This window comes from Pistacia vera, unplaced genomic scaffold (assembly GCF_008641045.1).
Source record: "Pistacia vera cultivar Batoury unplaced genomic scaffold, PisVer_v2 Contig35, whole genome shotgun sequence".
Taxonomy (NCBI): Eukaryota; Viridiplantae; Streptophyta; class Magnoliopsida; order Sapindales; family Anacardiaceae; genus Pistacia; species Pistacia vera.
In genome coordinates, this window is record NW_022196168.1 from 32979 (window position 1) to 104312 (window position 71334).

The window sequence follows — 71334 nt, forward strand, 5'->3', positions numbered from 1 at the left end:
TGCGCGGTGAGTAGTTGAATAGAGATTTTTAGGATATTATCCAATAAATCTTAATTTGGATTCAATTGTTAATAATAATAATCACTAAAGGTTAATTTAATGGTTAACTTTAGAATCTCAAAAATTAGTTTAAATGTGCATAAATTAGTTTAAATGTTCAAGTCAAAAAAAATAAAAAAAATGAATGTACTTATTTTTTATGGGCAAAACAAGTTGCACCACGTTTTCGGTTAATGAAATTAGAAGACAAAAAAAAAAAATTATATTCAAGACAAGTCAAAAGCTTTATAGTTTCTATATTATCACTTGGATAAAAGCTTGAAGAATAAATATTTCATTATTGGAGACCTACTGAATTTATGGAAGAGCTTAAAAGAAAGATTTGATCATTAAAGAGAGACACATACCTTTATTGAGATCAATACGACTAGGTCAACCTTAGATTCCAAGACTATAAAACAGTTGCTGAATATAACTCAAAGTTATCTTAAAAGATAATATCGCTCTTGCAATGGTGTGGTCAGGAAGTAATTAATAAGAACAAGATGTTTTCTATCTTCCACGTTTTAAATTTGATATTATCACAAGTCACAACAATATCGGGAGTGTCGTTTCCAAAATTATTAAAAATTAATTACATGACTCCTAGTTGTAAAGGAGAATAATGAGCTCAGATGCTAGATCCTCAATGAAGATTTTGCAAGAATAAAGAGAAAAGTGTACTTGGCTATAAGGAAAACTAGAGAAAATGGTCTACTTTTCATATAAAGAGTCGTACACTTTTGCCAAAAAGTAATGTTATATATATATATATATATATTAAATTTGTGTATCGAATGACATAAGGTAATCCTAATCGTTGATTTATTATAAATTAATATTAATTAACGATTAAGATTTTACTATATTATTTAGTGTATAAATTCGACATGTAATTTTTGATAACTCTATCATTTTCATTTCCCGAATAACTTATATATGTCAAATGATAACCATCATTTACACTCAAATTATGAGGCTATTTTAGTAATTATGCTTAAAGATATTTTACAATTAACCATGGTTGCTTTTAACAAACCCAGTCACATCACATCACACCCTACCCTGACCTGACCCTACTAGCATTTTAAAATTACATTCTAACCTTACCCGACCCTACTGATAATTTTATAAGTAGCATTTTATTTCTTAATTGTATATTGAAGATGTCAAGTATTACTAGTGAAGAGAACGCATCTCCATGTTTTAGATTCCTTTGCAAATCAGGAAGTTTTTGGGCATACTCAACCTTAAAGATACATGACCTAATGTGACAAACCTGAATAATCAATCTTAGAAAGATGACACATACGATTGTTGCTATTATATATTGTACTACCATCCATATGAAGGTATTTCAAGAATTCAAATTGTTTGAAGCAAATCAACATGACAGGCTTACTAAAACATTGATCAATGAACTTATGCCATGCCATAATAAGGGGAGCAGATCTTTTAAAGGAGATTATTACAAGACATGTATACACACTATACTATTTTTCCCTTGATCAGGTCTTATCCCACAAGTTTTTTGTGACAAGATTTTTAACGAGGTAATATTAAGCATGTCTAACATCATTTTGTAGTTCATTGAAGAATTCTCTTTCCTTGGGTTTTACCCCCAATGGGTTTTTTCTTGAGTAATACAAATGATATATGCATATAACTTGGCCACGAAACATCCTGGTAGGAGTAGGATAAAAACCTAAGTAAAAAAATACAATTATACAATGAATATACACAAGTACATAAGTAGAATACTAGAACAATAAAGAATCTACTTTTTTAATCATAAAAATACAAGCTCTTACGAAATTTGACTTCAGGGTGAACAAATTTCTCACCATGAAATTATTCAATTAGTATGTGGAGAAATTGCATAAGAATCCAGAAGATGGAAACACCTTGTATTTTTAAAGGAAATGGCTGGCCATCAAAAGTTCCGGCTTCTCGTTATCTTCTTCAATCTCCATTGAAGCTTCTGTTCTTATTTCTTGAACCCGTTTATCCCAAATACTATCGATTAGCTTCCAGGTTTCATCACTTACAACTTGGGTCTGAACAAAGAGAACAAATTGAGAACAAATTTGCCATTAGTTGCAGTAAAAGAAACATGGGAAGAGGTGATACAGCAGAACTTATCAGTAGCAACTCCACTCACCTCCATAGGGCGTGGTGCACCAAACGTTGAAAACCCAACATTTCCCGGGGCAAACGTGACCCTTCCTGGTAGTGAGATCCCATGAATTCCCCACCGACCAGCATATATTAGGGCTCCATATTCATCGACTGGATTTACAGGAGGCTGGAAACAAGCAACAGAAAAAGGGTTCCAAAATATTTACAAAACTACAAACATTTCTGAATTGAATAATACTTATTAACGTCCACAACCCCAAAAAAGATTGTACTATAATGTGCTCAGAATAATAATGTTTTTGGCTAAATATTGAACATGACATCATATTTCCTTTAAGACAATCATGTGACATCATATTATAACATATGATGTCACATTCACTATTTAAATTAAAACATGAAGAATACCTCTCTTAATCCATTTTCAAGAGAAGTTACATCAACATCCGGTTCTCTAGATGCACCATAAAAATAGTTCATTTCTTTCAAACTCCTCAAACTTTTCCACCATAGGTCAAGGAACTACCTGAGGTATTCGTGGTGAACTTTTGTATATGTCCCAAATTTCCTCGGCTTTGATCTCTCCATCTTCAAGTAAAATATCTGCAAGATGACCAGTAAAACACTTTGCTCATGAAGTAATAGTTTGTAAACTGACAACTTCACCTTACAATTGCATGATGAGAATGGCTTAGTTTATTGAAAAAGTTAATCAAATAAGTCAATCAATCAATATGACCTGTAATTGTCTCTACAGCTGAATGATATTCTCTCAGGACAGATGCACATTTTTCCACAGCAAAACGCATGTATTCATCTCGAAGAGCTTCAAGTTTGGCTGCAAGCTGTTACAAACATTCAAAACTATTGATACAACAGTGTTATTGAGATGAGCTTTTTATTGAACTTAATACCAGGATAGCTAGAAGTTTAACACATCAAAAAGACGCACATTTGGCACAAGATCACTTTGATTCCTATAGTATGCCTTTCCAAATGCTGTCATCCCAGTTTGCAAAATCAAAAATTCTGCAAGCCGTGAAGCTTCTAGCGTAGCCTTTGCAGAGATCCAACACATGTTATCAACCCCAAACATCTCCTCCTCAATTACTCTAGCTACAAATTAGAGGTCAATGAGTCATATTAACTTATTAATTAAATAAAAACAATATAAATAAGCAGATAGAAAACAAATTTACTCCACATCAATCAAGATTAATTTCAAATATAAAAAATACATCACTCATCGAAAAAATAAACCTTAAAAGAAGTTTGTGTTAATGAGACATTGCTTTAGTCAATCTTTCCTATATGAAAGACCAATGGCTTAAAGACTCTGTTTGTAGGTTGCATAGATATTCATCCAAATGTAGGCTGTATATTAGTCAATTTGTTAATCATTTCTACATACAAGTACTTGTAAACAATTCAAAGGATGGAATCTTCTGACGACCAAAACATCAACTAGAGAGCAAAACCCGCATAAATTGCACTAGTGACAAATGTTATAGAAGACGAAAAAAGGAGTTCCTCAACTTACGAGCACATGCGCGGACTATAGCATTCAAATAATCTGATTTTTTTGAGAAAACTTTGCCAGAAGTTTCTATATAACGCATGTTTGGCTGGCTACGAATGGATTTTATATCTGTCTGTGAAAGACAAATATAAATATAGTTAACACGGGTAAAAATGCCAAAAGAACTTAAAGTAGTCATGAAACAATGGCACTGCTGATATATAATTTTACTTACCTCTGCAAAAGGGTGGTAGGGTTCTGGAAAGTAGCACGCAAGAATGGCTACACTTGATTCTCTATAAGCCAATCTCAATTTCAATTCTTCCGGAATATCCGTACTGTCTTCTTGACCAGTTTCAAAGGTGCCCTTTTGCTAAAACGATGAAAAAAATGAAGAGCGAAAATCAGTGTTCAACATTTTCAACGAGACAGTTTTGTCTCACATAATACAAGAAATTTAACACTAACCCGTTTCAAAGCTTCTAAAAGCTCTTCCCGTCCAATGTAGTCTAAATCCTTCCTAGCAGTCAAAATCCCAGCTTCATTCCTGGCAGTCAGATTAAACAATGATCAGTCTCTCGCTCTGGATGTTGAGTTACAAAAGTCACTATGAAGCACTGCTTACAGTATGTTTTGCAGCTCTGCCCCAGTAAAATCTTCTGTTTGCTCAGCAATTTCTTGCAATAGAGCATCTTTTTCCTCCTCTGAACGAAAAAATTTATTTCTAGCATGCACCTATTACCAACAAAAATAAATTTTATAACAAATAAAGTGCAAGCAGGTGAAACCTAGCATTCACTAAAGCCAAAAGTAAGCATTAAGCAAAATACCTTCAATATGGCAAATCTACCATCTTTAGATGGCAAACCAACCCTTACAATCTTGTCAAAACGACCCTTTCTCAGTAGAGCAGGATCAAGGATATCCAGTCTATTGGTTGCACCAATAACTAACACCTAACAACACAAGTTTACAGATGAAATTAGAAGGCCAAAGAAAAAAAAAATGGGACATAAAATCAAAAAAGGCCTTCAATCTGAAGGAATATGTAAAAGCATACCTGTGATGTAGAAACTTTAAACCCATCCATCTCAGTCAATATCTGAAGCAGGCCTTGTTCCCTTTCTGCACCACCCTATACGAAGAAATCATAAGCACAATCCATAACATACAAGACAATCCAATGTAGCATCTAAAAAAATTAATCATTTTAGCTTGCATTAAAGTCTCATGATAGTTAAAAGTCAACATCTTCATTGAAAATAATAGAGCAAATGCTCATGCCTGCTTTGGTCTGAATAAGTAATTTGGAGACCCACGCTGAAACTCAAACACAAAATGGTACCATCAATGATACTGACTATATATGCAATGATACAAGAACCCATACCTTCTTTTTTTTTTTCCCTTAAATTACCATTTGCAATTTGAATGCAACCTGAATAATCAGGCTCTAATAGAACTAACCATTTGATCAATTAACGGCAAGGTTTGCAAACTATGGAAAGGAGAAAATGCAAGAAAGAGTGCTGAATCGTATTTTATTTTTTGTGGGAACAAAGGAGATGGTTAAGAATCAAAAGTTGTTTTTCAGATGAAGCAAGAAATATGACATGCATCTTACCCCACCAATATCAGGTCCACCACGCTTGCTACCAATTGCATCAATCTCATCAATGAAAATTATGGAAGGTGCGAATGATCTGGCACTAGAAAAAAGATCTTTTACACGTGATGCTGCCACACCCACAAACATCTGGAAAGAGAAAATCCATTAGCCAGATTTATTCAAATTTCTACAGTTCCAAAAGAAGATCAAATTTCTACAGATCTAAAAGAAGCTCATAGCATTTTAGCAAGAAGTTGAAACTGAGAATTACAGCCTTGATATCTTTGTTTCTAGACACCATCTTGCATCAGCAAGGAAGTAAGTTTGATATAGATGGGCTTAAGGGATAGATAACTCAGGGTTTTCAAGTAATACGAAGGATCAATGTGCTGATTTCTAGTGCCAAGAGACTATTTGACATCAAGAAGCATTTTATCTTTTAATGCCACTTATCCATTCATATATATATATATATATATATATTGTTTATATTTCAAAGAGAATCAACTCCCACCTCCACAAAATCAGTACCATTGGCAGCGAAAAAAGGTACCCCTGCTTCACCAGCAATAGCTTTAGCCAGCAGTGTTTTACCAGTTCCAGGAGGCCCATGGAGAAGGACACCTTTTGGGCAATAAATACCTTTGTTCTGGAACTCTTCATCATTCTTTAAAATCCGTACAATTTCTTGTAGTTCCCTCTTTATATACTCCTGACCAGCAAAATCATCAAAGGTAACACCAGTAGTTTCCTCTGCTGATATAAACTTTGCCCTGGAGGAAAGAAAGCAAAAATTAGATCCCAAGAACAGTGTTAGCTGAATTTGCTCCTCCTGCTATCTTGACAACAAAAAAATCTAAAGTTGGCATTATGCAACTGCAAGAGCTAACAAAACAAGATAATGCAACCCCAAACCATTTTATCAGAACTCTCAACTCAGATTTAAACTTTAAAAGCTTCTTATCTTCTTCTTTTTTACATGAAAGTCCAATTTTTTTTTTTTTTTTTTTTTTTTTTTTTTTTTGATATGAAAGTTTAAAGACTTTGGATAAAATTATTCCAGAAAATATAACAAGATATCAATTGCACTGCACGTGAGAAGACTTTCACAAGACAAATGGAAGATATGATCAAACTCAAATGAGATGCAAACAACACATGTAATTCTCACTGAGAAAACATAATGATGTAGGACAAATAGGTACAGATGCCCGGATATGACCAAAAGCGCATCTTAGGCATCAAGCCAGTCTTATGACCAAAATCATAAACATTATGTCATGAAATTTACTCTACATGGTAATGCCTAAGCCCTAAAGGAATCAGCTTTCAGAGTTTCTCTCTACAGCAAATCCACAGCTGCACAATGCATCATGTTTTGATATCAAGGTAGCAAGGAATTGAAATTATCATGCTGTATAGCCCACAGTTAGCAAAGTATTTCCTACTTGAAATTGACAGCAACCACATGCAAAATGAATTGAGACCAACCAGTTAATAAATAAAAGATAGAATAAGAACAAGTATCCAGAAACTAAAAAAAAAATTCACTAACCTGCTCTTCCCTAAAGATCCGAGAGCACGGCGCTTAAGCGGCTCCCTAATTTTTTTGGTTGGAGTTCCCAAATCACAAGGTATTAACTTTGCATAAATTGGTCTCATCATATTGTCAAGCCATACATATATTCCAACAGCAAGGGCAAGTCGCATGGACCATATGACTGCAGTTGCAAACGTGGAGTAGACTTCTGCACGTACAGGGTCCACATTGAGAACATCAACGTTTACTAATTGGTGGTGCAGCTTTTTCCAAATATCATTCCAAGAATCAATGGGCATACGGTCCACCACATGGCGCCGATAAATAATTTCCTTCTCTGGGTTCCCCTCTTCTCCTTTCATGTTTTCATCCTTGTAGTATGGCAGAATCACTGCATTATGACATCAAATTTTAGTTGAAATATTCAGAGATGTTTATTGAAAAGCAAATGGATCTAAAGCATTGAATTTTCACGACTTGAGAAAATATATTGGTTTCAGATCAGGCCCTAAACTTTCACTAATTAAATGCAATTCGAAGGTGACATTTAATTTAAGCCATTTCACAGAACTTACTAAAGTAAGCACATCAGAATCCACTTGAAGGATGGATAATAAATTCATCTGCTTTTTCTTAGTAAGTCCAGTGCTATAATTCATACTGTTTTAAGGACACTGTTTCTTGCATTTTCTGTTACATGGTTTTGTTCAACTACATCTGCAAATCAAAAGATAAACCATAAATGCAGTCGCCCAGTTCAACATCTTTCAAATTCAATTTCATCAATGAAATTAGTAAAGCCACTCCTGAACTAACCTATGCAACTCTATGTGGCAGTCCAGGCTTAACGTAGACAAATCCACTTCCTATAACAGATTAAGATTGATGGGACCAACAAATGGAGATGCCCCTGCATGCTAGTTAAAATTTTCGCCAAAACTCTCCATGAAACATGATCAAGTTTGAACACAAGACTTGATGACTCAAGTGCTACAAGTAGACAACCAACTGCTAAGTTAATCTAAGTTTTATGCCAGTCATGATTCTGGTTGCCCTTGGCATTTCACTTCAGCATAGAACTCAGACAGCTGATTATAAAGCCACAAACAAAATTCAACCATATACACACATTTAAAATATACGCATTCAACTACTTAACCACCATGTGGATGCTTTAGAGATGCTTTTTACCATCATGGCTTTTGTTCCATCACGACCTCCTTAACTTTTAATCACTCTTCAATGCCAATCTCAACCAAACAAATCATATAGAGCTTTACATATTTAGTCACATAAGGTAGATTGTTCAATTGCTATATACAATATGCTAGGAACAAAAGAACAAACCCCATAAAAATAGATAGCGCAGTTAACCATAAATAACCAAAAGCATAATTGAACCAAATATACAAAAACTATCAAGAATAAACTCTTACCTGATACAGTCTGACCGTAGTTTGAGTACTCCATAAATTGTACATTATTGGAGTCAAGAAGTTTCAAAAAATCGCTGAAGTTAATCCTATGTGAGTTCTCAGGATCCCACTCTGTTCCCTTCAGCTTTCCACGCATACCTAATAACGCCCTGCTCCAACCAGAAGCCATCACAAGCTGCCTCTCTAACTGCACATTGGCCTTCCTATCCAGTTCCTCCAACTTACTAATCCGCTGCCTCTCGGCTTCCTTCAACTTCTGAAAACTTACGGAGCACATCGAATTTTACAAAATTTAAAAAATAAAAAATAAAAAAACAGATTAAACATCCATATACCACCAAACATATGGTAAAAGAACAACAAATTTCAACAATCTAAACTTATTCTCAATATATTTCACCATTCTTCCTAAAACCGAGGATTGCTAATAACAGTCCCTAGCTATACATGTGACACGTGTAATTGCCTTCAACTTTTAACCATCACAAGTTTTACTCCAGTAACTTACCGGAAAAACATCTCTCAGTAAACCTCCAGCACGGTATGAGTAACAATAAACATTCATTTCTAGCTAAATGCGCATAATCAACAAGCTACTGGTAACGTTACTAGTACTGGTCCGGTTCCCGGCAACAAATTTGAAAGAAGAATAGCGTAAAAAAAAATATATATATGAAAACCTCCAAAATGGTACGAGTAACAATAAACATCCATTTCTGGCTAAATGCGCATAATCAACAAGCTACCAGTAACTTTACCGGCACTGGTACAGTTTCCGGCAACAAATTTTAGAAAAGAATAGCTTAAAAACATTAAAACCAAAGATGAGAACCTCGAATAGCTGACTGGACTCGGCATCTTCCTCCGAGCTTCTGGATAACGTGGACGCAACTGAATTAGAAGAATTCGAAGCTTTACATGCAGTAATAGTGAGTTTGTTGCGCTTAATTGTAAGAAAGGTGGTCTTTTTGGAGGCTAATTTGGTTCTGAAAACGTGTTTATGAAGATGAGAGGAGGGGAAGTGTTTACGGAGATTAATTGAATCGATTGGTTTCGAGAACTGAGACTGCATTTCTTTGTTTTTGTTCTTGTAATTGTCATATAACTGATAAAATTAATTTTCTCGGATATTTTCTCTCACTTTCTTGTGCGGGAAAGTGGAGAGAAATAGAGGATTTTATCCAAGCAGAAGCGGTCAGGAGGTTTTTGTGGGTTTTGGAGACAAACGGATGAAAACGCTGCGTTTTATGGGAGAGATAGATTAACAGCTTCTTGTACATTCATTTGTGTACCCCCATACCCGATCCTATTTTTATTTATTTTAAATTTGTATAGCAAGATGAAGACGCTAGGAAGAAAATTATTATAAGAAAATTAAAATATATATTAGAAAAATGCTATAAACATCGACATTTTACACCAAATTTTTACACTGAATGACATGTCTACTGAATCAGACGAACCACGTATCACGTTAACAAATATTCCGTAAATCATTATTATTGGAAGGTCATTCATTTCAAATGGACTCCTGTTCATATAATATGAACAGACGTTCATTCTAGGTGGACGATCGTCCACCTAGAATTATTAATGGACGCCCGTCCTCTTATGAGGACGACCGTCCATACGTCCATCTTTTAATATTGAAAAATTTTAAATTTATTTAATGAATCATAATTGAGTTAGTGTCTTATTCTTACGACACTTGTCCAATTACTTTGAATATGGACAAAAATTTAATGAAAATTGCAACATTTACTTCTTGGATTGAGACTCAAATGTTGTAAATTTTTTTAAATCAAACAATGAACAGACATCCATCTTATATGGACGTTTGTCCATAGTAAATTGACACTCGTCCTTATAATATGAACGGGAGTCCATTAAATATGGGCGGACATTCATAAATGTTGGACTACCGTTCATTCACGAAAGACTTCAACGCAATCGCGTTTAACTGGTTGTCATATCCTTCGGTACAAAAATTTGGTGTAAAATTTCAGTGTTCGTAGCATTACTCTATATATTAAGATAAATTATCTAATTAATTTTAAAATATGATTGAGATGCCAATAGGAAAAATGAAGGTTATGTGCTCTAATTTTTTTAAATAATAAAACAAAAAGTAAACTTTGTATTTCTAAAATTCGGAAGTATCTTTATTATCGAGTTGAAATGGGTTTCTTATAGTTTAACTTTTCTTTATGACTAATATTAAAGTAGAGAATTGAATTTTTCATTATTTTTGGGTTTCTTATAGTTTAACTTTTCTTTATGATTAATATTAAAGTAGAGAATGGAATTTTTCATTATTTTTCTCTTCTTTCACTTTTTCTACCGAGTATATGATATGTGCATTGCAATCTTTCAAGATCGAGAGAGAAAAAAAATAAATGAAAATACATTTTTTTTTAAAGTAATGATTTATGACCACAATTTGTCAATTGAGTTTGAAACTGTTCAATAATCTAAAGATCAACCGACCTCCTTATGCACATCGAGTTCGAATCTTAAACCACACCAAACCCTACTACTTTTTTCTTGACAATCTTTAGGAAACATAAAACAATAATTCTTATCTTTAACCAGGAGGGTTCCCATGAGTCAAATTGATTTCTAGAGTCATTTAATGTTTGAAAAATGCTTTTGAGCTTCAATGTTTTGAGAAAGACTTCAACATTTTATGTATGAGATGTTTTCATTCACTCTCACAAAGTTGAAAACTCATAACATTTATAGAGAGAGCTTTATCCACCCCGATGCTATTATGAAAAAAAGAAATCAGAATTACTTTCATTCTCATCTATAGAGGTATACAAGTTTTTTATTATAAACCGTCCCGAGGTTCTGCAATTTCATGCTACAATCTTAGGATCCCAAAGAGTGTGACAAAAAATCAGAAGAAATAAGAAAACATATTGTAAAATGTTTTCAGAAAACAAAACTTATAAAAAAAAGGAAGCGAAAATGTGCATGACAACCACAGAAATAAGGTTATCTGCCATTTACGCAGTTTCTAGTCCGGAAATAAATCTAAAAATCTAATCTAATACCATTACAGCCAGGGCTTGATATTGTTGCCATTTGGGGTACCATTCTATTTACTCGAAATAATGTCTGAAATTCAAACTTATCTTGGGGTACCATTCTATTTACTCGAAATAATGTCTGAAATTCAAACTTATCTTGGGGTACCAATCTATTTACTTGAAATGAATTTCTAAAGCCAAACTCTGAAATTCAGATAGACTTATCTTGCTCTATGTGTGCCTTTGGACCACATATGCATTCTGGGTATGGATTTTCGTAAAAGGATTCTTCTGTCCTGAAACGTGCTCGACCTTTGATTCCTGGCAATGGACCTCTCCTTTTCCTTGGAGCCCCTTGCCTGTGATATTTAAATAGAACAAGATAAGTCTGGTTATTCCTGAAATATTGTTAAAAGTTAAATTCTTTCATCAAGCAAATTAACATTAGGAAAACCGATACTATTCATTTTCTGTGTATCAGCAGAACCAACTTGTGCAATTATATTTCATCTAAATAACAGCAGTTATTTTGATTCTGTAGAGTATTTCTTCAAAAATAAAATAAAAGTATATAGAAAGTTATAAACAAAGTTACCAGTTCTTGTGCATCTCCTGCACGAGATGCAGGAAAGATGGCCCTTCTCTAAGCTTTCTGCTTTCCAGCCTATCAAAAAGTTTAACAAGTCCTTTCCTGAAAAAAATGAGAAAAGAAATTACTCAAGGAGCTGGAGAATGCAAAAGGGAATACTTTACGTACTGAAATATATGTTTCCATATTTTTAGTAACCTGAAAAATTATAATTAAAGTCGTTTATCACTTGTAATAAGAGAATATGGTTGAGATGATTTGTATCATTGAAGGAAATTATTTCTATCAGGCAATCGTTCTTGAAGCATGCAGAGAACAGATCCACATAAATGAGTTCCATGGAAGTATAGTTAAGATTAACAGCCAAACGCAACAGCCCCTGAAGATTGACTGATTTAATACCTGTCTGGGGTGATCGTCTTGCGGTGACCTAAGAATCTGCGGTGTCCCTCAACAGCTCTTGCCATGTTACCTGAATGTGTTGGGATGAACACATCACTCTCTATGGAAATTATGTAATCAAGAGCGGCAGACTGAGATGCATGATTAGTAAATGCTTTCAACTCTTCCTTAGTTGCCAAATTCTCCTGAAAAATCCAGCCATCAATCTGTAACTGTGCTCACGGTTCACTATTTTGGTAACACACTTAATCCAAAAAAGGAATGACATACCTTAAAAACAAGGTTTGGAAAGTGGGACATGAGTTCTGAAAGGTGAGTATTACCACCATAGATTTCTCCAGCAGCAATATAAATTAACGTTGAGGCCGGAAAACCAAGAGCTTGAAGAAATATCCCCACCTCCTTAGGAGTTAAAGGACACAAGCCTGACATTCTCTGTTCCGTTGAGTTTATAACTTTGACCTTCCAATGGTTCGTGTTCTCCCTAGAAAGGCAATACAATAACTTGAAACACAAGATACTGACAACATGATTAAACCAGCACACACCCCTAAAAAATGCTTGATTCAAATGCGAGGATATTATAAGTCGCATTTTCATACCAGCCATAACTGATCCAATTAAATAAATAAACCAAACAACTCTCTACTCCAAAGTGTGTGTAAGCTCAACACTGGAATTTAAATTCACTGTTCCAAAATATTAAGTTTATGAAAAAATAATCTTTCTAATGTCTTGAGCATATGTGAAAGGAATACTGAGCTTGGATTTTATAGCAGTTTCATCAAGAACCAATGATTGGCACAACAAAAGCTTAATTTAGAAGATGTTACAATACCTCAGACTTGATGTCGTATTTATGTCTAAAACGTCATGCTTGAAGAGAACTACAAACCAATATTCATGGAAGAGGCAATCATCCAACATGTGAAAGATTTATGTTTGTATTTATGCACTTGGAACTATATGACATAGATGCATATGCGTAAATCCATATTTTCTCACCTCATTATTCTCAGCTCTTCAGATTCTGCATCAGTCAGACCGTAAGTACAACCAGTAAAAGATAGCATGTCTTTCTCATATCTAAGATGAAGAGCTATGTATCTTCCTCCACGTGATCTCAGCCGTTCCACCAGCTTCTGTGGTGTCAGCGTCATGCATTCTCAGAACCTAATTTAACAGGAAGCCCCATAGGAGACCTCTTAAATGCAATGATGCTAAATAGAACATCTGGGATTATGCATATTGCATGCTACCATATTACAAGGACTTCTTGCAAGGTTTATACTTTAAATGATTTCAGAGATTCTGACCGTCATTTGTAACATTCAAAAATCTTATATCTCTCAAAACTTTGAAAATCTCAATTTTAATCTTTTAAAGCATGCTCAGTCTGCAATCGAAAGTGAATTTCAACAATTATTGTATAATACAAGTTTTCAGATATAAATCATCTCATAGAAACTAGCTAAACAACTTCAATTGATTTTTAGATTTTAAGAGAATTCTCTGATTTGTATGAAAACACTGTTTCTGAGAATCAATCAAACACCTTTTCTTTAAGATTTTTTTTATCCATTGTTTTTCAAAAGGAAATTAACGTATTTACTGTATCCTGGTTGTAGATCTATCAGGCCCTAAAATATTTTGGGCTTCAATAATGTCCATGACAGATAGAAATAAATATTTCTCAATAGCTAGAGCTGCAAATTCAAACCTTTCCTAGGATTTCAATCGGCGGAGAGAAGCGGAGAGCATGATACAGAGCACGGCATCTCAACCGTTGTATATCAAGAGGTAGATCATTGTTCGCAACTCGTGAATCTGATTTTGCAACATGAATTACCTGCACAAGTTGACTTGATAAGCCATTATAGAGTTCAGACGTCTCAAAAATCAAATAAGGGCCAAGAACAAAAGGTCAGGCTCAAATAGCACAAGATTCGTAAAAAAAATTAGCTGTGTTTTAAAAGTTGAAGGCAAGACTAAGCCTTCTAAGTCTTAAATAATTCTGTATAAAAGTTCTAGGGAAATATGCTTTAATGTTATTGAACAAACTAAGAATAATGAACTTAGTAAATTTATATACGGATTGTTACAAGTAATAAAGTGAATTAAGAGTTTCAAAATTAGCATAAAAGAAACAACAGAATCTTTGATGGTTAAAATAGCGAGGTAGAATTTATGCAGAAACTCTCAAAATGAGAAAACTGAAACAAAAAGAAAAATTGCATGTCATTAAAAAAAAAAAAAAAAAAAAAAAATTATGCAGGAAATGAGGTTTGTAAAAAATAGTTTTTTGAATTCAATATCAGGTCCATCCCAAACCCTTTTGAATATGACTTCCAAATGCACACCCTAGGGATTTAAAACTGGTGACCCGTAGATCAGCTTAACAAAATCTAATTGGATCTCATCATGACAGCAAATATCAAATGCCCCCTGATAACGTTTACCTGAACCAATAGAATTCATCTTAGTGGTAAATACCATTTAAACTAATTTATTCTGGCTCTCTTGGTTCCCAAAGCAGTTTGCTGGTTGAATGATATTTTCCTTGTTGGAGGTTATACATTCAATATAAAGTATGGTCAACTCTAAGAGGCAACAGGCTCCTACGTTATCCCACAAACAGATTAAGCAATAATAACTAATCAACAAATTTTAACATCAGTAAAAACTAGCTCAGTTGCAAAAACCTCTCATACAAAAGAAGGCTCTCATTCCAGAACCAAGATGCAGTAGTTCACATTGGAAAGGTAGCCACAAAAAACTGCACATACCTGATAGTCCTTCCATAACTGTGTCATTTCTTGATAATAACCAATGCCAGACCAGGAGGTAAAGTGTTTCCGGGCCCGAGGGACAGACTCCAGTTCTTTTGGGAGCTCCCTGACAATCCTCACGTCTCCTTGCAACGCTTTGATGAAATGGAGCTCATCAAATATATCTGAAAACTTACTGTATATATGATTCATAACATAAGACACTTTTACTGAAAAAAAAAAAAAATTAAAAAGTACCCGCAAATGACTTATTTAAAACACTTCTAACATATAATATAAGTTCTTAAGAATACCTTGAGTCTTGCCAGAATGAGCGTCTATCCAGTTGAGGAATAACTAGTGTTGCATTCATTATGTGTGCAACAGCCACCATGTCCGATATCTATCAGAAAAGCATTGTTGTTGAAGTCAAATTAACAGAAGAATAGGGGAAAGGATGATTGAACAGTTAATCATAAAGTTGACCTTATGAGTCATGCATCATATATCTTATCATGAAAATTATCCAAATAAGCGGGGAAAAAGGACTGATTATATATTATTGGTCTAGAAAAATGATCTGATCTATGAGAAAGAGTAAATATTGTTGACAATTGTTTCTTTTCTTTTTATTTTTCTTTTTTGTGGGCGCTCTAGTTAAACTAAAACTATAATTGAAGCATATATCTACGAATGGAATCAGAAAAATTAATTTAGATAACCCATAAAAATAAAGGAAATACAGGTGTCAGTCAACTTACACCGGTCCGCATCTGATTTAATCCTCCATTGCTTTTCACTGTAATGTAGCGGTCTGATCCTTGGGAAGCTGGCATTGCAAAGCAGAATTAAGAGGAGAGACAATATTAAAAAGAGTAAAAGAAAATGACAGAGTAAGAAAGTGAGGATGTGGGTAGGTGAGGTTGATGGTAATGTTTGCTTGTTTGTTTGAGAGGAGAGAATCAGCCTGAGTAATAAAACTTGACAAATAAGATGCAAGAGTATGCTCTACAATAAGGTGACACACGACTGCATTAACAAATTACCATGAAGTTGATGATAAGAATATAAACTTATAATAATGACAAAGACTATTGACTGTAACCAAATACAATTCAAGGTAATCAGTGCGCCAACAGAAGTGAAATCTTCACCACTGGGTTTCAGGGACAATTGTCCATACCACATAGCAAAAGAAAGAGTACAAATATTGATGCATGTAACTTTTACCTTTGTATTTACTGGTAGGCTTGACACATGAGTGTAAACCATAGCTAAAAGGAGAATTCCAAAGTTGGTCATCTGGTATCTGCAAAATTGCAAGCAGAGAAACCCATTACCCTTAAAAGAAAATGCATCATATTTTGAGACAGCCTAGTCAAATAGCAGGACCGAAAGTACCATGATGCAAGAACGTGCTACACCTAAACACATAAAAGCTCATTGATGTTGGAATTCACAAAGTATATCCCACACACTAGATTTATGGCATGAATGCTCCCAAGAACTGCCTTTCCTTTTTTTGCTTAACATAGTTAATTAAAGTTCAAATAACAATGACAATGCTTCAATCCAAATTTAGAATTTTAAGGCCATGCCAAATGCTTGAACATGTAATAATAAATTTAGAAGTCAATGTGTCTAGCACTGGACACTCACAGTAAATTTAATACTCTTCAATTTAATTCAATCCAAATGGAATATCTTCTACTCAAGAACTATAATGATTGCATATGTGTTCTACAAGATCCTAGCTGATCCCTGTGTCTCAATATGGAATCATGTCATGAATCAAAGTTACTTTCTTCTTCTCCACACAATGAACAACTCAAAGTAAAGAAAACAACCAAGTTCCCAAAACACAAACTTAGCGAATCTAAACTATTTATAACACAAACCCACCATTAAAACAACACAAACTCAACATTTCCAGGCTAAAGAATGACTACCCACAAGCAGAAACAGCACAAGAAGCAAAATTTACCAGCAATGACAGAGATTTGAACCCAATAATCCAATTCCCATAACACAAACTTCGCATATCCCATCAGAAAACACATTTCCAGGCGAAAAAATTAACTACCCACAATAAAAAACAGCACAACTTTTACCTGCAAAGACTGAGACTGAGATTCAGACCGAGACTGAGACTGAGATTCAGACCGAGACTGAGACTGAGAATGTTGTGTAAAAAGATTCTTTTTTTCATCATAATCATGGCCATCATTCAATAAGTTTCTAGTGCTGACAAGAAAAATGAGTATCGAAGAAGCAAAGAGAAGGATGAGAAAGTAAAGAGTGATGGTGAAAAAAGATGGTTTTTTTGAGAGAAATTTGAGCGTTGAAGAAGAGGAAGAACTTCGGGAATTGTAATGGTGAGAGGTTCCCCGATGATTTACCATCTCAAAATCAAATCCAACGCCGAGATCTCTTGCATCACTCTCTCATGACCAAAAATTCGGGAGATGGAGTTGAAATAAATAAATGTATCTGAAGTTTTCAAAAATAACAAATACCTCCTCCGGCTGTCCCCTTCTAAGTTCTAACTAACAAATAAATGAAATAACATTATCACCCTTAAAAGGACAGTGCATATGTAATCTAAAAAAATAAATATTGAAAACTAGAAGACTAGAAGACATCAGATACATGTTAGGAAGGCTGATACGATTCACTAAACAAAACAAACATCCTTCATTCGGCCCAGCTCCATTAATTGGAGAATATTATGTTTTGGAGTAACTTGTCCTAAGTTCCATATTGTACTTTTTGGAAACAAACCATGATAGAGAGTTGTCTCTTTCTAATTATTGTGTTTTATCTTTCGTGTATTTCTTGAGGTCGATGGAGTGATGAATTAAGGAGTTAAAACACAAAAGGATCTTGAATTCAAGTTGTAACAAAGGCAAAGGGTGGTCATTGGCCACCGCCCACCGCCCACCAATTACCATACCCGAAAAAAGGTGGTTGAAGCATTAGTCTTTGATCTTAACTCACTCAATTCCATCTAAGAAACATATTAAAGGTCATCCAACGAATTAGAGATAAATGCTATATCATTACTCAAATGGGTCGATAACAAGTTTGATGATGACAACAATACATTTTATCTTCTCGTTAGTCGTTATGATTTGATAACTTCTTTTAATACGCATACATATAATGTTTTAATACACATATGTATAATGTTTTTCAATGTTATTTATTAATTATCATCGTTGATGGATAAATACGATCAACAGTTAATGATGCCAAAGATTTGATAAAACACAATGGTGGTGAATGGTAGCGTGGGATGCAATAAATGTTTTATAATTTTAATTTTTTTTTTTTTTAAATATCGATATTACTTTCTAAGATCTATAAAGTTATTTGTAATTTTATAAAAATTCAGGAGCTTTAGGGGCTTTCAATCGCCCTTCGTAGTTTGGTTTATGATTGTAATTTGGAGTGATGAAATGGGCCGGGTTAAGCCCAAATGCTACTAGTTTAGTTACAAAACCTAAATCGGGTCTCAATTCCTAGAGGCACACATAATGATTTAAATTTTAAAAGAGGAAGTGATTTTTAACTGTCATTTAATTGATCTTCAACCCCACAACTAAGTACACCTCTTCTATAATTAAAAATATTCTCTTCAAACCATATTTAATACCAAAAATAACCCTCTAAACTTAATTAGGTTTATTTTCCTCAATTTCAAGCTTAATTAGGTTTTTATGTTTTACATCATTTGTTTTTTACACTTTTATTCCCCCAATTTCCAAATTTCAACTTATTTTCTCTTCTTCATATTTAGATTTATCTCATTATATGTTTCATAATTTTAGTATTATATTTTTCATCAAACAAACAAACATTTAAAATAAAATAAAATGTTTCAATGATTACAAAATTAGGGGATTAGGTTATGAAAATTTAGGATTAGGGTTTGTGTAAGATTAAATGTTAAAATTAAAATTTCTCGAATCGGCAAATTCTCCAAGACTGCCATTGTCACCATTCATTTGCACCCATTAGCCACACGCCGCATCCCCGCCCACCAAAATCTCCGCCTGAAGCTTCAAGCTAGCCATAGGCGCTAAAATGATGCTCATTTCGTCGTCCAAATTAAACCACCCAATAAACTTTGAAATTGTCACAAAATGCGTCTACTCATCACAAAAGCATAGTAATCAGTTAACAACAAATTAATTTTGGCCGGCTTGGTTTACCTTTTACTCATAAATTAATAAATCAATTATATATAATAAATCAACATTCAACATTTGAGTCTTACAATGAAGAAGAAACTAAGATGATGAAGCTTCGGAATTTCTTTCTCTTTGTTGCAGCAGTTCTCGCACTCTCCTATGGCTTGTTTTGGTAAGTATTTAAAAATTGCGTTTGATAGATATTTAAAAATTTCTTTTCTATTTTCTTTTAATTTTGAGGATTGCACTCCCAAATTTTTTGTACAACATTTAAATCCTTTTATAATATATTTTTATGAAGTTTATTGTATCTTCAACTTTTTCAAAATGAAAAATTGTATTTAAATTCTGTATCAAATCATGTAGGATTAACTTTTTACTTAATATTTTGTTAAGTTTTTGATATAGATTCTTCCAGTTTTTTTTTTAAATGTTTTTGGAATTTTTAGATTGGTTATAACAAATTTATTTTTTTTATAAAAGATAACCTCTCTATGTTTGACTATTAGGAGTTGTCTTTACTACCGAATTAGAACTAATATAATTTGAGTCTCATTAAACACATTACTTAGTTAAATAATTTTTTTTTTTTTTTTTTTTTTTTTTTTTTAATGATAAGATGGGAAGTGATGATGGAATACATTGGAGCCACCGAGTTGAAGTAACATTTGATGGAGTTCCAATTAGTAATGGCATTGTTTCCATTTCATTCTAAGTTTCGCCGTGGATGCTGACCCTTACGGCACTACAAGAACGGCAAGTTCTCGCCCTACTGGATCGACACCTCCCAGCCGAAATCTGTCGCAGCTATCAAATCCCGCCACCCCAATGTCAAAAGCCCTTGCTAGCCTCTCGGTTGGACCTCGGCGACAAGTCCTTCGTTGGTAAGTTGAATATTAACTCGGAATACTAAAATATTTTCTTTTATACATATTGTTGATGTGCCATTTTTGGCACCAACTATTACACGTGCATAACATTGATTGGTCGAGACACACGTGATTATGGTAAAATGTGAGAGTAAATGCAATGAGAGCATTTTAAAGTGGTTCAGATGCTAAGTCGCAAGTCCTACTCCACTGATTTTATTAATATAATGGGTCGGTCGCAACAGCGACTGACTTACAAATGATTGGTAAAGAAAAGTAAATACAAAGACAGAGAGAGAGAGCTAATCTCCAGTGTAAAATAGTTGAATCCCCCTAATGAATGGGTCTTCCTCTTTCTATAGTGAGGTAACGCAAGTAATCATCAGTAAATCCTAGGTTGGTGTGAATATCAGGATTAATCCGGCTTTATGTCACGCTCCTATCTTTCAACTGATTTCACGCGATTTGGAGTAGGAAAAGGGACACGTGGATAAATAGTTAAATTAAAATTAATAGATTAATAATTAGATAAATAATACTTTATATAGACATTATTATCGAACCTACTAACCTTACCTATTATTTACATGCAACAGGTACAACCCAAAGGATCCAGACCGGGATTTCAAATGCATTTCATCCCTCAAATCCATAACAAAGACATACCATCTTGATGGCATCGCATCGACTATGAAACTTCCCCAAAAAAACATATCATCCTTCGCCTACTGCATCGGCGACTCATCACCCTCTTGAAGAACCCATCCGTGATTTCCGTGCCACAATCGCCCCATTTCACACCACCGTTCCGCACTACGTCGACTCTTTAACAAATATGATGCCGTAATCGACTACGTCAACTACCAGTTCTACACCGACAAGGTCAAGAATCCGGAGGGTTCTTGAAGACGTTTGCGCTGCGGGCTGAGCATTTGATAGGGCCAAACTGTTGCCGAGCTATGAGGTGAACGGGGAGGGATTCAGGAGATGGGTTCTTTGAGGCTTTGAGATTGTTGGAGGCAAAAGGGTTTGATGTTAATGGAGTTATGATCTTCTCGGCTGATGCTCTATGGTAAGGGTATTATTATGAAAGAAATCTCAGGCTTTCTTGCTCAACTCTACTCGAGTTTGACGAGAATCTTGAAGATTATCGGATGCGGAGGTTCTGAAATTTTTAAAATACGGACGAAGTTTTCTTGTATCTCTAACATCATTGGAAAGCTCTTTATCCTCACCGCGTCAGGGCGTGCAAGTTCATGCTTTCTCTATGTCGTGTTCATTGCGACGGGATGAACAGTTGAAAACTATTAAAAAATAAAATATAGTAGAATTTAATGGCTTAATTTTTTATAATATAAATGATTGTTTATGAAAGAATTGAAGATGGTGATTTAGAACTTATATTGGGAAAGTATTGATTAACCATTACATGAGTGCTTTTAAGTGTTTTTTTTTTTTTTTTTTTTTTAATTACTTGAGTTTCAGCGTAACATCATATCATAACTTTTGTTTCATCACCACTCCTTAACTTTTAATCACTCTTCAATGTCAATCTCTACCAAACAAATCGTGTCAGCTTTAAATATTTAGTCACAATGTATGTTCAATTGCTAATATGAACAAAAGAACAAACCCCTAAAAAATGGATATAGCAGTTACCTAAATAACCAGACATAGTTGAACCAAATATCACAAGGCTATCAAGAATAAACTGTATATTGTACATTGATGGAGTCAAGAGTTAATCCTGTGTGAGTACTCAGGATCCCCTCTGTTCCCTTCAGGTTTCCACGCATACCTAATAACGCCCTGCTCCAACCAGAAGCCATCACAAGCTGCCTCTCTAACTGCACATTGGCCTTCCTATATCCAGTTCCTCTCGGCTTCCTTCAACTTCTGAAAAATTTGAACAAAACAAAACCGATTAAACATCCATATACACCAAACATATGGTAAAAGAACAACAATTTCAACAATCTAATCTTATTCTCAAAATATTTAATTCACCATCCTTCCTACAACCGAGGATTGTTAATAACAGTCCCTAGCTGTACATGTGACGTGTAATTGCTTTGAACTTTTAACCATCACAAGTTTTACTCCATTACGGAACATCTCTCAGTAAACCTCCAGCATGGTATGAGTAACAATAAATATCCATTCTAGCAAATGCGCATAATCAACAATACCGGTAACGTTACTAGTACTGTCCGTTACCGGCAACCAATTTAGAAAAAATATTGTTATAGTAATTTGTCTTTAATAAGCTGATACTTCCTTATCCCGACATTGGACTCTCCAGCCCCTTAATTTCCCCCTCTTTTTAAGTGTATAATGATAGTAATTAACCCCAGTATATTCATAACTATGGAGAGAATGGTGAAAACTGTAGATTTTGTCATTACTACTTTTCCTTGTAATTGTTTCTTTATATAGTGAACAAATCTTTGTCAAGTGTCATGGATCCCACGTCGAAAGAAAAATGGGGGGTTTTGGGTTTATAGGGGGAGTTTCTCTATCTAATAGATTAGCATTTTGGGTGTGAAACTCTCAACATGTAACAAGTGATATCAAAGCCGAATCAAATTCGTTTTTTGGTGTCCTACAAGCGCCTACACAGAGAGACTCTACATGTGATTGGTGGTCTACTCGAAGGTAAGGGGACAGGCGGCACGGGCCCCACCTTGATGAGGGCATACATTCTTAATTTAAATGAATGTAATCTAACAAATTTAATGAGAAATTAGTCAATAGCAATAATGTTAGATGTACAAAAGTTTTTATACAAAAATAGTTAACGAAGATGATAAGGAGTAAATATAAAAGTCCAACTCATCATTTACTTTTCCATTAATTTTAAACATAATTTTAGTTTAACAAATATTAGAAAAGTGAGTTAGATATTTAATAAAAAAAATTATGATTATTCTTAAATGTTGGCATATATGTAATTTAAGATTAATATTTAAATTTAGGACTATATATATAACGGAAGGACGGATAGATGAATGCAAAATGTTAAAATATATATAACAGAAGGATGGATTTTCCTTCGTATTACAACTGTGGTGTTTATATATTTTAAATTTTGCATAAAAAAATCTTCCCCACCATTAGTGGATTCGATTGTCTCGTGAACGTTACCCTGGAAGAAGACCTTTTTTTTTTTTTTTTTCGCATAATTTTTTGAAATTTTTAGATTGGTTATAACAATTTTATTTTTTTATGAAGAATAACCTTTCTATGTTTGACTATGGTTGTCTACTTGTCTTTACTACCGAAGCAGATCTAATATTTTGGTCTCATTACACATTACTTAGTTAAATAATTTTTTTTTTTTTTTTTTTTTGGTTTGAATGACCAAGATGGGAAGGTGAGGATGGAATACATTGGAGCCACCGGAGTTGAAGTACATTTGATGGAGTTCCAATTATAAGTCATTATCTTTTTATGCTTCATTTATTTCAATTGATATTGTTATAATATTGTTAATTGAATTTTAGTTATCTGACGATATTCTCCTCAGATCCTCTCAAAACTCCCCTTTCGCAGCGTAACGCTAACTCGCTGTTTTCAAACGCTGGTTGAATCTTCGGTCAGCTTTTACCCTCACTCAGGGTGTTGGATTGGGAATTTCTTGAAGCCGGTAGGTTGATTTTAAGATTCCCAAATTTGACCGATGTTGATATATTTGATAAGTGCGTCTCTTGTTTCGCCTAGAAATTCTGTTGAGTCATTATTTTGCTCTGTGTCCATGTTGGTTCTTGGGTTACAAGGTTTTATGAGCATAACATGTTGTTACCTGTTGAAGGCTAGCAAATCTTGCTAGTGGGTGCACGAATTTGAGTAGACTTGTGGTGGTTGGAGCTAACGAGTTGGATTGTTGAGTGTAGCTGAAGAGTGTTTGACTTTGCAAGAATTGAGCTGCACAAGTGTAGTGATAATGTGTTGCGTGGAATTGCTGCATGTGAGAATTTTCAAATCTTAAAATTGGTTGGACATTTGGATGGGTTTTACAGCTTATTGGTTTCGGATATTGGTTGACAATTTTGGCTCAAGGGTGTAAGAGATTGGTTAAGCTTGAGCTTAGTATTCGAGAGTAGTTTTGATGGGATAAAGCAATGGGCAGTGTTGTCAAATGCTTGGGGAATTGACGTTTGTTGATCATAGGATGGATGGTGGGTGGATGGCTGCTCTTTCATAAGTGAGAATTTAAAGACTTTTGAGGTTTGTTTCATGTAAAAGGATGGATCCTAGTCCAGGGCCGGATGAGTATTTGGGTTACTGTCTGGCTCTTGAATGTTGCATTTGCAAAAGTGTCAGTTGAGGTAAGAAGAATGTGAGACTGCTGTTCAGGGTGTAAGAAGCTGTTAGGGAAGTTATGTTTCAGGATTGTTGGGGATTGGATAATGATATCTTCAGTTTTGCAAGTGTTTTCAGGTAATGGTTTCTCTTATCTGTTTTTTACTTTTGTTGCCGTGCTTCCGAGCTGTGGATTTCCAAATATATTGTTAGGTATCTAATACCACTATGCAATTTCTTATTTTAGTTAATGTTATCAGGAAAATGGAAGTTGAAAGGATCACAAATCATCAGTGTATAACAGCGTAATCCTATGTAGTGACATGCAGAATAACTGAATACATCCTATACTGAACCTTTCAGAATATCTAAGTCTGTCTTTTGGGTGCATTATTGCAATAACAATCATTTTTGAGAAGTAGATCCTTGTACTTACGGAGATTTGTTGTTGTCACTGAAACATTTGTTGTTTATATATGGTAGAGTACTACCATTGGACTACTTCAAGTGAATTGAATGTGTGATTTTAGTGTTAGAAGGTTAAATCTAATGGTTGTTTGACAATCTTTGTTTAGTTTTCAATACTTTAGGGATATGTTAGTGAAGATCCAGATAAGCTACATATCAGAGTTGTTTGATGGAATGTTATTGATGTTGCTTTCACTGCAGGAGAGTAAAGTTTTATCTTTAAAGGATGCTCACTGCTAACAACAGAAGAAATGTGAGAGTGCTGTTCAGGGTGTGAAGCTTGTTAGGGAAGTTATGTTTCAGATTGTTGGGATTGGATAATGATATCTTCAGTTTTGGAAGTGTTTTCAGGTAATGGGTTCTCTTCATCTGTTTGTTTACTTTTGTTGCCGTCTTCCGAGTGGTGGATTTCCATATATAGTGTTAGGTTTCTATACACTATGCAATTTCTTATTTTAGTTAATGTTATCACGATGGAAGTTGAAAGGTCGCAAAATCATCAGTGTATAACAACATAATCTATGTAGTGACATGAAGATTATCTGAATAAATCAACATGAACGCTTTTAGGAATATCTAAGTCTGTGTCTTTTTGGGCTGACATTATTACATTAACATCAATTTTTAGAAGTGATCCTTGTACTACGAGAGATTTGATGTTGTCACTGAACAATTTGGGTGTGTTTGGTTTTATTTTGGATATGATTTTTGGAATAATATTGGATAGTTGAATAGGGTTTGATTACGAGAATAAGATTTGAAAATATGTGTTTGGTAGAATTTTTACCTTGATATTTGTGTTGAATATTTGATTGATATATTTTTTTATAAATGATTTATTAATATAATATTTGGGTGGATTTTGTTAAAATAATGTATATTATATATATACTTTCAATTTACATTTTAATATTTAGTGTGGAACAAGATAAATGGGCGGTGGTTCACAGTGAATATTAGTGTGGGATAGATCTGCTGCTGTGAGTGGTTCACGGTGGATATTATTATGGGACAGATCTGGTGGTGGGGGTTCACAGTGAATTTAGTGTGGGACAGATCTGCTGCTGTGGGTGGTTCATGGTGAATATGTGTTTGGTGGTGCGATGGAGAAGAAGTTGTGTGCTTTGTTTATTTGCAGGTGGAGAAGAAGTTGGATGGAAGAAGAAGAAGTTTGTAAACGTGGTGAAGCAGTGATGCAGCGAAGAAGATGAGAAAATAAAAAAAATGAGAGAGAGAAAACAAAAGCTGCAAAAAGTCAAACGTCAATAACATGATGCAGTGAAGAAGATAGCAAATGAAAAAGAGAAAAAGAAGCTGCAAAAAGTTGCTACGGTCAATATATTGTCAGGATCGTTTTTCAGGATTCAATTGTGTGATAATGACCAAACACTATTCAATAATCGGTTTCAGAATATGAAAATAATAATAAACCAAACGCGCCCTTGTTGTTTATACATGGAAAAGGAATTGATTATGAATGAACATTAGCGCTACTTTGTAATTGCAGTCTGTCGCACTATAATGAAGCAGTTGAGCTTGAAATTGATAACCTGTAGCTGAGTTTAAAATAACAATACCATGTAATTATGATAGAGTACTACCATCGACTATCTCAAATGAATTTGAATGTGTGATTTTAGTGTTGAAGATTAAATCTAATGGTTGTTTGACATTCTTTGTTTAGTTTTCAATACTTTAGGGACATGTTAGCGAGATCTAGATAAGCTACATATCAGAGTTGTTTGATTGAATGTTTATTGATGATGCTTTCATTGCAGGGAGTAAAGTTTTTATCTTTAAGATGCTCACTGCCAACAACAGAAGGTCTGGAATATGTGATTCTCCTGGACAGAGCTTGAAAATCTGAGGGTGATGTCAGTAAGAACATAAGGATGGTTAAGTCTCTCCTGCACTTTCAACCTTGTTCTCTACCCTTAAAGAGCTGAATGGAGGCCAGACACCAAATCTCTTCTTGCTTCAAGTCTATGGGAACTGGCAGGGATAAAAAGGTGGTAAATTTTTCAAGAAGACTAATGCCCCTAATAGTCACCTAAAAAGATTGATTTGCAGTGTTTCCCAACCACAACCCCCATGAAGCAACATTACTCTTCGAATGGTATCGATCCATTGTAACCACTCTTGTTTATTTAGGCAGTTAACTTCATGTTGACAAAGGCAAATTTTTCCTCGGCCTCCCCCTTGTCATGTGATGCCACCCAAAGCTGAAGTATCATGAATTCGCAAGCCCTGTTCAGCCTTTTTCAGTTCAGATTAGATTGCGGATATCATGCTCATTTCAATGTCATGTGCAGGCTCTCTAAGGGTGTTTGAGTGTTATTGATGTTTCTAAATGTTTACATATACTATTTCTAAGACTCTGATTAGAATGGAGTATCTGTGTAGAGTTATTATCTGACTGTAAAATATATTGTACTTCACTATCTGAAATCAATCTATTGTTGCTATCCCATATACAATAGTTACATTATTACCTCTTTTTTCATTATTCACGTTTTTGCTTTTATCTTTCTGGCGCTGGTGAGTTATGATATTATGAAAGCAGGGTGAATCGACAGTTGGAATATTGTGTTGCTGCAGAAATTACAGTTTTTATACTTTGATTAATTTTTTAGTAGAATTTGAAAATAATCAAAACTATAAATAAAACAAGACAACGAATTCGAATGAAATTTCAAGAAACTGTGTACTTGGCTATTATAGAAACTAACAATTAAAAGAGATCCGATTAAATGCCCTTTAAAAACAAAAAATTATACAAAAAGAAGTTTCTGAGTTGAGTGAGAATCTTCAACTTCAAAACAAATCATTAACGATGGAGTACTGCAATAATTCTGTTGATCTGATACAGATACTATTGCTGAAGCATATTCATCGTTATAAACTCCGTCTCATCTCAAGTTGTAATTGTTGTTGCACCATGGTGGTGATGGGGTGGTTGTACTTGTGCCGGCAGTACTGCGAGTGGTAGTGGTTCAGAATCCGCTTCTTGAACCTTATTCCTTTCTTCTTCTTTGCAAAATCCACTTCTTGACACTTTCCCCTCTTCTTCTTCTTCGAGCTTTTTTCGTTCTTTCTTTACGGAACCACGTAATCGCTAGTTGATTTGGACCCAGAAAGACGAATCCAGACTATATTCGTGCATGATCCATCCACCGTGCTGATAGGAGTCTTTGTTTTCGTACCGAAATCTCTTCTTAGTCCCAATCCTCATATTGTCTATTACTATTCCTCACCGCCACTTCTCCCTGCCATGTCCCTGTTCCAACACTATCGATTTTTGAACCTTTGAAGTCTTTTTCTTCAATTGGTGAAGAAGTACAAACTTGATCATCACGTTTCCGTCCCAGCCGTTGTTTAAGAATTCCAAATCTGCAGGTTCTTCAGAACCATTAGATCATATTGTGGAATTAAATACAATCCAGAAATGGATTGGTTCGCTATCTTGTTGCAAAGATAGAACCCACCAATTCGCAGTCCGTGGATCGAAAACGTAGCCAACGGGAGGAGAAACGGAACTGCTTCCATAGTTTTCTTGTTACGACGCACAAGAGAGAAGTTAACTACTTGCACAGTTAAACACCCAATATGAAAGAAAGAAGTGGAGAGTTTTATCAGAGCAGGCGTTGGCGTTATTTATTAACGAAGGGGTCTCCTAAAATCGGAGAAATCAGCTTCTAGTTTGGTTTCTTGTAACCCAAGTAATTTTAAAATTAAGGAAAGAAGAGCCGTTATAACCCCGCAATTCTTAGGAATTAAAAAAAGTTCCGTTGGAGCCTACCGCGGGGGTTTTGAAAGTTAGTTACGCTAGAGCTTCGGTTTTATTAATTAAAGGAAAAGAAGTTACCGTTGGAACCCCTTCGAGACTAGAGAGTGATTTTTAGAGATCAAACGCGAGAAACTGTCTGGAAAGGCCGAGAAATCAAGAAGCGAAGCAAGAAAGAGATAGTACCTTTGCCACCATTTGTGAGTTTATATCTCAAACCACAGAAATTTCTGATTTCTTCTAAACCTTTCGTTTGGAAGTGTTATTAGGTGGTGTGAAATTGCTTTAGAGAATGGTTTTTGCTTTCCATTGAGTACTAATATGTTTGGTTTTAAAAAATGTTGATGCATAGTTTTAATAACCAATTAAATGCACTGGAAATTGAGCTGACTCAGAAGACACACGTATACGGGATATTGAACTGAACAGAAGATGAATACAGTGTTTAAAGTGGTTCGGATGCTTAAATAAGCGAATCCTACGTCCAATGGTATGGTATTAATATATGAGATCAGATCGCGTTCAACGAGCTAACTTACAAGAGATTGCAAAGAGAGAAGAGAGCGTATATAGTATTTTCAGAGAGAAATTAGATAATCCCACAAACAGGAGAGGATCTCTCTATTTATAGTGGGATGAATTGAGGTAATGATTACAAATCAGAATGGGTCAGATTGCCATGTAAACTTCATTGCGTCCTGTTGTTTACCTGCTCAGGGGATTTACTCGACGTTTGCAGGGATTGGACACTGAATCTCTTCCAACCTGGCGCACACCCACTACATTGGCAGGAGTATGCGCTTGCATCAGCGTGCGACGTGACTGCGTCTGATGGTTGCTGGACTTACCTAAGCTCTGACCGTTGATGCTGACAGAACTCTACGTCACCCTATTTTTTTAGGTATAACAAAGAAAATTTTAGAAATGAACCCTAGATTTGAAGATTTTTTGTTTTTAGGGTTTTAAGATAACCATCACTTTACATCGACTAAGCCCAGAGAATTATGATTGGTTCTGAGAAAATCATGGAAGGAAAACAAAACAAAATGAACTAAGAGTTTTCTTCATGGGACATTCCTCAATTTTGGGTTAATAGTTTTGGCTCTTTCTGTTTTTTCTTTTTTTTATTTATTCAATAACTAAGCTAAAGCTTAAAATCTGATAAACTATTATTAGTTTCCAAGATGAATCAATTATGATCTCTTTAAAATTAATCTCTTTATTGAATAAAATTTTGGGATTTTTTAATTTAATATGTATTTTTTTTTATCCTAATGTTCAAATGCTCATTGACGTCAAGCTGTTTAAAGGAATCCGTGTTGAAGAGATTTAATTGAATACTATAAATCCTAAATTCCTAAATCGAAAAATAATACGAACAAATAACACAAAATAACTACACACACAACACAAAATTTATATGGTTCACTTCCGTAGAGATGCTACGCTCTCTACTTGCCGCTGGAAAATTTCACTATGAAGAAAAAAATACAAGAATTTCTCAAGTCTATAAATTGGCTCACTCACTAAACCCTATTTGATGGCTCCATTCGGAACATGATTTTTTCTCTATTCAATTTGTGATATCAACTCTAGGACTTAATCCATTTTTATAGGTAATATAAGAAACACATTCCTATAGCACTCAAATCTTATATCCTAATAAGAATTATATTTTAATTCTAATACAATTATAATCCTATTTCATTTGTATTTCTATAAAAAATAATAATAATAATAATTTTACTTAAATACAAATTAGGAAAACTCTGTCCTAATCCAACTCTAATTGGTATTCAATTTGGCTCCGCGATTCAAGAACCCGCGGGTAACGCGAATTTATTCATTAACTGGTAATCTCTGATTTTTTGTTTTTTGTTTTTTCTTCTCGCTCTCTCTGAAAGTGTAATGGCGATACGAAAGAACCCAAAGAGACTACAATGTTTGAAGAAGAAAGCAAGGAGTTGAGTATTCTTTGCGACATTAGCGTCCTTTCATTTGCAAAAATATCGACGCATCTTCCACTTCCAATTCCTTTGATTCCTGGCCTGAAGATTCAAAATCTTGTTTGGAATTGATTGACGAGTACAAGAAACCATCAGCCAAGAATGGTGGTTCTTCTTTTGGTTCTGTTTCTGTACTGGGGAAGAGGAGAGACTGAGGAGCGACACCGCGGATTTTGTTGACTTGGTCAAAAAGAAAGGGAAAAAAATTGACACCCAGATGGTGGATTTTCTTGAATTGGCGGACAAGTGAAAGCCGGTGTTAAGAATCTTGGATATGGTGAGTTAATTCAACTACTTTCTAGAGTTGATCAGGCTAAGATGGTGTTAATCAACGGCTCCGATTTGTAGCCAAGAATTTGACTTGGTTTATGATAATGAGGGTGTGGGTTCTTTTGCTGGTTTTGATTTAGCTTCTGGGAATGTTGGTCCGAGTTCTAGAGATGCTTTGGTTTAGTTTCTGGAAATGTTGTTTCTGATGGTCTGAGCTTTCTTGAATGTGTGATCTAGTGTCTGGGAATGTGTTTTATGATTATGGGGCAGAGAATGGTCAAGATTGTGATGTGAATGTGTTGATATAAAAAATTGAGGCATGGCTTAATGATAATCAAGAATTTGATAAGGAGTCTCTAATACTGAGTTTTATTCTTCTCTTGAGGAGGATTGTTAGACCTTACAAGGAAGCAATCAAGGTCCTGTAAGTGTTGATGACTTGGAGGGAGATGATCAACAAGAATGCCAGGCACAAAATCCATCAATTCCAACAATTTGAAATTCTGGAAATTTCAGATGATGAAGTTCTGGATTTCTAATCTTTTGAGGAGATGAAGCGTCAGCCATTACAAGCAGCAGTCAAGATCATGTACTTATCGATAACTTGGAGGAAGATCATCAAGAGGAATGTCAGGCTGAAAATTCGGTCGATTCCCTGGTCAGTATTGAAATTGTGGAAATTTCGGATATTTCAGAAGATGAATTGTGGAAATTTCGGATACTTCAGATAATGAAGATGAAGATGAGGAGATTGAATTGATTCCTCAGCCAGTCATGGCTATTGTTTGATTTCTTTGATCAACTTCAACACAGTCTATCAGACCAGATCATGTATTAGGATTGACGGACTGAGATTTTTTTTATTTTATTTTTATAGATCTTAAAATTCTCTCATTCAATGAATAATATAACTCATTGTTATCCCCTTGTTTTATAGTCCTTCTTTGTGCTCTTTTTCTTCTATTTGTAGCCTGTAAACTATCTGCTGAATATCATTTTAGTCTATTAAATTAATTTAAATTTAATTGAATTTGAATTGGAGAAAAATGATGTTGTCATTAACCCTAATTAGTTTGAATTCGGGAAAAAAAGGTGCAAATAAAAACCAAATTAAGCAAGGCTATATATTAATATTAATGGATGATATAATGATGTATATATAATAGGAATATTGATCAATTTGATAAGGGCTAATGGTCATTCCCAAATTGTATATTCTCTATAGTCCCATTTTAAGCCTATAAAAAACCAATTAAGTGAGGCCCATATCCTAATAGCTAATCGGCCCAAAAACAGCCTAGAAAAATTTCAGGGTTTGTATTTCAGGGAAAATGAAATAGGATTTGATTAAGGCAAGTGAAATTTAAATTTCGGGATTATGAAAAAAATAAAAATAAACCTTTTTTAAAATTTTGGGAAAATTGACATGGCAGCTCATAACATGGCAGATGAAGTGGCAACCATGACCACTACGTCTGATGTAAAGAGTGGTGTTCACATAGTATTATTGTTAAATAATAGAAGTCATCGGAAACATGTTAGAAGGCCATCAAAAGAATTAGAGTTATATTGTTATTCAAATGGTTGAACAATAATCACCAAGTCTATGATGTCAAATTTTGTTCTCGACATCATTGACACTTTCTTTATATTATTTATTTATTATCATCGATGATTTGTCAATGATGGTGATGGTCGCATGGGATGCAACACGTGTTTTTTAATTTTATTTTGAAAAAAATAAAAATCAATATTATTTTTAAGATTTTGGAGAGAATTTAATTTTATGAAATCTCTGAGCGTAACATGGACGCCAGTCCATGTATTTTGGACGGCCGTCCTAGTAGATGGACTGGCGTCCATGTAGTTTGGACGGCCGTCCCTAGTAGATGGACGCCAGTCCATATACTAGGGACGGACGTCCATATTTACATTATATTAAAAAAAAAAATTAATAATAAAAAAATTTTACAAACTGGGGACGGCCGTCCATCATTTAGGGACGGCCGTCCCTAAAATTTGGACGGTCGTCCTGATAATTTGGACGGTCGTCCTCATAGAGATGGACGGCCGTCCTTCTAATTTGGACGGCCGTGCCGGTCCATATAGAGGGACGGCCGTCCAAATTATCAGGACGGCCGTCCATATCTATGGACGGCCGTCCAACATATTATATAGAATGGACGCCCGTCCTCCTAATTTGGACGGCCGTCCCCCTTATGTCTGTTTTCAATCGGTGCAACGTGGCGGCTTCCACGTTTTCGGTGCAATTTTTCGGTGCAAGTTTTCGGTGGGTATAGCATTTTTGAAAAAATAAATATTGAAGACTAGATACATGTTAGGAAGGCTGATACGATTCACTAAACAAAACAAACACCCTTCATTCGGCCCAGCTCCATTAACTGGAGAATATTATGTTTTGGAGTTAACTTGTCCTAAGTTCCATATTGTACTTTTTGGAAACAAACCATGATAGAGAGTTGTCTCTTTCTAATTATTGTGTTTTATCTTTCGTGTACTTATTGAGGTCGATTGAGTGATGAATTACGGAGTTAAAAGACAAAAGGATCTTGAGTTCAAGTTGTAACAAGGGCAAAGGGTGGCCACTGGCCATCGGCCACCAATTACCATACCCAAAAAAAGGTGGTTGAAGCATTAGTCTTTGATCTTAACTCACTCAATTCCATCTAAGAAACATACTAAAGGTCATCCAATGAATTAGAGATAAATGATATATCATTATTCAAATAGGTCGACAACAAGTTTGATGATGACAACAATACATTTTATCTTCTCGTTAGTCGTTATCATTTGACAACTTCTTTTAATACACATACATATAATGTTTTAATACACATACGTATAATGTTTTTCAATGTTATTTATTAATTATCATCGTTGATGGATAAATACGATCAACAGCTAATGATGCCAAAGATTTGATAAAACACAATGGTGGTGAATGGTTGCGTGGGATGCAATAAGTGTTTTATAATTTTAATTTTTTTTTTTTTTAAATATCGATATTACTTTCTAAGATCTATAAAGTTATTTGTAATTTTATAAAAATTCAGGAGCTTTAGGGGCTTTCAATCGCCCTTCGTAGTTTGGTTTATGATTGTAATTTGGAGTGATGAAATGGGCCGGGTTAAGCCCAAATGCTACTAGTTTAGTTACAAAACCTAAATCGGGTCTCAATTCCTAGAAGCACACATAATGATTTAAATTTTAAAAGATGAAGTGATTTTTAACTGTCATTTAATTGATCTTCAACCCCACAACTAAGTACACCTCTTCTATAATTAAAAATATTCTATTCAAACCATATTTAATACCAAAAATAAAGCTCTAAACTTAATTAGGTTTATTTTCAAGCTTAATTAGGTTTTTTGTTTTACATCATTTGTTTTTTACACTTTTATTCCCCCAATTTCCGAATTTCAACTTATTTTCTCTTCTTCATATTTAGATTTATCTCATTATGTGTTTCATAATTTTAGTATTATATTTTTCATCAAACAAACAAATATTTAAAATAAAATAAAATGTTTCAATGATTACAAAATTAGGGGATTAGGTTATGAAAATTTAGGATTAGGGTTTGTGTAAGATTAAATGTTAAAATTAAAAATAAAAACATAAAATAGAATATGAGTGTTTTTAGAAATTATAATGTTATTTCTAGTAATTGAAATCAAGATTAAAATATTGTGACATGCGTTGATTAGACCCAAAACAATTAAGAATTGTTTCTAAGAGACCTTAATTTGTTTTTTCTTCAATTCTATCCCTAATTATTTTTTCTATCCCATCTTTAATTCTTCTTCTTTCCTACCTATACCACCACTTAACAACTGTCGATGGCACGTAAGGCCAAATCTGGCCTCGCAAGACAACCATGACATGACACAAGGCCAACGGGCAACAAGACCTGATCTAGCCTTGTACCAATCCAGTGGCATTAGGAGGTCGTTTTTCAACTTCAACAACGTTGATTTCTGGGTTGTGGGGGAGGAGGTGAATTTGTTAGGTTTTAGAGTTAAGAGGGGTAAAGAAAAGAGATTTCAAGGTTAAAAGGGTAAAATCGGCATTTTATATTTTGACAGATTATTGTTAACTACTTTAATAAAATGGGGGATAGACTCCTATTTCTGTACTAATTTTCTACGAATTTTTAAAAACCTCAGAGGATTTTCATAAATAACCCAAAACACTATTTACATATTTTTACTTCAACTTTTATCATTATAAATTTATAATCCTGTCAAATTTGATGGTGTCATAGGTTTTGTGCCTTCTTCGATCGGCAAATTCTCCAAGACTGCCATTTGTCACCATTTCATTTGCACCCATTAGCCACACGCCGCATCCCCGCCCACCAAAATCTCCGCCATGAAGCTTCAAAAAGCTAGCCATAGACGGCTGAAAATGATGCTCATTTTCGTCGTCCAAATTAAACCACCAAATAAACTTTGAAATTGTCACAAAAATGCGTCTACTCATCACAAAAGCATAGTAATTAGTTAACAACAAAATTAATTTTGGCCGGCTTGGTTTACCTTTTACTCAAAAATTAATAAATCAATTATATATAAATAAATCAACATTCAACATTTGAGTCTTACAATGAAAGAAGAAACTAAGATGATGAAGCTTCGGAATTTCTTTCTCTTTGTTGCAGCAGTTCTCGCACTCTCCTATGGCGTGTTTTGTGGTAAGTATTTAAAAAATGCGTTTGATATGTTATTTAAAAATATTTTTTTCTATTTTCTTTTAATTTTGAGGATTGCACTCCCAAATTTTTTGTACAACATTTAAATTCCTTTTATAAATATATTTTTATGAAGTTTATTGTATCTTCAACTTTTTCAAAATGAAAAATTGTATTTAAATTCTGTATCAAATCATGTAGGATTAACTTTTTACTTTAATATTTATGTTAAGTTTTTGATATAGATTCTTTGAGTTTTTTTTTTTTGTGCATAAATGTTTTTGAAATTTTTAGATTGGTTATAACAAATTTATTTTTTTTCATAAAAAGATAACCTTTCTATGTTTGACCGTTAGGAGTTGTCTTTACTACCGAATTAGAACTAATATAATTTGAGTCTCATTAAACACGTTACTTCGTTAAATAATTTTTTTTTTTTTTTTTCAATGACTAAGATGGGAAGGTGATGATGGAATACATTGGAGCCACCGGAGTTGAAGTAACATTTGATGGAGTTCCAATTAGTAATGGCATTGATTTCCATTTCATTCTAAGTTTCGCCGTGGATGCTGACCCTTACGGCAACTACAAGAACGGCAAGTTCTCGCCCTACTGGATCGACACCCTCACGCCGAAATCTGTCGCAGCCATCAAATCCCGTCACCCCAATGTCAAAGCCCTTGCTAGCCTCTCGGGTTGGAGCCTCGGCGACAAAGTCCTTCGTTGGTTAGTTGCATATTAACTTGGAATACATAATATTATTTATACATATTATATTTTTAAGTTAATTTATATATAGTTAAATTAATAATTAATATATAAATAATTAAATAAATAATAACTTATATAGACATTATTATCGAAACCTAACCTTACCTAATTATTTACATGCAATAGGTACAAACCAAAGGATCCAGAAGCCTGGATTTCAAATGCATTTTCATCCCTCAAATCCATAGCAAAGACATACCATCTTGATGGCATCGACATCGACTATGAAAACTTCCCCAAAAAAAACACATCATCCTTCGCCTACTGCATCGGCGAACTCATCACCCTCTTGAAGAACCAATCCGTGATTTCCGTGGCCACAATCGCCCCATTTCACACCACCGTTCCGCACTACGTCGAGCTCTTTAACAAATATGGTGCCGTAATCGACTACGTCAACTACCAGTTCTACACCGACAAGGTCAAGAATCCGGGAGGGTTCTTGAAGACGTTTGNTTAATAATTAGATAAATAATAACTTTATATAGACATTATTATCGAAACCTAACCTTACCTAATTATTTACATGCAACAGGTACAACCCAAAGGATCCAGAAGCCTGGATTTCAAATGCATTTTCATCCCTCAAATCCATAACAAAGACATACCATCTTGATGGCATCGACATCGACTATGAAAACTTCCCCAAAAAAAACATATCATCCTTCGCCTACTGCATCGGCGAACTCATCACCCTCTTGAAGAACCAATCCGTGATTTCCGTGGCCACAATCGCCCCATTTCACACCACCGTTCCGCACTACGTCGAGCTCTTTAACAAATATGATGCCGTAATCGACTACGTCAACTACCAGTTCTACACCGACAAGGTCAAGAATCCGGGAGGGTTCTTGAAGACGTTTGTGCTGTGGGCTGAGCAGTTTGATAGGGCCAAACTGTTGCCGAGCTATGAGGTGAACGGGAGAGGGATTCAGGGAGATGGGTTCTTTGAGGCTTTGAGATTGTTGGAGGCAAAAGGGTTTGATGTTAATGGAGTTATGATCTTCTCGGCTGATGCTTCTATGGATAATGGGTATTATTATGAGAAGAAATCTCAGGCTTTCTTGCTCAACTCTACTCGAGTTTGACGAGAATCTTGAAGATTATCGGATGCGGAGGTTCTGAAAATTTTAAAATACGGACGAAGTTTTCTTGTATCTCTAACATCATTGGAAAGCTCTTTATCCTCGACCGCGTCAGGGCGTGCAAGTTCATGCATTCTCTATGTCGGTGTTCATTGCGACGGGATGAACAGTTGAAAACTATTAAAAAATAAAATTATAGTAGAATTTAATGGCTTAATTTTTTATAATATAGAATGATTGTTTATGAAAGAATTGAAGATGGTGATTTTAGAACTTATATTGGGAAAGTATTGAGTTAACCATTACATGGATGCTTTTAAGGTGTTTTTTTTTTTTTTTTTTTTTTAATTACTTGAGTGTTCAGACCCTGTAACATCATATCATAACTTTTGTTTCATCACCATCTCCTTAACTTTTAATCACTCTTCAATGTCAATCTCTACCAAACAAATCGTGTACAGCTTTAAATATTTAGTCACACAATGTATGTTCAATTGCTATATATGAACAAAAGAACAAACCCCTAAAAAATGGATATAGCAGTTAACCATAAATAACCAGAAGCATAGTTGAACCAAATATTCAAAGGCTATCAAGAATAAACTGTATATTGTACATTGATGGAGTCAAGAGTTAATCCTGTGTGAGTACTCAGGATCCCACTCTGTTCCCTTCAGGTTTCCACGCATACCTAATAACGCCCTGCTCCAACCAGAAGCCATCACAAGCTGCCTCTCTAACTGCACATTGGCCTTCCTATATCCAGTTCCTCTCGGCTTCCTTCAACTTCTGAAAAATTTGAACAAAAACAAAAACCGATTAAACATCCATATACACCAAACATATGGTAAAAGAACAACAAATTTCAACAATCTAATCTTATTCTCAAAATATTTAATTCACCATCCTTCCTACAACCGAGGATTGTTAATAACAGTCCCTAGCTGTACATGTGACACGTGTAATTGCTTTGAACTTTTAACCATCACAAGTTTTACTCCATTACGGAACATCTCTCAGTAAACCTCCAGCATGGTATGAGTAACAATAAATATCCATTTCTAGCTAAATGCGCATAATCAACAAGCTACCGGTAACGTTACTAGTACTGGTCCGGTTACCGGCAACCAATTTTAGAAAAGAATATTGTTGATAGTAATTTGTCTTTAATAAGCTGATACTTTCCATTATCCCCCGACATTGGACTCTCCAGCCCCTTAATTTCCCCCTCTTTTTAAGTGTATTGAATGATAGTAATTAACCCCAGTATATTCATAACTATGGAGAGAATGGTGAAAACTGTAGATTTTGTCATTACTACTTTTGCCTTGTAATTGTTTCTTTATATAGTGAACAAATACGTTGTCAAGTGTCATGGATCCCACGTCGAAAGAAAAATGGGGGGTTTTGGGTTTATAAGGGGGAGTTTCTCTATCTAATAGATTAGCATTTTGGGTGTGAAACTCTCAACATGTAACAAGTGATATCAAAGCCGAATCAAATTCGTTTTTTGGTGTCCTACCAAGCGCCTACACAGAGAGACGTCTACATGTGATTGTGGGTCTACTCGAAGGTAAGGTGGACAGGCAGGCACGGGCCCCACCTGTGATGAGGGCATACATTCTTAATTTAAAATGAATGTAATCTAACAAATTTAATGAGAAATTAGTCAATAGCAATAATGTTAGATGTACAAAGATTTTTTATACAAAATAAGTTAACAGAAGATGAATAGAGGAGTAAATATAAAAAGTCCAACTCATCATATTTACTTTTCCATTAATTTTAAACATAATTTTAGTTTAACAAAATATTAGAAAAGTGAGTTAGATATTTAATAAAAAAAAAATTATGATTTATTCTTAAATGTTGAGCTATATTAATATGTAATTTAAGAATTAATATTTAAATTTAGGACATATATATATAACGGAAGGACGGATAGATGAATGCAAAATGTTAAAATATATATAACAGAAGGATGGAAGTTTCCTTCGTATTACAACTGTGGTGTTTATATATTTTAAAATTTTGCATAAAAAAATCTTCCCCACCAATTAGTGGATTCGATTGTCTCGTGAACGATACCCTGGAAGAAGACCTTTTTTTTTTTTTTTTCGCATAAATGTTTTTGAAATTTTTAGATTGGTTATAACAATTTTATTTTTTTATGAAGAGATAACCTTTCTATGTTTGACTATTGAGTTGTCTACTTGTCTTTACTACCGAAGCAGATCTAATATAATTTGAGTCTCATTAAACACATTACTTAGTTAAATAATTTTTTTTTTTTTTTTTTTTTGGTTTGAATGACCAAGATGGGAAGGTGATGATGGAATACATTGGAGCCACCGGAGTTGAAGTAACATTTGATGGAGTTCCAATTAGTAATGGCATTATCTTTTTATGCTTCATTTATTTCAATTGATATTGTTATTAATATTGTTAATTGAATTTTAGTTATCTGACGATATTCTCCTCAGAATCCTCTCAAAACTTCCCCTTTCGCAGCGTAACGCTAACTCGCTTGTTTGCAAACGCTGGTTGAATCTTCAGGGTCAGCTTTTACCCTCACTCAGGGTGTTGGATTGGGAATTTCTTGAAGCCGGTAGGTTGATTTTAAGATTCCCAAATTTGACCGATGTTGATATATTTGATAAGTGCGTCTCTTGTTTCGCCTAGAAATTCTGTTGAGTCATTAGTTGCTCTGTGTCCATGTTGGTTCTTGGGTTACAAGGTTTTATGAGCATAACATGTTGTTACCTGTTGAAGGCTAGCAAATCTTGCTAGTGGGTGCACGAATTTGAGTAGACTTGTGGTGGTTGGAGCTAACGAGTTAGGATTGTTGAGTGTAGCTGAAGAGTGTTTGACTTTGCAAGAATTGGAGCTGCACAAGTGTAGTGATAATGTGTTGCGTGGAATTGCTGCATGTGAGAATTTTCAAATCTTAAAATTGGTTGGACATTTGGATGGGTTTTACAGCTTATTGGTTTCGGATATTGAGTTGACAATTTTGGCTCAAGGGTGTAAGAGATTGGTTAAGCTTGAGCTTAGTAGTTGCGAGAGTAGTTTTGATGGGATAAAAGCAATTGGGCAGTGTTGTCAAATGCTTGGGGAATTGACGTTTGTTGATCATAGGATGGATGGTGGGTGGATGGCTGCTCTTTCATATAGTGAGAATTTGAAGACTTTTGAGGTTTGTTTCATGTAAAAGGATGGATCCTAGTCCAGGGCCGGATGAGTATTTGGGTTACTGTCTGGCTCTTGAATGGTTGCATTTGCAAAAGTGTCAGTTGAGGGATAAGAAGAATGTGAGACTGCTGTTCAGGGTGTAAGAAGCTGTTAGGGAAGTTATGTTTCAGGATTGTTGGGGATTGGATAATGATATCTTCAGTTTTGCAAGTGTTTTCAGGTAATGGGTTCTCTTTATCTGTTTGTTTACTTTTGTTGCCGTGCTTCCGAGCTGGTGGATTTCCAAATATATTGTTAGGTATCTAATACCACTATGCAATTTCTTATTTTAGTTAATGTTATCAAGGAAAATGGAAGTTGAAAGGATCACAAAATCATCAGTGTATAACAGCGTAATCCTATGTAGTGACATGCAGAATAACTGAATACATATCCTATACATGAACGCTTTTCAGAATATCTAAGTCTGTCTTTTTGGGTTGCATTATTGCAATAACAATCAATTTTGAGAAGTAGATCCTTGTACTTACGGGAGATTTGATGTTGTCACTGAACAATTTGTTGTTTATATATGGTAGAGTACTACCATTGGACTACTTCAAGTGAATTTGAATGTGTGATTTTAGTGTTAGAAGGTTAAATCTAATGGTTGTTTGACAATCTTTGTTTAGTTTTCAATACTTTAGGGAATATGTTAGTGAAGATCCAGATAAGCTACATATCAGAGTTGTTTGATTGGAATGTTTATTGATGTTGCTTTCACTGCAGGAGAGTAAAGTTTTTATCTTTAGAAGGATGCTCACTGCTAACAACAGAAGAAATGTGAGAGTGCTGTTCAGGGTGTGTGAAGCTGTTAGGGAAGTTATGTTTCAGGATTGTTGGGGATTGGATAATGATATCTTCAGTTTTGGAAGTGTTTTCAGGTAATGGGTTCTCTTCATCTGTTTGTTTACTTTTGTTGCCGTGCTTCCGAGTGGTGGATTTCCATATATAGTGTTAGGTATCTAATACCACTATGCAATTTCTTATTTTAGTTAATGTTATCACGGAAAATGGAAGTTGAAAGGATCGCAAAATCATCAGTGTATAACAACATAATCTATGTAGTGACATGAAGAGTAGCTGAATAAATCAACATGAACGCTTTTAGGAATATCTAAGTCTGTGTCTTTTTGGGCTGACATTATTACATTAACAATCAATTTTTAGAAGTAGATCCTTGTACTTACGAGAGATTTGATGTTGTCACTGAACAATTTGGGTGTGTTTGGTTTATTATTTTGGATATGATTTTTGGAATAATATTGGATAGTTGAATAGGGTTATGATTACGAGAATAAGATTTGAAAAATATGTGTTTGGTAGAATATTTTTACCTTGATATTTGTGTTGAATATTTGATTGATATATTTTTTTATAAATGATTTATTAATATAATATTTGGGTGGATTTTGTTAAAATAATGTATTATTATATATATAACTTATCAATTTACATTTTAATAATATTAGTGTGGAACAAGATATAATGGCGGGTGGTTCACAGTGAATATTAGTGTGGGATAGATCTGCTGCTGTGAGTGGTTCACGGTGGATATTAGTATGGGACAGATCTGGTGGTGGGGGTTCACAGTGAATATTAGTGTGGGACAGATCTGCTGCTGTGGGTGGTTCATGGTGAATATTGTTTGGGTGGTGCAGATGGAGAAGAAGTTGGATGTGCTTTGTTTATTTGCAGGTGGAGAAGAAGTTGGATGGAAGAAGAAGAAGTTTGTAAACGTGGTGAAGCAGTGATGCAGCGAAGAAGATGAGAAAATGAAAAAAAAATGAGAGAGAGAAAACAAAAGCTGCAAAAAGTCAAACGGTCAAATACATGATGCAGTGAAGAAGATGAGCAAATGAAAAAGAGAAAAAGAAGCTGCAAAAAGTTGCTACGGTCAAATATATGTCAGGATCGTTTTTTCAGGATTCAATTGTGTGAATAATGAGCCAAACACTATTCAAATAATCGGTTTCAGAATATGAAAATAAATAATAAACCAAACGCGCCCTTGTTGTTTATACATGGAAAAGGAATTGATTATGAATGAATCATTAGCGCATACTTTGTAATTGCAGTCTGTGCGCACTATAATGAAGCAGTTGAGCTTGAAATTGATAACCTGTAGCTGAGTTTAATAAACAATACCATGTAATTATGATAGAGTACTACCATCGGACTATCTCAAATGAATTTGAATGTGTGATTTTAGTGTTAGAAGATTAAATCTAATGGTTGTTTGACATTCTTTGTTTAGTTTTCAATACTTTAGGGAACATGTTAGCGAAGATCTAGATAAGCTACATATCAGAGTTGTTTGATTGAATGTTTATTGATGATGCTTTCATTGCAGGGAGTAAAGTTTTTATCTTTAGAAGGATGCTCACTGCCAACAACAGAAGGTCTGGAATATGTGATTCTTTCCTGGACAGAGCTTGAAAATCTGAGTGTGATGTCATGTAAGAACATAAAGGATGGTTAAGTCTCTCCTGCACTTTCAACCTTGTTCTCTACCCTTAAAGAGCTGAAATGGAGGCCAGACACCAAATCTCTTCTTGCTTCAAGTCTTATGGGAACTGGCATGGGATAAAAAGGTGGTAAATTTTTCAAGAAGACATAATGCCCCTAAATAGTCACCTAAAAAGATTAGATTTTGCAGTGTTTTCCCAACCACAACCACCATGAAGCAACATTACTCTTCGAAATGGTATCGATCCATTGTAACCACTCTTGTTTATTTAGGCAGTTAACATTCATGTTGACAAAGGCAAATTTTTCCTCGGCCTCCCCCTTGTCAGTGTGGATGCCACCCAAAGCTGAAGTATCATGAATTCGCAAGCCCTGTTCAGCCTTTTTCAGTTCAGATTAGATTGCGGATATCATGCTCATTTCAATGTCATGTGCAGGCTTCTCTAGAGGGTGTTTAGGTGTTATTGATGTTTCTAAAATGTTTAGCATATACTATTTCTAAGACTCTGATTAGAATGGAGTATCTGTGTAGAGTTATTATCTGACTGTAAAATATAATTGTACTTCACTATCTGAAATCAATCTATTGTTGCTATCCCATATACAATAGTTACATTATTACCTCTTTTTCATTATTCACGTTTTTGCTTTTATCTTTCTGGCGCTGGTGAGTTATGATATTATGAAAGCAGGGGTGAATCGACAAGTTGGAAATATTGTGTTGCTGCAGAAATTACAGTTTTTATACTTTGATTAATTTTTTAGTAGAATTTGAAAATAATCAAAACTATTAAATAAAACAAGACAACGAATTCGAATGAAATTTCAAGAAACTGATGTACTTGGCTATTATAGAAACTAACAATTAAAAAGAGATCCGATTAAATGCCCTTTAAAAACAAAAAATTATACAAAAAAGAAGTTTCTGAGTTGAGTGAGAATCTTCAACTTCAAAACAAATCATTAACGATGGAGTACTGCGAATAATTCTGTTGATTCTGATACAGATATTCTATTGCTGAAGCATATTCATCGTTATAAACCTCCGTCTCATCTTCAAGTTGTAATTGTTGTTGCACCATGGTGGTGATGGGGGTGGTTGTACTTGTAGCCGGCAGTACTGCGAGTGGTAGTGGTTCAGAATCCGCTTCTTGAACCTTATTCCTCTTCTTCTTCTTTGCAAAATCCACTTCTTGACACTTTCCCCTCTTCTTCTTCTTCAGAGCTGTTTCGTTCTTTCTTATACGGCAAACCACGTAATCGCTATGTTGATTTGGACCCAGAAAAGACGAATCCAGACTATATTCGTGCATGATCCATCCACCGTGCTGATAGGAGTCTTTGTTTTCGTACCGAAATCTCTTCTTAGTCCCAATCCTCATATTGTCTATTACTATTCCTCTACCGCCATCTTCTCCCTGCCATGTCCCTGTTCCAACACTACGATCGATTTTTGAACCTTTTGAAGTCTTTTTCTTCAATTGGGTGAAGAAGTACAAATCTTGATCATCACGTTTCCGTCCCAGCCGTTGTTTAAAGAAATTCCAAATCTGCCAGGGTTCTTCAGAACCATATAGATCATATTGTGGAATTAAATAATCAATACCAGAAATGGATTGGTTCGCTATCTTGTTGCAAAGATAGAAACCCACCAATTCGCAGTCCGTGGGATCGAAAACGTAGCCAACGGGAGGAGAGAACTGAACTGCTTCCATAGTTTTCTTGTTACGCCAACGGAAAGAGAGAAGTTAACTACTTGCACAGTTAAAGCAACCAAATATGAAAGAAAGAAGTGGAGAGGTTTATCAGAGCAGGCGTTGGCGTTATTTATTAACGAAGGGGTCTCCTAAAATCGGAGAAATCAGCTTCTAGTTTGGTTTCTTGTAACCCAAGTAATTTTAAAATTAAGGAAAGAAAGAGCCGTTATAGACCCCGCGGGAATTCGTTAGGAATTAAAAAAAGTTCCGTTGGAGCCTACCGCGGGGGTTTTGAAAGTTAGTTACGCTAGGAGCTTCGGTTTTATTAATTAAAAGAAAAAGAAAGTTACCGTTGGAACCCCTTCGAGACTAGAGAGTGATTTGTAGTAGATCAAACGCGAGAAAACTGTCTGGAAAGGCCGAGAAAATCAAGAAGCGAAGCAAGAAAGAGATAGTACCTTTGCCACCCATTTGTGAGTTATATCTCAAACCACAGAAATTTCTGATTTCTTCTAAACCTTTCGTTTGAGAGATGTTATTATGTGGTGTGAAATTGCTTTAGAGAATGGTTTTTGCTTTCCATTGATGACTAATATGTTTGGTTTTAAAAAATGTTGATGCATGATTTTAATACCAATTAAATGCACGTGGAAAATATTGAGCTGACTCAGAAGACACACGTATACGGGGATATTGAACTGAACAGAAGATGAATAACAGTGTTTAAAGTGGTTCGGATGCTTAAATAAGCGAATCCTACGTCCAATGGTATGGTATTAATATATGAGATCAGATCGCGTTCAACGAGCTAACTTACAAGAGATTGCAAGAGAGAGAGAGAGAGCGTATATATGCTATTTCAGAGAGAAATTAGATAATCCCACAAACAGGAGAGGATCTCTCTATTTATAGTGGGATGAATTGAGGTAATGATTACTAAATCAGGGAATGGGTCAGATTGCCATGTAAATCCTTCATTGCGTCCTGTTGTTTACCTGCTCGAGTGATTTACTCGACGTTTGCAGGGATTGGACACGTGAATCTCTTCCAACCTGGCGCACACCCACTACATTGGCAGGAGTATGCCGCTTGCATCAGCGTGCGACGTGACTGCGTCTGAATGGTTGCTGGACTTACCTAAGCTCTGACCGTTGATGCTGACAAGACTCTACGTCAGCCCTATTTTTTTAGGTATAACAAAGAAAATTTTAGAAATGAACCCTAGATTTGAAGATTTTTGTTGTTTAGGGTTTTAAGATAACCATCACTTTACATCGACTAAGCCCAGAGAATTATGATTGGTTGCTGAGAAAATCATGGAAAGGAAAACAAAACAAAATGAACTAAGAGTTTCTTCAATGGGACATTCCTCAATTTTGGGTTAATAGTTTTTGCTCTTTCTGTTTTTTCTTTTTTATTTATTCAATAACTAAGTCTAAGAGCTTAAAATCTGATAAACTATTATTAGTTTCCAAGATGAAATCAATTATGATCTCTTTTAAAATTAATCTCTTTATTAGAATAAAAAAATTTTGGGATTTTTTTAATTTAATATGTATTTTTTTTTTATCCTAATGTTCAAATGCTCATTGACGTCAAGCTGTTTAAAGGAATCCGTGTTGAAGAGATTTAATTGAATACTAGTAAATCCTAAATTCCTAAAATCGAAAAATAATACGAACAAATAACACAAAATAACTACACACACAAACACAAAATTTATAGTGGTTCACTCTCCGTATGAGAGCTACGTCTACTTTGCCGCTGGAAAATTTCACTATGAAGAAGAAAAAAATTACAAGAATTTCTCAAGTCTTATAAATTGGCTCACTCACTAAACCCTATTTGATGGCTCTCATTCTGAACATGATTTTTTCTTCTATTCAATTTGTGATATCTAACTCTAGGACTTAATCCATTTTTATAGGTAATATAAGAAACACAATTCCTAATAGCACTCAAATCTTATATCCTAATAAGAATTATATTTTAATTCCTAATACAATTATAATCCTATTTTCATTTGTATTTCTATAAAAAATAATAATAATAATAATTTTACTTAAATACAAATTAGGAAAACTCATGTCCTAATCCAACTCTAATTGGTATTCAATTTGGCTCCGCGATATCAAGAACCCGCGGGTAACGCGAATTTATTCATTAACTGGTAATCTCTGATTTTTTGTTTTTTTGTTTTTCTTTCTCGCTCTCTCTGAAAGTGATAATGGCGATACGAAAGAACCCAAAGAGACTACAATGTTTGAAGAAGAAGAGCAAGGAGTTGAGTATTCTTTGCGACATTAGCGTCCTTTTCATTTGCAAAAATATCGACGCATCTTCCACTTCCAATTCCTTTGATTCCTGGCCTGAAGATTCAAAATCTTGTTTGGAATTGATTGACGAGTACAAGAAAACCATCAGCATCAAGAATGGTGGTTCTTCTTTTGGTTCTGTTTCTGTACTGGGGAAGAGGAGAGGACTGAGGAGCGACACCCAGGCGGATTTTGTTGACTTGGTCAAAAAGAAAGGGAAAAAAATTGACACCCAGATGGTGGATTTTCTTGAATTGGCGGACAAAGTGAAAGCCGGTGTTAAGAATCTTGGATATGGTGAGTTAATTCAACTACTTTCTAGAGTTGATCAGGCTAAGATGGGTGTTAATCAACGGCTCCGATTTGTTAGCCAAGAATTTGACTTGGTTTATGATAATGAGGGTGTGGGTTCTTTTGCTGGTTTTGATTTAGCTTCTGGGAATGTTGGTCCGAGTTCTAGAGATGCTTTTGGTTTAGTTTCTGGAAATGTTGTTTCTGATGGTCTGAGCTTTCTTGAAGGTTTTGATCTAGTGTCTGGGAATGTGTTTTATGATTATGGGGCAGAGAATGGTCAAGATTGTGATGTGAATGTGTTTGATATAAAAAATCTTGAGGCATGGCTTAATGATAATCAAGAATTTGATAAGGAGGTCTCTAATACTGAGTTTATTTCTTCTCTTGAGGAGGAGATGTGTTAAGACCTTACAAGGAAGCAATCAAGGTCCTGTAAGTGTTGATGACTTGGAGGGAGATGATCAACAAGAATGCCAGGCACAAAATTCCATCAATTCCAACAATATTGAAATTCTGGAAATTTCAGATGATGAAGTTCTGGAAATTTCTAATACTTTTGAGGAGATGAAGCGTCAGACATTACAAGCGAGCAGTCAAGATCATGTACTTATTGATAACTTGGAGGAAGATCATCAAGAGGAATGTCAGGCTGAAAATTCGGTCGATTCCCTGGTCAGTATTGAAATTGTGGAAATTTCGGATATTTCAGAAGATGAAATTGTGGAAATTTCGGATACTTCAGATAATGAAGATGAAGATGAGGAGATTGAATTGATTCCCTCAAGCCAGTCATGGCTATTGTTTGATTTCTTTGATCAACTTCAACACAGTCTATCGGACCAGATCATGTATTAGGATTGACTGGACTGAGATTTTTTTTATTTTTATTTTTATAGATTCTTAAATTCATTCTCATTCAATGAATAATATAACTCATTGTTTATCCCCTTGTTTTATAGTCCTTCTTTTGTGCTCTTTTTCTTCTATTTGTAGCCTGATAAACTATCTGCTGAAGTAGTCATTTTAGTCTATTAAATTAAGTTTGAAATTTAATTGAATTTGAAATTGGAGAAAAATGATGTTGTCATTAACCCTAATTAAGTTTGAAATTCGGGAAAAAAAGGTGCAAATAAAAACCAAATTAAGCAAGGCTATATATTAATATTAAATGGATATGATAATAATGATGTATATAATAATAGGAGATATTGATCAATTTGATAAGGGCTAATGGTCATTCCCAAATTGTATATTCTACTCTAGTCCCAATTTTAAGCCTAGAAAATAAACCAATTAAGGAGGCCCATGTCCTAATCGGCCCAAAAATAAGCCTAGAAAAATTTCAGGGTTTGTATTTCAGGGAAAATGAAATTAAGGATTTGATTAAGGCAAAGTGAAATTTGAAATTTCGGGATTATGAAAAAAATAAAAAATAAACCTTTTTTAAAATTTTGGGGAAAATTGACATGGCAGCTCAATAACATGGCAGATGAAGTGGCAACCATTGACCACTACGTCATGATGTAAGAGAGTGGTGTTCACATAGTATTATTGTTAAATAATAGAAGTCATCGGAAACATGTTAGGAAGGCCATCAAAAGAATTAGAGTTATATTGTTATTCAAATGGGTTGACAATAATCACCAAGTCTAATGATGTCAAATTTGTTCTCGACATCATTTGACAACTTTCTTTAATATTATTTATTTATTATCATCGATGATATTGTCAATGATGGTGATGGTCGCATGGGATGCAACACGTGTTTTTTAATTTTTATTTTGAAAAAAATAAAAAATCAATATTATTTTTAAGATTTATGGAGACATTTGTAATTTTATGAAATCTCTGAGCGTTTCGTAGCTCTTCCTAGTTTGGTTTATGATTGTAATTTAGAGTGATGAAATGGGCCAGGTTAAGCCCAAATGCTACTAGTTTGGTTCAAGACTTAAAACGGGTCTCAGTTTCTACAAGGCACACATAGTGATTTAAAAAATGGGAAGTGATTTTTAACCCCACCTTATTGATCTTCACCCCTTATGACTAAGTAAACCTCTTCTATAATTAAAAATATTCTCTTCAAACCTCATTAAATACCGAAAATAACCCTCTAAGCTTAATTAGATTTACTTTCCTCAATTTCAAATTTAATTATGTCTTTTGTTTGTCACCTTTTTTCCTAAATCAAACTTAATTATGTTTCTCTTCTTCATATTGAAATTCATTCCACTATATTTTCTATAGTTTTAGTATTATATTTTCATCAAACAAACAAATATTTAAAATAAAATAAAATGTTTCAATGATGATAAAAATTTGGGATTAGGTTATGAAAATTTAGGATTAGGGTTTATGTGAGATTAAATTTAAAAATTAAAAATCAAAATCAAAATATAATATGAGTATATTTAGAAATTAAAATGTTATATCTAGTAATTGAAATTAAGGTTAAATTGTCAAACAAAAAATAAATTTAAGTAATGGGTGGGGCCAAAAACTCACTTCCCTTTAAAAAGAATTATGAACTGAGCCAGCTAAAGCCCAAATGCCATCAATTTCCAATTATAATAATTTATGAGAGTCAAAATATAAAAAATAATATTAAATATACATACTTTTTATACAAATTCTTTCATACAAACTAATATGACAGAAGTGAATTAATGAATTGTATATAAAATCAACTCTAGATGGTTGTGGATCTAGCAAAAAATGGCCTGAATAGATCTGGCTAGAAAGGCCAGATCCACAGCAATATGGTCGATTCCGGCCAGAGATCTAACCAAAAACAGCTCGATCAATGCACAGCCAACCAAATCCGGCTTGTCGTGCACATTCTAACACCGATGATCGACGGTGGTGGCCAGATCCGGCCAATCTTGGGTAATTGTTTTCAAGTTTAAGAGTATTTATATCCTAAAAAATTTATATATAAGGATAAAATAGTTCATGAATATTTTATAAATTATTTTTAAAATAAGGGTATTATTGTCTAAAAATTTTAATAGTTAAGGGTAAAATTGTGATAAAATTAAGATTATCAAGTAATTTTAAAATACTTAAGAAAATAGTGGTATTTAGATTATCTCCTATATAACCAATAATAATTACTATTGGTTTTAGAAGGTTACCGGAATGTTATATTACTTGACAACCAAACATGGTAATATAAGTAATATAGGATGACATTACCTCAACAATCTCATATACACTCCAACCAAATGTCTTATATGTATTTAAAGTTTGTATTCGACTTTTTATTGGTTTCCTAATTTTTTAAAGAAATTTTTAAAATTTAAAATTTTAAAAGATAAGTTGACTAATTTTTAGCTTAATTATTACAATAATGTTTGTTTACTAGTCAAACAACCAGCAAAAATTGCATGAAATTCATGTTAAATGATTACTCTATCTTTTATTTTTTGTTTGGTTGTATGACTTAGTTGTAAGCATAATATTGTTCTAATTATTAAGGAATAGAGGAAAGAAACTAATAACCGATAGGGGAGAAATTAAACCATTATTCTTATTCCATAATCAACCTTCAACACCATTAATCAATCATGTTAACAAAAATTGACAGAAACCTGTATTTATAAACTTAACAATTGAATCCTAATCAAAATATTATTTTTAATAATCTCATATAATTTTCATAAAATACTAGTGCGTTTGGCACACGATTTTTACACTATCATATTCTACTATCCTATTTTAAAAAATGAAAAATGCATTTGTTTTAATATTTTTCAAAATCCAATTATATTCTATTCAACTCAAAACATTAACAATTACCTTTTTTCAATAAAAGTTTTAAAATTAACAAAAACACCCCCATCCACCCAAGCTACTATCACTTGCTAGTAGTCGTTGCTATCGTTGACACCGTAACGACGCACGACTCGCTGGATCTAGTCCGTTATGCGTCGATCTGTTCGTTTCTCACCAGATCTACAGCCAAAGATCTGGCCAGATATGGCTTTTGATGACGGCCATATCTTGGTTGTTATTGACATCGAAATGACGGCCAAGATATGGCTGTTAAAGATGACTAGATCTGGTTGTTTTTGATCAGATCCATGGTGGATCTGGTCAGAAAAGGCTAGATCGGTGCACTATCGGTTAGATATAGCTAGTCATACGCCATTCCGGTGGCTTCCGACCACTGTCCGGTGGTGGTGGCAGGTTGTCAGCAATAGTTAGGTGGATAAGGGTCTTTTTGTTAATTTTAAAACTTTTATTATGAGGGTGTTTAGTTAACTTAATAAACTTATAGGATTAAAAATACTCTAAATATTTTCTAAAAATGTAACAAATTTTTTTTCAAAATCTTATCATATTTTTCAAAAATCCTATTCAGGTAAAATGTTATTCTAAAAAACTAAACAAACGGAGTCTAGTCTATTTTCCAAATGAGTACGAACCAATTAGACACCAATAGAAATATGCTTCAAAGAAGCAATAAATATCTAAAGCTAGTTGTAACAAGACGTAGCAAGATGGGTTTTTTCAATAAATATATGACAATCTCTCGTGTGAATGTCTTGAAATTTTTAATTTGTGACCTATAGGTTAGTGCCCAATCGCTCTTCACAAACGTTAAATCTAAGTTAGTGATCAATCATTAACTTTTAATTTGTTCGATAAAAACTTCATTATTTCCACAGTTTTACGTCCAATTGCTCTCATCCAAAACCAAAAAAAAAAAAAAAAAAGGTGAAAGTAGGAGTACCACTCAGAAAATGAACTCTGGTAAGATATAGGTTGGACATTTAGTGGATGTGGGTGGATGGGTCTAATCCCAATTGGTAAGTTTGAGTATACTAGATTCAAAGCAAAGAAGCCATGTCCATTTTCAAATAAATATATGGTGACATAATAAGATGCATATAATAATAATAACTAATAAATTGGTGATCATGGTAGATTATATCATTTAAAAATAAATAATAAATAATTACACAACATTATTCCATATTAGTTTATATGAAAAAAAAAACAAATATGTAAACGTAAAAATCTACCTGTACGGAAGGGGGGTCTGATCCCGTGAGGTCAAGGCCACTAGCGATCTGCTGCACCTGCACACGTAGAGAAACACACGCGTGAAGTGAACGGGAAAACAGGGTGTGTTTGCCGTAGGCACTCCGACGCTCAAGTCAGCAAGGCTGAAAGGGGCTAATTTAGTGAGGGCTAAGGTAAGAGATTACCGGAAGTCTGGTCGGGGACTGTGACTACGGGAAACAGTGAAACTCTTGAGTGAAGAGTCTCGGGTGTGAGGTGTAATGTCGATGTCCCTTGTGAGAGGGCTGGCCTCTGTTTAATAGTGATCGTCTGGTCTCCCAATCTTGGTAGAAGTAGGATCCTAGTAAGACTCTGATGCAAACCCTAGAAGAATTAGGGTTGGGGTAAGCTGTCTTACCGGTGTCCGTATAGGAAGGGATTCTGATAGGAGAGTAACTCCGAGTAGGAAGGTGATCAGGAATAGGAAGGTGACCTTGAATGGGAGTTTGATCAGGAGTAGGAAAGTATTCTGAGGGGGTTGTGGGCTTTGGATTTGTCCATGGACCTAGGACATGGGCCAGGTTGAGAGGCTTGTGCTGCTCAGTTTGGGCGGTTTGTTCCTCATGTTTAGAAGAGAACTATGGCTTGGGCCTTTGCAGGACTGGGCTTGGTCCTTCTTCGCTAATGGTCTTTTTCCTATTTGGGCCAAGGACGATTTTTGGCCTAACAGTTTGTCCCCCATCTTGAGTTGAGTATCTAAGTTAGAGAGTAGGTCGTACTCAAGGCGAGCTCGTTCTTTCCCATGGACGAGCAATTATTGGAGAAAGTGACTGACGTAAGTGATTTGATTGGTTCTTGGTTGGTATCCATTCCCGACAAAGAGCATGCCGCACGCGTTGTGCCTGATCGGTTCGATGAGCCGAAGAGCGAAAGCTAGGTCGGGTCACTCGGCACGTTAGAACGATTATCGCGGAAACACAGGAGGGCGGTTATTCGTCCTGCCAGGTCGGGCGAAACCCAAGAAGTTACCGAGATCCATTCGGTCGGGCTGTAGGGACGACCAGATAGATGGGGAGACCAAACTTGTTGACTCCTGTTCGCCTTGGATGGGCGAATGGACGAGGCTTGATGGCTTCCTGAAGGTTTTAACTTCGGGCTACGCCGAGCTCGTGCGTCATCGTTCAGGCCTGGGTTGGTCGAACGCGAGACGTCGAGAAGGCCTGGCTGAGAAGCTCGATCGTGGGGATGGGCGAACGGCCATGTGCGCTTTTGGGCGTATCAGGACGTACTGCTGGTGTTCCGGCTGAGTCGGTGGGAGGGTCGGTCGACCGAGATGGGAATCTGACAGTTCCACGATTTCCCAGGTGGTTAGGATCGCTGCCACGTGTATGGCGAGAAATGATTCGTCGTTTCGAGAGCGGGAAAACGAAGAGACTTCTGACAACGATCAATTATAGCCTGCCGGTGTCTGCCTTTTTCTTTACAAAATTGGGGAGCAGACTATTCATCTTCCATTTCAGTTTGGTTTTGCGTTTTCTTCAAAATCCTTCTTCTTTTTTCTGCGTTTTTGTCCCAGGTTCTTGAGCGAAAGTGATCCTGTTTCAGTCTTCCAAGGTATTTTCTTCTTTTTTTTGGCGTCGTTTTGTTGTTCTTTAGGTAGATTTTTCTTTTTTGATAGGATTTCTGGAAAGTAAAACAAGAAAGTTTTGTTTGGTGGGTTTAGACTGGGTTTCTAGGCGTTTTTTGGTGTTAGGATTTTGGAGAAATTTTCTGGGTTTGAGTTTTCCGGTGAATTTCCGGGAAGAATTTGGTTGTAGGCGAATTTTCTGGGTTTTGGGTTTAGGACTGGAAGACGAAGTCAATTTGGCGTGGTTTGGATCGGTCGTACGTCTGACCGGTGGCGAAAAAGTGATTAGGGGAACGGTCGCTCAGGGCGATGAGTAGTGATCAAGGACAGCAGACTGCTAGGATTGAAGTTCTAGGTGGATCGGTCGTCCGGGGCGAAAGAGCGGTGTATTGTGTCTGGCTGAGGTTTGTTTGGTTGGATAGGTCGAACCAGAGTAGAGACTCGTTTGTGGTGAAGACAGGCTAGTTCACCCTTTCGGTCGGTCGGCTAGGTGGGGCGACTGGTGTTCCTCTTCGGTAGAACGGGTCAACCGAGGCTGAGTTCTGTTTGGAGGGCACCGTTCGGTGTTTGAAGGGCGATCTGTAGTTTACACATTTTCCTTAAGAAGTCGGTCGGTTGGAGCGGGCGAGTGATCCGATGTCGGTGACGGATACGTCCCAAGTTCGAGTCACGAGGTGGACTGGGGGACGAGTATGGCGTGCCCCCACTATGGTGGTAATGCCTGAGGGGATGTCGGTCGGTGTGGCGAAGGAGTTAGTGTGGCTGCTCCAGGGACAAGTGGAGCTGGGCCGAGTGGAGCTGGGCCGAGTGGCTCGGGTCGGTATGGTAGGAGTGGGGAGACTCGGAGCTGACAGAACCTCTACGTCCGGTAGTAGCTCTGAGGGGGGGCCGAGCCAGCAGGGTAGTGGGATTCTGACCAGGGACTATCCACCCGTGCTGAGGGATAGGACGTGTGGCGCCTCCATACCTGTATCATATCCCTGGTTTGTAAGGTTCGGACCCCGCGGCGTCGTAGAACGTGTTGATTGGGAGGCTGAAGGTTGGGTCTGGTATACAGAGAAGTGGTTTCACGATGGGTTGAGGTTGCCTGTGCCTCGCCCAGTCTGGGAGGTGCTGAATCATTTCATTATCGCCCCTCCCAGCTTATGCCGAACGCCTGGAGGCTGTTGATGGCTTTGGAGGATCTGTGTGTTCGGCATCAGATTGTGTTCGGGTTGCACGAGCTGCTTGTACTCGTACTTCCTGAAGGAGAACGATAAGGAGAAGGGCCGAATCTACTGAACTTGAGGCACGATCGGTCTCATGGTGACGACCTGCGTCCAGTGACAAAAACTGGAAAGACCGTTACTTTTCTTGAAGGGTCAGGCCGTCTTGGAGACAGGGGATGGGCGAGATCCCGATCGGGTGGCGAGCCATGGTGAGAAATTCGTTGTTTCTTTCGTACTTTTGATTACTAAATCTTGATTATGTTTCTGTTTGCAGAGCTTGATTTCAATCGCGCTGGGCAGAGCGGGACGGCTTGGACGTAGCTACCCAGAGGGTGTTAGCCATCCCATTGGAGCAGAGGGATGGCGAGTGGTGCTAGCAGAGTCCAATCTGAGGAGCAGTATTCTTTGGGCGGGGTAGAGGCTATTCAGAGAGGTACTCCCTTCCCCTCGCTGAAGCAGACTTGGGATGTGCTCCTGAGTCGGTACTCCAACCATCTCATTTTTGGTGAGTCAGGGCTGAACCCACTAACCGTTGGAGAGTTTGCACTTGCAGAGTGCTCATGAAGAAGTTGACTGTCCCGAGCGCGAGCGAATCCATCGCCAGGGTCGAGAGAAGAGGAAAAGGGAGTGTTGGTGAGAGCGGATGTGAGGGTCGAGGATGTATTGGCGACGCCGCCAGTCGGCAGCCACGAGTCATCAACCCTGTCGGGAATCGGGTCGTCCCAGGCTGCCGTTGTGGATGAGGAGGCCGGGACTATCACTATCACGATTCCGGCTACTGCGTCGATTACTCGGACGCGACATCAATGAGTAAGCTGGCCGACTCTTTGTTCCCAGCGGACGAGGCGCGTCTGAACCAGATGGGTGCGGTTGCTGCCGTGAAGGGGCGTATCCCGCGCTGTTCAGGTATGAAAGTACTTGTTTACTTTCCTTGTTTGACTTTGTTCTCATTGCCCGGTTTTGTTTTGCAGGTACTCACTAGCAGTTCCATCGAGGAGATCTGTGTGGCGCAGGAAAAGCGGATACAAGATATATCCAAGGCCAACGCTGGTTTGCGGCAAAAGGAGGCAGCATCCCGAAAGGCTGAACAGGGAGTCAGCAGCGCCTCCGGGATAGTGAGGCTGAGGTCGAGAGGCTGCGTCGTGATTTAGCGAGAGGACCGCGGAGGTCGAATCCCTCAGGGAGCAGTGCATCTCTATTGCTGATGACGCCATTATTAAGGCCGAGGCAGCTCATGCTGGAGTTTAAAGAGGGGGGACCTCTCATTGGGATCCGGATGAAGATATTTTGCTCATGCGGAGTTATTGGAAGAGGAGATTGGTCATCCGGTGGGGCAGGGCGAGGAGGAGGGCCTGAGCTTAGTCAGCCGGGCGTTGGGGACGAGAGCGGCCCGGCTCCAGGGCCGAGCACTAGTGGTGTATGCGGCGACCGACTTGACGAGAGGAGGCTCGTGCGAGGATGCTTAGTGCCTCCTTTATTTCTTTTTTTTGGGGCCTGCGATGCCCTTTCATCTGGCGTCTGTGCCGTTCTTGTATTTCTAACTTGGGTGTTTGGTGCCCTATATATATATATGACTTTTGACTGTTGGTGTCTCATGTTTCTTTGGATGAATCAACTGCTCTTTTGTTTCTCTTGTATTTGTGCATGTTGCCTCGTCGTGGCCTGATGGCCGAGACGCGTAGGTCTTATGTTGGGCTGGGTTGGTGCGTCACTGGTGTAGGAATGGTTCATCCAGTTGGCCGGCCGAGCGTGTAGTCCCGGATGGGTGTCGTTGCCTCTTCAGTTTAGTTCTTAGGTTGAATGAGGCCGTGTCGCGGTGCAAGTCTTGAGGGTGTCCGAACGTTCATGGGCAAGGCCGATTGAAGGTGTCCGAAACGTCAATTGGGCGAGGCGATTTGAGGGTGTTCGAACGTCCATGGGCAAGGCCGATTTGAAGGTGTTCGAACGTCATCGGGCAAGGCCGATTTGAAGGTGTTCGAACGTCCATGGGCAAGGCCGATTGAAGGTGAGAACGTTCATCGGGCGAGGCCGATTTGAAGGTGTACGAATTCGTGGGCGAGGCCGATTTGAAGGTGTTTGAACGTCCATGGCAAGGCCGATGAAGGTGTACGAACGTTCATCGGGCAAGGCCGATTTGAAGGTGTGAGAACGTATCGGCGAGGCCGATTTGAAGGTGCACGAACGTTCATGGGCGAGGCCGATTTGAAGGTGTTTGAACGTCCATCGGCAAGGAGTTTGAAGGTGTACGAACGTTCATGGCAAGGCCGTTTGAAGGTGTGAGAACGTTCATCGGGCGAGGCCGATTTGAAGGTGTACGAACGTTCATCGGGCGAGGCCGATTTGAAGGTGTTTGAACGTCCATCGGGCAAGGCCGATTTGAAGGTGTGAGAACGTTCATCGGGCGAGGCCGATGAAGGTGTTCGAACGTTCATCGGGCAAGGCCGATTTGGAGGTGTAAGCAATTCGTCGACCGGGGTCGATTGGAGATGAAAATTTCTGAATAATACTTCATTAATGTTTGGCCGTGAAGCCGATTGTCTAAGAGGAGATGGATAGGCCCATCATCCTTAAAAGAAAACGGAACAAAAACAAAATTAAAAGGAGTTCACTAGAGGTAGTAGCGTTTGAGGTGAACGGCATTCCAACTATTGGGATGTCTTTGCCCTCGGGGGTCTGGAGTTTGTAGGCGCCTTTCCGCTTCTTTGATTAACTTGTAGGGGCCTTCCCAGGTGGGTCCGATGTTGCCAGAGTTAATCTCCTTGGTGTTTGGAAGACTTTGCGAAGGACCCAGTCGCTATTGAAAGTGCGGATCCTCACGCTGCGGTTGTAATGACGGGTGGCTTGTTTTGGTAGGCTGCGTTGCGGATACTTGCTGTTCTCGTAGTTCGTCCACAATGTCAAGGTTCTGGCAAAGGTTTTGGTTATTGGATTCTTGTCCGCCCATGGAGCCTGGGATGGAACTGATATTTCGGCTGGGATGACTGCTTCTGAACATATGTCAGGGAGAACGGTGTTTCGCCAGTTGATGATCGAGCCGTGGTCGGTATGACCAGAGGACTCCGGGTAGCTCGTCCGCCCATGCGTTCTTAGCTTTCTGTAATCGCTTCTTCAGTGTCTGCATGATTGTTTTGTTTGACGACTCGGCCTGGCCGTTAGACTGGGGGTTGCGGGGGTGTCGAGAAGCTTAACTTTTTCCCCACATGTCACAGAAATCCTGAAGCCCGAACTAATGAACTGGGGCCATTGTCGGTGACAATCTCTTTTGGTATTCCGAACCGGCAGATCACGTTTTTCCAGATGAAAGCTTTGACTTCTCGGTCTCTGACTTGGGCCAAAGCCTCGGCTTCGATCCACTTGGTGAAGTAATCTGTTACTGCCAAACATGAAGACCCGTTGCCCTGGTGCAGTAGGTAATTTCCCACGATGTCCATTCCCACTTCATGAATGGCCATGGTGTCAGAATGGAGTGGAGTCGTTCTGGTGGGAGGTGTGAGACGTGGGCAAACCTTTGACAGTTGTCGCATCTCTTTGCGTAAGGATCGAGGCGGTCTAGGATAGTCGGCCAGTAGTAACCTGCAGTGATCACCCGGTGAGCAAGACTGCGTCCCCCTGGTGGTTACCGCATTCGCTTCATGGAGTTCGGATAGGACATTTTGGGCCTCTTTTGGGCTTATGCATTTGAGGTAGGGACCCGAGAACGACTTTCTGAGGAGTTGACCGTCATGTAGGGTGAATCTAGCGGCCTTTGCTTTCAATCGGCGTGCTTCGTTCTTGTCAGCTGGGAGTTCATCGTCTTCCAGGTACTTCACTATCGGATTCATCCAACAGTCGGTTTGCTCAATGCCCATGGCTTCTCTAGCAGACTTGTCGGGTGGGGTTCTTTCCAGTTAGCTGGCCACTGCTGAATAGGAGGGGGATGGATGACTCAGAGGAACATGGGAGTGCTGAACCAAGGTTGGCGAGGGCGTCGGCATGGTGTCTCAGCTCTGGGGATCTGTATTATCGAGAACTCTTCGAATTCGGCCTGCAACTCTTTGACCATGCTTAGATGGATGTCATTTAGAGTCACGTGCTTGGTACTACCTTGTAGTTGATGACCACGAGTTGAGAGTCTGACTTCACTTCTAGTCTCTTGGCGCCGATCTCTCTGGCCAAGGTGAGTCCAGCCAAGAGGGCTCGTATTCGGCCTCATTATTCGTGCTGAACCCAAACGGATGCTCGCTGAATGATGTCTCCTCTGGTGTGATCAGTATATTGAGTCCGCTTCCGTTGACATACTCGATCCGTCTACTAGGAGGGTCCACTTTGAAGGTGGTGCGCGTTCATGCATAGTAATTCTTTTTCGGCCTGGGCGGTTTCGCTTGGTGTGAAGTCGGCAATGAAATCTGCTAGTGCTTGGGACTTGACGGCGGTGCGGGATTGGTATGTACGTCGTACTCGCTGAGTTCACTGTCCATTGCATGAGTCGGCTGACAGCTCTGGTTTGTGCAATATTTCTTGAGTGGGAATGAGGTGATCACAACTATAGGATGGCATTGGAGTACGGTCTGAGCCTGGATGCTGGATGGGATGAGGGAAAGGGCAAGCTTTCCAGTGGCTGTACCGAGTTTCTGCGTCGAGGAGCGACTTGCTAATGTAGTAGACGGTGACTGCTTCGTTTCTTCTTCTTGGACTAGTACTGCTGATATGGCGTCTCTGAGACCGCTAGGTAAGCGTAGGATTCTCTCCTGCATGGTTTGGACAGCAGCGGGGGTGTAGTCAGATACCTCTTCAGCGTTGTAGGGCTTCTTCGCATGAGGGGGTCCAGTCGAACCTGTTGGATTTTTTGAGGGCGTGGAGAAGAGGTGGCACTTGTCAGCGGATGGAGATGAAGCGGCTCGGGCGGCCACTCGTCCTGCAAGACGCTGGACGTCTCTGCGACAAGTTGGGGATGGTTGCTGAGAACCGCTCTGATCTGGTCGGGGTTTGTTCTATTCCTCGCTGAGTAACCATATAACTAAGAATTTACCTGACGAAGACCGAATGAGCACTTTTCTGGGTCAGTTTTATGTTGTACTTTCGGAGATGGCGAATGCGGCTGAGTGGGTGGTCAAGGTGTTGTTCAGCAATCAGGGATTTGACGAGCATGTCGTCGATGTAAATTCCATAGTCTTCCCTAAGTGGTCAGAGAACATTTTATTGACCAGGCGTTGGTAGGTGGCTCCGGCGTTTTTCAGTCCAAAAAGGCATTACTTTGTAACAATAGGTTCCCCTCTCTGTAATGAAAGCTGTCTTCTCCTGGTTGTCGCATGCATTAGAATCTGATTGTATCCCGAGAAGGCATCCATGAAACTGAGGAGTTCGTGCCTTGCGGTCGGTCTACCATCATGTCAATATGTGGGAGCGGGAAAGAATCTTTGGGGCAGGCTTTGTTTAAGTCTGTGAAGTCGATGCATACTTTCACTTCCCGTTTTTTCTTTACGACTACGACGTTTGCCAGCCATTCGGGGGTAGTGGACTCTCTGTCATGCCGTTGTTTAGGAGTTTTTCGATCTCTTCATTGATGATCTGGTTCCGTTCAGCTGCGAATTTTCTCGTTTCTGCTTGACCGGGGGTGATCTGGATCTACCTTGAGCTGGTGGACCATTGCGTCGGGTTGATCGGTCATGTCGGCCTGGGACCAAGCGAAACAGTCTTCATTCTTTTTAGAAAGTCTATCAGCTTCTCTTTGTCTCGGGGTCGAGGCGGGAGCCTATGTTTGTTTTCTCTCTGGGTCATCCGGATGTATTGTACTCATAGTTCCTCCATTGTCGGTTGATCGGGCTCGGTTCGGAGGGTCGGTGAGACTGTAATTGCTATAAGGAATGTCCCTTGCTTTGAAGGCGTTCTTGTAGCACTCCTAGAAGCTTTAGGGTGCCCTTGATCTCCTGTACTCCCCACTTGGTTGGGAACCTGATCGTCTGGTGGAAGGTCGATGGCACTGCCCGCATGTCATGGATCCAGGGACGGCACCCAAATAGACGTTGTAGGGGGGGGGCAGTCGATCACCAGGAAGACTGTTTGTTTGTTCACCCCCGCGGCATAGATAGGAAGGGTGATTTCCCCGATTGTGTACTTCTGTTCGAGCTGAATCCAACCAGCAGTGTCGGTCGTCTGTTGATTTTGCTTCTTCCAGTCCCATCGCTTTTATGCTTCGAGGAACAGGATATCGCGTGCGAACCCCCATCCACGAACACCCTTTTCACTAGAATGTGGCTATTTGCAGGGAGAGGACTAAAGCATCGTGGTGAGGGCAACACGGGTGATCGGCTCGTCATCCTCGAACTGAATCACTTGATGGGAGTATGACCTCGAGACCGGATGAACAGACTGGATTTCATGTGTTTGGTTCTAGCATACCGCTTGGCTGACGAGTAACTTACCCACTGATTTCTGATCCTCGGAGATGAGCGAGCAGAAAACCTTAGGTGTGGTTCCGCGGAGGGGGCGAGGTCGGGTTGTTGGAGCTTTTCTGGCTAATGGTGTTCTTCCTTGTCGGTGAGTAGGTACGGAGGTGTCCTTTCTTTAGGAGTGCGGCAATCTCGAGCCGCAAGGCGATGAATCGTGGTGTTATGCATGGTCGTTGTGAAACCGCACACTTGGTTGTGTCTCTCCTTGCCTCGGGAGAGCTTACCAGGCCACTTGACAGCGGATCCCATACCTTTCATTATCGCTAACGACTGGGTTGGTTCGATGCTGAGACTATATTCTGGTATTTTGAATTGATTCGACCCCGATTGTTGTCATTGCTTCGAGGGTTGGCGGGCATATGGTCTCCTGGCTCTGCTCATATTCCTTGAGGGGGGTTGGTAGCGGTGCTCTGCCGGTCTAGGTTCCAGTTTCCTGTCGTTCCGCCTAGGTTCGGATCTGGAATGGGCGGCTCGGTTATCCATCTTCCTCCACCTTATCTGGATCACGGCTCGGGCCAGGCGTCTTCCATGGTAGTACAGCTCTTTGTGAGCTCCTTGTATTGTTCCCCGTCTGGAAGGAGGCCTTCCTGAAAGCGTCCACAGCAGTCTCGGGGTTACAGGAATGAATAGAGATTTTCTCCTTGTTGAATCTGTAACGTACTTTCAACGTTGTTCCCCTCTCCGTGGTATATCCGGTACAAGTCGGCGACAGCTTCCTAGCTTCTGCTGCTGGCAACTGTTCCAAAAGCGTAGTAAGCTGAGCGAACGAATCGATGGATCCGTTCGGGAGATTTGTGTACCATTGGAGTGCGGGCCAGACAAACTAGAACCGAAACTTTGCACATACAGGCTTCTAAGCGGTCGGGGTATTACACAGTAACATCCGCTGTTTGTACGAGGCTATGTGGTCGTCCGGGTCGGTGGTACCGTCGTATGGTTTCATGTTGGGATACTGAATTTTGGGGCATGTCAGCCAGGGTGATCGCTCCGCAAAAGGTGAGTTGCGTAACAATTGGTGCTTTTCTTGGTTGGGATTGGCATTCCTGGGATACGCCTTATTACTGCCTCGACGTCGGCCAGTCTTTTAGCAATAACTGTTCTAAGGGAGAAGGAAATGTATCGGGTCATCCGTCTTACCGGGTCTGGTACGCCTCGTGGGGTATCCCCCGGGTGTAGACTGACGGATCAGTCCGTCGTGCGTTTTGGTAGCATATGTCTTCGTTCATCCCTTCTGGCTGGATGATCATTGGTCACTGTTTGTGTTCTTCCCTACATGGATGGTCAGGGGAGTTGTCTGGTAGTCGTTCGGTCTTTCGGGATGGGTGAGTTAAGAGCTGGAGTTGGTTTGGTTGGCCGTTCACCCGCGAGGATGAGCTAGGCAGGAGGGGGTTTGTGTTTGAGTTGACTGGAGGGGGGTGGCATGGTGGAAATGGGAGATCCTTAGGATTCTATTAGATCGTTTGATCATGAGGCTGGGATGGATCGACTGGACCGCGCGCCGTTGTGTCTTTATCTCCGTTAGTCAGAACGGAATAGTCGACCGCCAACGCGTCAAGCGGATGCGGCCCTTTACCAGAATCCGAGGGTTGATGCTCTGGTGTGGAGAGGGATTGCATGGAGGGGATAATGGTGCGGAACCGGTTGGAGGGTGCTTGGTCGGGGAGAAACTCGAGTTCATAGAATTGACTTACTTTCTCTTTCAGGACTGGTTCTCGACCCGGATGGATGCGTTGTTTTGGCTTCCAGTGCGGCACTTGTCTAAGTTGTTGCATGAGAGCGGTCAAAGCCTCCAGTCTGGCTCGATGCCTGAGTTAACGTCCTCCGGATTGTCAGCATGGATATTCTCCACGTAGCAGGGTTCGTCACGCCGAAAGATTGCTAGAGGCCCCACGGTGGGCGCCAAACTGTAAACGTAAAAATCTACCTGTACGGAAGGGGGGTCTGATCCGTGAGGTCAAGGCCAATAGCGACTGTGCACCTGCACACGTAGAGAAACACACGCGTGAAGAACGGGAAACACCCGGGTGGTGTTTGCGTAGGCACTCCGACGCTACTCAGCAAGGCTGAAGGGGCTAATTTAGTGAGGGCTAAGGAATAAGAGATTACCGGAAGTCTGGTCGGGGACTGTGACTACGACGAAACAGTGAAACTCTTGAGTGAAGAGTCTCGGGTGTGAGGGTGTAATGTGATGTCCTTGTGAGGGGCTGGCCTCTGTTTATATAGTGAGTCTGGTCTCAATCTTGGTAGAGTAGGAATCCTAGTAAGACTCTGATGCAAACCCTAGAAGAATTAGGGTTGGGGTAAGCTGTCTACGGTGTCCGATAGGAAGGTGATTCTGATTAGGAGAGTAACTCCGAGTAGGAAGGTGATCAGGAATAGGAAGGTGACCTTGAATGGGAGTTTGATCAGGAGTAGGAAAGTATTCTGAGGGGGTTGTGGGCTTTGGATTTGTCATGGACCTAGGACATGGGCCAGGTTTGAGAGGCTTGTGCCTGCTCAGTTTGGGTCGGTTGTTTCCACATGTTTAGAAGAGAAACTATGGCTGGGCCTTTGCAGGACTGGGCTTGGTCCTTCTTCGCTAATGGTCCTTTTCCCTATTTGGGCCAAGGACGATTTTGGCCCTAACACCATATATTTTCATATCATATTATCATGTGTTGAATAAGTAAAACTTTATTGTATATAAATCATCATTTTAAGATCCACAAGTACATTATATATTAATAGTGTTAAAGAGAAAACAATACATATATATGAAATTAGACATTATTTGACTTGTCTTTAATTGAAAGATATGGTAAATAATTCTCTATTGTGTATGTCATTTTTGTTGTTTTTAAATTCCAATAAAGTTTTTTAGATTAAAAAAACTTTAGTGTTTTATTTCGTTTATCCTTGACTCATTGTGAAATTGCTTAATATGAGTCTACCTAATATTATTTTGGGTATGATTTTGGGAATAGTATTGGATAGTTGGATATGGGAGTATTACGAGATAAAATTTAAAAATTTATGAAAAAGCCCCTAAGGTTTGCTAATTTAATAAACACCCCAATATATTAAAATATTGTAAAATGACAAAAACACCCCTACCACCTGCAGTGCCAGATTCCAGCCACCACCGTCGGAATCTGACAAAAAAATTGGATAACCACACATACCGATCGGATCTGGCGGATATTCAATTGATATGGTCTTTTCTGGCAATATCCACCACGGATCTGACCGGAAAGGCTAGATCTAAGGCCGGATGTGGCCTTCGACGGCCGGAAAAGACCATCTTTGGCAGTCAGCGACGACCAAAGATATGGCCGTCGTTGACAGTCAACGAGGACCATTTCTTTGGCCGTCGCTGATTGCCAGATCTAGCATTTTCCGGCCAGATCTGGCCATTACTGGCCATTTCCAGTGGTGGTGTGACATATTCTGGCTACCACCGACAGTGGTTGTCGGAATCTGGTAAGTATTCATGGGTGGGGGTATTTTTGTTAGTTTTTAAACTTTTTTCTGGGGGGTATTTAATGAAATTAATAAACTCATGGGGTTTAAAAGTAATTAAAAAAATAGACTAATATTTTGGGAATAATGTGTCAAACAACATTTGAAGAATATGATTGGGAATATAGATAAAAACAATAAGACAAACGCACCCATTTATATTGATATATTGATAGTCTTATCGTGAGATTTTGTTTATTTTATAGAGTGGTTTATGATTTTTTTTAATTTTTCTTTTCTTATAAAATATATGTTTCATATTAAATGATTTTACGTTGAGAAATGAAATAAACCTAAAGTACCAAGGCTTCGATTGGTTCGCTTTTAAACAGTAAAATGTCATTATTCCCAAAATATTATTCTATATTTTTTAATTTCTTTTAAATCTCCTAAATTTGTTAATTTAACTAAACACCCCCAAATATTTTTTTTAGAAATTGTAAAAATACTCCGGCCACCCTCCGACGGTGGTGGCCGGCTATCCGTATTTAATGGGTGGGTTGAGGGTGATTTTATTAACTTTTAATATTTTATTATAAGGGTGTTTAGTAAATAAACAAATATAGGGGATATTTTTGGAAATTCCAAATCCTACATCGTAATATTCGCCTAATTTAACTTTTTTCAAAAGATTATTTTAAAAACTATCAAAATAATGAACCAAACGGAGCCCAAATTTTGTAGTTTTTTTAATATGAGTTCATTTCTATGATAATTTGAATTTATAGTATTACTTTATTAAAATTGTATGAGTTGATAAATATAAACTTCCTTGTAACAAAAAGTTTCTACATATTTATTTCATTAAACTTGTAAGTATGTAACATTTTTTTTTTATAATTTTATTAATTTAATAATTTGGACAGAAAAGTAAGATAAATCAACGGTTGACTTTCTCTATTAAATATTAATAAATAAAAAAGTAATAACTTAATAACGCTAAAAATTAAACTCACAATAAATAAATAATTAATTGTTTATTTATTTTCAGTTTCTCCTACGTTACTTTGGAGGGAAACGTAAACGGAACTCGACAATCGAGAATCGACATGCACCCCAAACGTGCGCACCCCCCACGTCACCAGCGCGCGCACTTTAGCATAAGCCAAAATTCATAAGATTAAAAATGATTAAATTCAAAATAATTCAAACTATACGAATAAATAATAAAAAAAATAATAATAATTATTACCTCCCCCTTAATTTTAATCTCTCTCCAACAACACATCCAGAACAAAGACATCACCACCACCACGCCTCCGCCGAAACGACACCGTCGTCGTGTTTTAACTGAACGACAATCCGACGAGACGATCTATTCGTAATTACTCTGTACGCAAAAAAAATTTGATTAATTCGTCCATTTTTTGAATAATTTTTATCTTAATTTTGCTGAATTTCATGTGACTGTTTTAATTTTAGTATGTTCTTACGATCAGTAACGAATTCGGATTGTGTTTTGTCTTTATTTTATCGAGAAACAAACAGAAACGGAGAATCCCTCGCTTGTCGAGAAGCTAGGGTTTTCTGATCAGGAACTGTGCGGTTGTAGTGAGCATTTTGGGATGAATCAGTGAGGAGGAGTTCAGGAATGAGTGTGGCGAGGAAATTAGGGTTTTGAATTAAGGTTTTAGCAATTTGGAGAGGTTTATATTGGATGAACACTGTGGTTGCTGTTATGATTCGGTTTTGATTGGGTTGATTTTGAGAGATGGTGAAGTGTTTATGATGGTGGATTGATTAGTAGTAATATAGTGTAGCAATGGTGCGGCTTTTGGGACTGAGTCTCCGGGAATCAGATGAGTCACCTCGAGAAATCGCGCCACGGACTCACTTTACGAGTGACTCGGGTGAGAGTGGGTGGCTCATACGGTTCTTTGACTCGTCATTTTTTTGTGAGTGGATTGCTGTTAGCTACCTCTACAAGCATGACCATGCTGGTGTGCGTGATTATTTATGTAATAGAATGTATACACTTCCATTACCTGGTATTGAAGGTTACTTGTTTCAAATTTGTTATATGGCGATTCATAAGCCTAGCCCATCTTTGGATAAGTTTTGTATTGATATATGTTCGAAATCGCTTAAAATTGCGATGAAAGTACATTGGTTTTTGATGGCTGAGTTGGAGGATTCGGATGATAATGAGGGTATTAGTAGGATTCAGGAGAAATGTCAAATAGCCGCCACTTTGATGGGTGAATGGCCGCCACTTGTACAGGTACCGAATGCAGGTTTGAGTCCAGGGAGTAAGAGCCAAGTTTTAAACAAGATATTGTCGTCAAAACAGCGGTTCCTGTCGTTGACTTCTTCCCCACCAACACCGAGATCACTATCGTTTTCCCTTTCATCGGGGAATAATTTGCAAGAGGATAGTAGTCAGTTATCGCCTGAGGAGAATAAGATTTTTAAGAAATTCATTCCAGGGCCAAAAATGAGAGATGCTTTATTGTTTAGGAAGTCAGCTGAGAAGGATGAGGAAGAGAGTGAAAAGGATGGGTTTTTTAAGAGGCTTTTGAGGGACAGTAAAGGTGAAGATGAGGAAGTGACGTCAAGTTCAGATGGGTTTTTTAAGAGGCTTTTGAGGGATAGTAAAGGTGAAGATGAGGAATTGACAGCAAGCTCTGAAGGCTTTTTTAAGAGGTTGTTTCGTGATAGCAAGAGTGACTCTGATGACAAGTCTCTATCAAAATCATTGGAAGATGATGAAAAAGAAGGGTTTTTTAAGAAGTTTTTTAAAGATAAATTTGAGGAAAAGAAGGATGGGAGTGATCGGAATGAGGATGAAGAGATTGTGAACTCTGAAGACAAAGGTTCAAAATCTACTGAAGATGATGAAAAAGATGGGTTCTTCCGTAAATTCTTCAAGGATAAATTTGAAGATAAGAAAGATGGGAATGATAGAATCGATGAGGGGAATGCCATTGTTGAGGAAGAAGAACCTTCAGATTTTTCATTGTTTCGAAGATTGTTTCGTGTGCATCCGGAAGATGCCAAAACAACTGCTGCCAATGAAAACAGCAGCAATGGTGGCTTGTTTGATAGCAGTCCAGGGACTGAGAGCTTTTTTCGCAAACTGTTTAGAGATCGTGATCGATCAGTTGAAGACTCGGAGCTGTTTGGTTCAAAAAAGCACAAAGAAGTATGTTCAAATATAGGTTTTTCCTTTTATCTTTTTCTCCATTTTTTTTTTCTGAATAAGAAATTGTTTCTGTTGTTGGTGGGTGGTTTTCGAATTATTGTTTTCTTTTTCATTGTTTGTTCTTCTTTCAAATCTATCTGCTGTTGTTTGATTCATTAACATTGCTCAAAGTGATATAGTATTGCTTTAACACTCTTTAAGTGCTTCTGTGCCTGCGACTTTTTTATTCCCATCTTATATGATGTTGGGATTTCTTTGAGATATTTTTTATTTATGCTAATGTAAAATTGTGAGATGGGTACTTATTGGCTGATACTCTTTAAATATTTGCAATTGTTGAAAATCTTTAAGGTTTGAGAATTATCTGAACTCTTTTTCCTGTGTGTTGTAAATTAGCCAATATTTTTACTCTGGATCTAATATGGGATTATCTTTTCAATTTTTTAGGCTGTTACTGTTTTGAAAGTTTGGAAATAAGTATGTATTTATAATGTCTCTTTTACAATTCTGCGGCACCATTAGCCAAATAGTCTCTTTTACATACTATGTACTGGGTTTTATATGTGTCGTTTTAGTTGCCAACTCCCCAAGTTTAGTTTTATAGCATGTTGTTTATAGGTTATAAGTGTTGTTTGCACATCTATTGGTGCTTGGCTGTTGTGTAAAGTGCAGAAACTCTCCAAGTTAGCCTAGATAAGGTAGTGGGGTTAGATTAGTACATTGAAATATAGATGTAGTAACAATTTCAAAGGATATAGTGGTTAGTGGGACAAGTAATCCACTAGAAAAAAAGTGATCGGGTCAGAAATCTGGATTGCTATTATATTACAATCCAAGCCTTACTTTTATGAATTAGATTATCATTGAAATAAAATATGGATGATAAGTCAAAAAGAAGTTCAGGGGTGCTTCTTATTTAAGAAAAAAATTTCCCTTTTCATTTTCACTTTGGTCAACATTTGAGAATGTGTTTTGTGTACTGAAAACAATACAATGAATAGTCATTTGGTACCTATATATTCACTATTGTCAAAGCAATAACACCGGGACTAACTTGTTTTATAGTCCATACTTCTGTTTTTGTTTTTCTAATCAAAACACATGCACAAAGACGGAAATTCAATGTTAAACTGTTTTTTGAGGGGAAAAAAGAGCTTTCTTTATTGTTTAGGCTTTTTAAAAGATACTTTCACTAGTGCATCTTAGTTAGCTTAAAAGATAACTGGACAAATTTATTATAATTGTTTCCTCATTTTCCTGCTCTGGATTAGGATACAGAGAGAATAAACAAAACTATAGCTGAAGGGAACAAAATTGTACTATTGTAGTAAAGTATTCCTCTCTAAGAAGGATCATTTGCCAAGTACCATTTCAATTCCTGGGTTTATACGGTAACCTTTCTTGTTCCTTTGGGGAACTAATCAGAAGAAAAGTCTTCATCGAATTCCTGGAAATCCTCAATGAAATGATATTACAAGGGTTATTATTAGGATAGTTCAATGCATTTGAGACTAATTGGACAATTCCTTCAAAATCTACTTTTTCAAACATTTTCCTCGGTTCATGGAAATCTGTGATAGGGATAGCATTTCCTTTCTCTAAGTTGCGTTCCTCTTGTGAAACTGTACATCTTGTCTTAGGACTACAAGCATACTTTCACCATGTGATTTAAGTATGTTCAAATCTAATTGTGACTTGTCATGAAGGGTTAAAAGCAACATGATTAGACACTGTTTTGCTGTAGTTGAATCTTGCCACAATTTCATCAGCATCTGTAAAAGGAATAGTTACTTTGTCTTGGCCAGGAAAGAGTCAAAACTTCTTTTATGATGATTTTCTTATGAGGTTATTTGGAGTTTGACATCTCAATTTCTGGAAATTTGTTTCATATAATCAGTTAACTGAATTTTCTTATAAATTTCTTTTTCTACTGAATGAAACTGGAAAGGGATCTCTTTGCACAAATTAACCAGTCCCTAAATAAATGTTGGCTTTAAATTTTAATGCATACTGTGCAACATATAATCAATATGCCAAGTTCATCATATCCCAATAAGAATTACATGGTTGCATTTGGTACATAAGTCACCTCAGAGTAGTAAGACATACCGCCTAGTCATTTTGTTTCTTTAGAGACAACGTTCTTGGATGGGTATGAGATGTAGCTGTCTTATATGAGAAATTTCCTGACCCTATATTTTGAAGGGAGCTCTTCAACATAAGATTAAGTGGAATGGCCACTTCAGTGGTAGATCCATCTAGTCGTGTAAGATAGTGATCTATGAGAGCCTTGTTGCCTGATTTACATTGACAGACACCTACCTTTAAATAGAACCAAACAATGGTAAATCATCATCAGTGCATGGATTTGTTCACTGCCCATGAGTGTTATCTAATTTGTTAGACACCAGGAAACATCTAACTGAAAACATTTTCCTAAATTTTCATGTTTGGAGAGCTATTTTTCTTCTCGTATGAATGGTCTATAGGATGGAGAGAGATAGCTGTGCATGCAGGAGTCTTTTTTTCCAGACAAAAGATAGAGTTCTTGAGAATTTTCTTGTGGGGTGAAGATCTCTCCCACTCTTGCTCTTCCTAGTTGTTATTATATTATATTGAATTTTGAACTTTAGCATTTTATTTCTCTGGTGTTTTTTTTTGGCACCCTCTTCTCTGTCCATCCGTGCTATCTTGTATTATATACTATCCGTGAAGTTATGCCTCCTATTTGTTCTTATGATAAACTGATACTTTTACCAAGAAAACATCCATCGTCTTTGTTACAACTATTGGTATACTATATGAGTAGAATATCACTAAATTAATCTCCACTCTTAACTGAAAGCTTTGTTATCCTGTGTAAGTAGAATTTCACTTGCTTTTAATAAA

General features: G+C 37.2%; 5 protein-coding genes and 3 pseudogenes across 10 annotated transcripts in view; 5 read left to right on the forward strand and 3 right to left on the reverse strand.

Annotated features, from left to right (window-relative positions):
- Positions 1-1694: 1694 nt before the first annotated feature.
- LOC116139260 (probable inactive ATP-dependent zinc metalloprotease FTSHI 4, chloroplastic) lies at positions 1695-9457 on the reverse strand. Of its 3 annotated transcripts, none has more exons than XM_031424940.1 (16): positions 9115-9457; positions 8283-8538; positions 6862-7237; positions 5821-6079; positions 5322-5453; positions 4758-4832; positions 4528-4653; positions 4323-4432; positions 4166-4244; positions 3933-4070; positions 3719-3830; positions 3131-3294; positions 2918-3023; positions 2705-2781; positions 2201-2344; positions 1695-2096 (listed from the first exon to the last, which is right to left on the reverse strand). In XM_031424940.1, the coding sequence occupies exons 1-16, from the start codon at positions 9352-9354 to the stop codon at positions 1953-1955; spliced, it is 2538 nt and encodes an 845-aa protein (XP_031280800.1). In that variant the 5' UTR covers positions 9355-9457; the 3' UTR covers positions 1695-1952. The 3 variants fall into 3 exon arrangements, with proteins under 3 accessions (XP_031280800.1, XP_031280801.1, XP_031280802.1); XM_031424941.1 differs by having other exon boundaries at positions 8283-8545; positions 9115-9277; XM_031424942.1 differs by lacking the exons at positions 1695-2096; positions 2201-2344; positions 2705-2781 and having other exon boundaries at positions 2926-3042.
- A 1726-nt stretch (positions 9458-11183) lies between these two features.
- Positions 11184-17577, reverse strand: LOC116139261 (O-fucosyltransferase 38). 2 transcript variants are annotated; one of them, XM_031424943.1, is made up of 11 exons: positions 17185-17577; positions 16304-16382; positions 15835-15902; positions 15388-15476; positions 15092-15269; positions 14026-14154; positions 13311-13447; positions 12576-12789; positions 12306-12490; positions 11910-12005; positions 11184-11673 (listed from the first exon to the last, which is right to left on the reverse strand). In XM_031424943.1, exons 1-11 carry the CDS (start codon positions 17473-17475, stop codon positions 11526-11528), a joined length of 1614 nt encoding a protein of 537 aa, XP_031280803.1. In that variant the 5' UTR covers positions 17476-17577; the 3' UTR covers positions 11184-11525. The 2 variants fall into 2 exon arrangements, with proteins under 2 accessions (XP_031280803.1, XP_031280804.1); XM_031424944.1 differs by having other exon boundaries at positions 16304-16389; positions 17216-17576.
- Positions 17578-19895: 2318 nt separating this feature from the next.
- On the forward strand, positions 19896-21267 carry LOC116139264 (annotated as a pseudogene).
- A 2431-nt stretch (positions 21268-23698) lies between these two features.
- Positions 23699-26772, forward strand: LOC116139265 (annotated as a pseudogene).
- An 8831-nt stretch (positions 26773-35603) lies between these two features.
- On the forward strand, positions 35604-37734 carry LOC116139236 (chitinase 2-like). Its single transcript, XM_031424908.1, has 3 exons — positions 35604-35679; positions 36132-36402; positions 36983-37734. Exons 1-3 carry the CDS (start codon positions 35610-35612, stop codon positions 37533-37535), a joined length of 894 nt encoding a protein of 297 aa, XP_031280768.1. The 5' UTR covers positions 35604-35609; the 3' UTR covers positions 37536-37734.
- A 2130-nt stretch (positions 37735-39864) lies between these two features.
- On the forward strand, positions 39865-43245 carry LOC116139266 (annotated as a pseudogene).
- A 937-nt stretch (positions 43246-44182) lies between these two features.
- On the reverse strand, positions 44183-44947 carry LOC116139267 (NAC domain-containing protein 101-like). The gene has a single exon (XM_031424950.1). It carries the CDS (start codon positions 44945-44947, stop codon positions 44183-44185), a length of 765 nt encoding a protein of 254 aa, XP_031280810.1.
- Positions 44948-66476: 21529 nt separating this feature from the next.
- The window catches only part of LOC116139257 (phosphatidylinositol 4-kinase beta 1-like), a 13828-nt gene continuing 8970 nt past the window's right edge, over positions 66477-71334 (forward strand). The window contains exons 1-2 of one of the 3 annotated variants that reach the window (XM_031424936.1): positions 66477-66635; positions 66782-68445. In XM_031424936.1, the coding sequence (XP_031280796.1) occupies positions 67066-68445 (1380 nt within the window). In that variant the 5' untranslated portion in view covers positions 66477-66635; positions 66782-67065. Of the gene's footprint in view, positions 68446-71334 lie in introns of all 3 variants that reach the window. The other 2 variants (XM_031424935.1, XM_031424934.1) reach the window with 2 other exon arrangements.

Coding starts and splice junctions, on each gene's coding strand:
- LOC116139261 (XM_031424943.1), bottom strand. CDS start 17,475: ATGGTAAATCATCGGGGAACCTCTCACCATTACAATTCCCGAAGTTCT. Junction 15,477..15,834: donor TAAATCAGATGCGGACCGGT/GTAAGTTGACTG, acceptor CTTTTCTGATAG/ATATCGGACATGGTGGCTGT. Junction 11,674..11,909: donor CAGGAGATGCACAAGAACTG/GTAACTTTGTTT, acceptor TAAATATCACAG/GCAAGGGGCTCCAAGGAAAA.
- LOC116139236 (XM_031424908.1), top strand. CDS start 35,610: ATGATGAAGCTTCGGAATTTCTTTCTCTTTGTTGCAGCAGTTCTCGCA. Junction 35,680..36,131: donor CTCCTATGGCGTGTTTTGTG/GTAAGTATTTAA, acceptor TCAATGACTAAG/ATGGGAAGGTGATGATGGAA. Junction 36,403..36,982: donor GGCGACAAAGTCCTTCGTTG/GTTAGTTGCATA, acceptor TACATGCAACAG/GTACAACCCAAAGGATCCAG.
- LOC116139260 (XM_031424940.1), bottom strand. CDS start 9,354: ATGCAGTCTCAGTTCTCGAAACCAATCGATTCAATTAATCTCCGTAAA. Junction 8,539..9,114: donor AGTCCAGTCAGCTATTCGAG/GTTCTCATCTTT, acceptor GTAAGTTTTCAG/AAGTTGAAGGAAGCCGAGAG. Junction 4,833..5,321: donor GTGGACCTGATATTGGTGGG/GTAAGATGCATG, acceptor TTCTTCGTATAG/GGTGGTGCAGAAAGGGAACA.
- LOC116139267 (XM_031424950.1), bottom strand. CDS start 44,947: ATGGAAGCAGTTCAGTTCTCTCCTCCCGTTGGCTACGTTTTCGATCCC.